Here is a 61,935-nt window from a genome sequence, read left to right as displayed (position 1 = left end):
TTTCGTGCCATGTGAAGAGAGTGTCCCTCCCTCAGCATGCAAGGCTTGGTTCATGAACACAGCACAAAAGAATGAGATCCCCACCTCATCCCAAACTGGATTAACATAGACGCACATATACACAACACATATGCACGCATAATAGGTCTAATTTGTTTGTTTACAATGTTCTGTTGCCAATGGCTGATTGTAACCACAAACACAAGAGCTAATCAGACACTTTCTGCGGCAAGTCATGCCATACCAGCATATAAATCAGACGTAGAGCTAAAATATGATTTGAAAATAGAATTATGCATTTCTGAGTGCTTATCTAAGAGGTGAATGCGTGTCCACGGATGTAACGCATCCATCTTCATTTAGAGGAACAAAATCGGTGAGCCAACTTTTCAAACTTCTGTTAGTAGGAAACATTTAAATGACTACAACTATGCGTTTGCCAATCAAAACCCATGCTAACTATGTGCTGAGAAATGGTGACTCACTGACCATTTGTCAGAGAGAGATCTACATTTTGGCCCGAGGCTTGTACGGTTCGCTTCGGATGGTCCAAGCAAAAGCTCCCTTGAATTTTTAAGATTGAATTGCATTTAGAACATTTGTCTTGGCTGCCCACCTTTAAAAATAAATAGAAAAACACAACTCTAAAACCCCCGGCCTGCGCTTTATCACTCAGGAGCCCCGGCTGTCCATCAGACGGTGATTTTTACATTCGCTCAAACAGCGTCTCAGATGTTTGTGTGTCACGTCTAGCCGTCTCGTTAAATCATCGACCAGTTTCAAGGCTGGAGGGGGATTCTCTTAATTTGCCCAGTGACCGCTGGAACAACAGTGAAACTCTAATTTGGAGATTCAAGAAAATGCTATAGCCTTCTCATACTGCAACTCTGCCAAACGCCAAGAACGCAGAGCCAGACCCTCAAAACAATTCATTACGAGTCAACCTGAGAAGGTCGGCATTCCTGACGGCTGGAGACGATGGTAGATATTCCTCAGCTGTGCTGTGGGAGAGAAGACGGCAGGCTGCAAGGATCGTATCCAAGATTACAAATACCTAAAAACATCACACATTTAATAGTAATAAAAAAAAGGTCTGTCTATGATCTTACCTAAATCAGGCTGACTGACAGATTATACAGTTTGGTATTCATATTTGTAGGCGTTGAGTCAAATCAAACATCAGGGGCCAAAAACACTGAAGATTTATGTTTGCCACTTTGTCTCAAAAATTTATTTCAACATCAGTGCTCTCAAAGTGCAGATGTTTTCATTTCTAATCCGCCCGTTTCTTTCACTCTCTCTCTCTCTTTTTTTTTTTTTTTTTTTTTTTACAGAACAGCAGATTACTGTATAAACTCATTTCACATAGGAAATGCAGCGGTTTAAGGGCTTGTGACCTAATGTTGTCAATCGTAAGTAGCTAAACACACCGCGAATGACTGATTAATGTGATCTCTTTAATATGTAAGAGGCTCATTGTAACCCCAAATGAGGCTATTACTTAAAGACTTGATTCGCTCATCAATTGTGTCAGTGTCTTGGAAGCCTGTGCTGATCTAAAATTTCTCTTTGATTAATCGCTAAATCAAATGTGTGTAACATGAGTAGAAATACCAGCACCGATCACAATCAATCACACGAACATAGTTTGAATCAATCGAACGCAACCAAATCACTTATAAAGGAATTTTTGTGCAGCCTCTCTATACTTATACATGCGATTCATATTGATATCACTCAGAAGTGTATTCAATTTCTGACATGCAACGCAATAGATGTATCAAAGGAAAGACAAGTTAGTATTTCAACATGTGGTGCTCTTAAGGTCTCCTCTCATTGGAGATCATGAGCTGTATTTATTGCCCTAGGTTTAGCAAATGACCAGGTCTACCTTTGAAATTGATCCCATCTCTCATCAAGTGGTGCAAGATCATGGATTTTATCTGGGCAAATGGGTAATCTATCAAAAGTGTCATTAAGGTACGCTAAAGTGAAATGCGAACGAGGCGTTTGCTTTTAGGGAAAATAATACAATGATAAAGGGTAGAAAGTGAGGATGAAAACGGATATGCTGCATCAGTCATGTGCTGGCACTCCGTGCGCATTTTAAACTCTGATTTTTATTATACAGCTCCATTATTAAGAGGATCATGACCTTAGTTACAAGACAAGACAGATGACTGCACTTCATTCCAAATCACCACCCTTTCCTCACTTATTTTCTCATTCTTCCTCCAGTCTAACTACATCTTAATCATTTTATGTCTCCGTTCAATGTGTTGATCATATAAGGGCTGCTAATACCTTGAACTGACCCCGGCCCTGATTCTTTTTTTGAAATGCGATCTACAGTAGGTATGAGGCGATGATTAGCTGTGCGGGTAATGTGAATGGATCTATGTTTGAATCTATGTATATACTTTTACACGTGCACAAGGACACTATTTGAGATTTGTCACATTATTAGTTATTTAAATTTATTTTTAAGTTTTAGGGTGGATTATAGCTTTTTTTTATTGATTTTAGCAATGTTATATCAAAAATGTCATTATATCAAATGGACATGTCATGTGCCTATATAATAATAATATATATATATATATTAATTCATTTAATGTATTTTGAATATATACAGAATATTATATTGTTAATATATTGACTAATACTTAAGTAACTGCTTTTCATATCTAAAAAATATACGAAAGTATGTTTACTTATATAATTGTAAATTAAATAGATAAATAGATTTCATAATGCATAGATGTACATTTAATAAACTACCTTTTTTTTACATATTCATATTTTTACATATTTTTTATTCATATTCAGAAAACAATCAACTGTCCAAAAAAAATGTATTTTAATGTTTTTAGTAAACATTTTTATTCTTAAATACTATAACATAGTTTAATATTTGAGAAGTGTAACTATGTTAACAATAAAGTTAGATAACAGTTTATGAATATGTGCTCAGCTTTATGTAAACCCATGTGTTAGCTCATGAAAGAGAAATTAATTTTCAATAAATCTATTGCATGTAAAAATGTAATGCAGTTTTTGTCTTCAATGATATATTTGTATAGCCATACAGTACATGGTCCATGCATATACTGCAAAAATATGAAGAATACTGAAAAATATAAGCACTAGTTTCACATACATAGAAATTTAATATTTATATTAACATCATTTTATATAATATAATTGCATTATATTTCCAAGTTTAATGGAATACATTTTTGTTTCATAAAAAAAAAAAGAAAACATCCTAGGATACTAGGATAAATGGATATTTGAATAGAATAAATATAAATAACCAGGTAACCTTTCTATTTATATTCTGGGCTACAAAGATTCTTTTCATTATCCAAATAATAATGAAATATATTTAATTGAGTCAAAGCTATGAGTTTAGCTATGAGTCTGTTTTATGAGATCATCTCGCTCTCTTTTTTTCTCAGGAAATGTGGCAACTCTTCTTTTGCATCTTAAAGGTCACAAAAGGAAAAAGTGAAAGCTGCCATTTCCAAAAATGGTTAAGCAATACTTTTTCCTGTGACACAGCAAAGCCAAATTCTAAAACAAACAAAGTTCAAACCTCAACAAGCTTCCCACTGATAGACGAGAGGACCATCAAATAAACTTAACATTCCGATAATTGTTTATATGTCAGAGAACTTAGGGGTGAGTCACAGGATGACGGTGAATGTACGGAGGGAGTAGAACACTACTGTGTTTACACGTCAGGCCTCTTTGGGCCAAAACTTGTGGCTGTCTGCTACTGCTCAAGGTCTTCGGCAGATAAAAGATGCATTTGAGATGCATTAGAGATACATTAAGATGCCACACCAGAGATTACCAGCTTTGTGTCATTGTTGACACGGACTGCTAGACTATGTAATGGGTGAGTGCTGGTCCCTAGTAACAAAATTAGTATAATACTTCATGTTTAGACGGTTTTGGGCATTTTATCAGATATATCATACATCATGGGTATAGATTTGGGTCATGACATCCTCAATCTTTTTTTAATCAATGGTGAAAAGGCATTAAGTGTATTTTAGTGTGTAAATTAAATATTTCCTTCTGAAGTTGGTTGGTTTATGAACATGCTGATTAAGCTTCTGATTGCTCATAAGAGTATTAGAAGTGTTTTAGTGCAAGGTTAAATATATAGTTAAAATAAATATATCATAATATCAAGTCACTCAAATATTTTAATATACTGTATATGACCATACAGGTATATGCTTTGTATATGAACAAACATTCAGTATGTCATCACAATATGTGCATGTTACAGTCAAATATTAAAGCAATGAATATACAGACTTAAAGATTTTAAGAGTACCAAAAATTTTCAAAAGTGCAAAGCAATTTTTTTTATTGCATACACCATCCACATAACATAAACATCCTGACATTTGAAACAACCAAGAAGTTAAACTGGCAAGCATGAGCCAGTTTGTCCTGCTGGTAAATTCTGTAACTTAATTTGGTTCCAAAAGCATCTTTTTTTTACAATGCAATACAATACAATTTACGTGTATTTTTGAAGGGACAATCAGTATTTATTGCTACTAATTCATTATAGTACAGTAAACGTGTTACATGTTTCCAATATTATCCCTGCATTGTCAGTATGTTGTGTTTTTGATGAACAGTCACATGGCATATACAGCTCAGCTGATTGGCTCACAAATAATTGTGATGAGAACTGATTGCTAATGGCATACTTGGGCATCATTGCCAACCAATATTTCTGGATAACTAATTGGTATTCAAGATTTGTTAAACTTTATGGTTTTGTGACTGATCCTAAATAGCCTAATGTCTGAAAAAGCAAATTCTTACTTGAGTAATGAAGGGAGGGGAAGCTAGAACGAGTCATGGGGAAAAGCATCAATGAGAGAGGGTTTGATGGATTCACCTTTGGGGTTACGCTTTCTCTTCACCGGGTTTTTTGAGACATTTCACATTTCCCAAGTTTGAGAGTCTGTGGAAAAAATGTCCTGCATGTTAACATTCTCAGATTCATCCTGTGCTTGGTTCTCAGAGCACTGAGCCTATTATAAATATTTAAGGGAGACTGTTGACATGAGGATAACACTGACAAATTGAGTTAACATTTCAGCAATAGATTACTACTCATGCGGTGGAAGAAAGAGTATAGAACCCATAACAAGTCCACGTTAGCTGCTATATCATGCTTTGTTTATGTTTTTATCTACAGTGGGGAAATTATTTACTTGATCCCATGCTGATTTTGTAAGTTTGCCTACTTACAAAGAAATGAAGGGTCTGTGCTATTATTTTTATGGTAGGTTTATTTAAACATATAGAAACAAAATACAAACCATAAAATCCAGACACAAAACGCATTATGTTAAGGTTAAAAATTGATTTGCAATTCTGTGAGTGAAATTAGTATTTGATCCCCAGGCAAAACATGACTTACTAATTGGTGCAGAAACCCTTGTTGGCAAGCACAGAGGTAAGATGTTTTTTGTAGATGGTCACCAGGTTTGTACACATCTCAGGAGGGATTTTGATCCACTCCTCTTTACAGATCCTCTTTAAATCCTTCATGTTTCTTGGCCGTTGTTTTGCAACTCTAAGTTTCAGCTCCCTTCACAGATTTTGTATAGGACTGAGGTCTGGAGACTGGCTAGGTCACTCCTAATCTCAGCCTCAGATGTCACGACCATGTACCATTGGCTGAACGTCTGATGCATAATGCACACAAAAGTGGAAACACTTCAGGAGTTTCGAAATCGTCATCGGATTGGTTGATTTCCAGAAGACGTGTGTGTCGCGTGCTTCAACGTTCCGCCCGTAAACAAAGATACCGTGGCGCAAAACCCCCTCACGTAAGAAGAAAGACTTCGTGTTTACAATTGTGACAATGAACCCTTATCAGGATCAACTAAACGCTGTTATTGTGGCGAGATTTCCATGGCCCGAAACGTGATGCTGAACTAAACGAACTGTGATTGGTAGTTTGACATGTTGGTCAAACAGCCTCATGAAAAGCTGCAATGAAAGCTGCAATAGATTCCAGACCTTCAGCCGTCAGTCTGAAGATCTTGCTACGCAAGACTAGGCCACTCGATGACCTTAATGTGCTTCTTTTTGAGCCTCTCCTTTGTTGACTTAGCGGTATGTTTTGGGTCATAGTAATCCTTGAAGACTTATCCATAACACAACTTCAGTGTTCTGGCTGAGAGAAGTGGGTTCATAGTTCAGTGCAGGATTTCAGTTCATTGCGGCGTAGTGTGTTACCAATGTTTTTCTTGACGACTGTGGTCCCAACTGCCTTAAGATCATTAATGAGCTCATGATCATCCTTACACCATGAGGCGAGATCTTGCACGGAGCTCCAGACCAAGGCCGATTGATGGTTATCTTGTACTTCTTCCATTTTCGAATGATTACACCAACAGTTCTTCTCTAGCTTCTTGCTGATGGTCTTGTAGCCCATTCAAGCCATTTGCAGATCCACAAACTTGTCTCTGACATCCTTTGACAGCTCTTTGGTCTTGCTCATGGTGGTGGAAGAGGTTGTAATGGAAGATGGTGTGGGCAGGTGTCTTTTATACACCTAAAAGCTGACATTAGGAGTAACTTCTTAATGTGACAGGACTAATCTGTGTTCCACGAAGGCACATAACCTATCTGTGGGAGCCAGAATTCTTGCTGGTTGGTAGGAGATCAAATACTTATTTCACTCATAGTAATGCAAATCAATCTCTAACCTTTAAATGTGTTTTTTTCTGGATTTTTTTGGGTCAGTGACCCTTCATTTCTCCCAAAGTGCACACACACAGCAGTGAACACATACTGGAGCAGTGGGCAGCCATCTATGCTGCGGTGCCCGGGGAGCAGTTGGGGGTTCGGTGCTTTGCTCAAGGGCACCTCAGTCATGGAATAGCCGGTCCGACACTCGAACCCACAACCTTAAGGTTAGGAGTCAAACTATCTAACCATTAGGCCATGACTTGATTAAGATAAAGGTAGAAATGCCTGCTGAATTAGGATGTGCGGCCACCATGTGTAGAACAGAACTAAATCATTAAATCAGATTTTCAATACAATAGCCCAGTTTAAAACAATACAATAAACCCAGTTTGTTTTGCACTTTCCAACTGATCAAAAACTGTGAGAAAATAAAGACATTCAAACTGCGAGATTTCACAACACACCTTTTTGTCAACTAACTCCAACTTCCAAACTGTCACTCATAAAACATTTCACAGACCCAGTGATATGTTGCATTAATGGGTGTTTATCCTTGTGATGGATGACATTGGTGTATTACACAGGAAAGGCTGCAGTGAGATCATTGCTCTCTAGTTTGTGAACAGTTATGTGCACAGAAAGTTAATGCAGACCAGCTCAACTGTACCGCTCATGTTGAACATCAGCTTACTGAGGTGCTGAAGATATGATTTATGTCTCACCATAGTGATTTGATCATACTACCTGCTGAATTAACCCTCACAGCTATATAGTATACTAGTCATAGTATGCAGTATACTTTTGTATATTATAAACTGATTAAAACACTAAATTTCTAAAGATGCAAGGCATATCATTTTCTTACTTTGGTTGGAGTGCAACTTTGGTTTGAGTACTACTTCTAACATAAAAAAACAGCAATTTATTAGGAGATATTCCAGGCCTAATATTTCTTCCTTTATCTAATTTTATTTTTTGGGAAATATTGTTTTAGTAAGAAATCAATTAGCTTTTTTTCCCCCTCCCAATATCCTCATTCTAATTTTTCTTCCAGTTTTCTTGTAATATGGGCTTTAACAAAAGCCAGTTCCTTAATCCAGGAAGGGACATCACTTTAGCAGGAAAACAACACAAACATCACTAAGCATTACTATTTTTTCTTCTCTGTTTTTGAGATGTTTTGGTATTAGCTGGTTAGCTTCACTGTGAAACATTTGATCTGTTTGATAAAATCTATAAAATCTCAATTTCAAAAGATAGTTAAAAATATAAATCTTATGTTGATATTCTAACTCTCAGTGTAGCTGTTTCTGCTAACCCTGTTTCTTTTTTGTTTTAAATTAAGTTGTTTTTAATAAAGTTTATGTACTCCAGTTTGACCAGAGTCTAGTAAAACTTTTTTATATTCAGTACAGACCAAAAGTTTGGACACACCTTCTCATTCAAAGAGTTTTCTTTATTTTCATGAATATGAAAATTGTAGAGTCACACTGAAGGCATCAAGGGCTATTTGAGCAAGAAGGAGAGTGATGGGGTGCTGCCCCAGATGACCTGGCCTCCACAGTCACCGGACCTGAATCCAATCGAGATGGTTTAGGGGTGAGCTGGACCGCAGACAGAAGGCAAAAGTGCCAACAAGTGCTAAGCATCTCTCGGGGAACTCCTTCAAGACTGTTGAAAAACTAAAATTTTCATAGTCATGAAAATAAAGAAAACTCTTTGAATGAGAAGGTGTGTCCAAACTTTTGGTCTGTACTGTATATATAAAAGATCTTCTATAGACATTAAACCGGAATCTGGGCTCTCTATCAACATCTGTGGTTTAAACAAAAAAAGTTGCTAGTAAGAAGATTGTCCTGATTGCATAAACAGACAAGGACAAATGGTAGAGACCAAAAATTTCCTGTCATATCGAATATGACAGCTCTGAATTTAAATCAATATTGTGGTCTCACCAGAGACCCCTGGATATGACAAGACAATAGTTTTAATCACAGACCTTTGGCTTGATGGTATTTTGTTCATTTCTAAACATCAAAAGAAACACAAAATCCTCCAGACTGTAAAGTTTGTCCAAAAGAAACACAAAATCCTCCAGACTGTAAAGTTTATCCAAAAGAAACACAAAATCCTCCAGACAGTAAAGTTTGTCCAAAAGAAACACAAAATCCTCCAGACTGTAAAGTTTGTCCAAATTAACTGGTTTTGAAACAGCTAAGATATTGCTTATGCTTATTATATCGCTTACTGCTTAGGTGACCAGCAATGGTTCCACTGTACAATGTACTGAATACAGTTAAATCGAAAAGATTTTAAGAGTGTACAAAATTTAAGATTTTAAAGAATTTTCTTGTTTTGGGAACTGTTCTTAAATTTTCCCCAGATCTATTTTAAAGGGAATGCTGTGGATGAGAAGATTGGTCTAAAGTAGCAAATTTTGCAAATTGCTTAAACCGAAAATGTTCAGTAAGATTTTCATGTGCTTGAGACTAGGCCCATTTTCAAATGCGAAAGTTTGTTTTGGTGGGACTTTGTAGTCTAAATGCTAGTTTATTCAGCGGTGTGTGAGTTAGTGTGAGTTAGTTGTTTGCATCACCCAAACCAGTGGCAATTTGAACTGTGAATTAATTTATGTGCAATTAAATTTAAAGGACCGATACAAAAAAGGAAACAAGAGTGACACCCCAGACCAGTGAAAACAAAGGAAAATGTGCAAAAGGCTGAGAAGTGACATTAATACAGCATTTTAATGATGCCTCTTTTTCCTGTAAGACTCTAAAGACATAACGAATGGGAAACACTATATCTGTAACTTTCGGAGAATGACAGCAAGGAGATTCTCATGAAGCAGCCATTATCTTAGCTGTTAACAAATGACTATTTGCACCATTTGCTTCCGCAATCACACACTTAGAGACACATTTTTTCTACGAACATTTTCATTTTATACATACAGACAATATTTGTACCTCATATGATAAACAGCAACCATTAATAATTTAGTAAAATATTTAAATGTTGTTTAGAATACCATTATTAATGAATGCAAGTCTCACAAAACCTCAAGTACAATATGTATGACAGCAATGGTTTGGTTCATTTCAAAGTGGAAACTGACAAATGGGTCACAGTATAGCGATGGAATTTTGAATTCTAATTCGAACCCTGAATTTGAAGCTTCTTCAGTTTGACTCTTTAAAAGTATCATTCGTAAGAGTCATTTGATCTTGAATTGGACATGGATATGAAAAAAGGAATGGACTTTGTAAATAGCTCACACCCTTGAACATTAAGTATTATTAACATCAAGTAGGCTACCACTGTGTGTAAGTTTTTGACTCTGCTAAAGCATAAAAATACCATAACATGCTTGCAGATACTTAAGAAACATGCAATTTAACATACTTGTTTATCTGAAAAACAATGCCACAGTCAGTTATTCTCCTTTGAAAATGTGCATTCCGGGCTGGAATGTTGTCTCATTGCCAGTTTACCCAATTATATTTCGGCACCAGTTGGCGGGAAACACAGCTTATTTCATTTCATTCATTCATCAAGAACGCTTGTTCCTGTTGGTGTCATCAGGCAACCTGAGTGTCAAGTCAGAGGAGGAGGGGCCAGGTGAAAAAACCCCTCTCCAATGTTTTGAATTTGGACTGCAATACCTAGTTCAACCACTCGGTGTCAATACTACATACAGCACCTTTAATATGCTTTTTTTTTTTACTGAATATAAAAAAATTGTTACATATACAATACGTTTGGTTTACCGTGAAACTCTAAAGACATAACAAATGGGAAACACTTTTAGATTTACAATGTTTGTTTGTTTGCTTGTTTTATCCTTCCCCATCTGCAGAATAGGACTTTTTTCATTGCTCAGAGGTTGTTCTTTTATAGAAGAAGATTCTTAGAAGAAATGGAAATATAAATAAAGAGACTTGTTGCCTGGTGTACAGTAACATTCCAGAGGGCAGATCATTTTGTTTTGGGAAAAAGTTTGATAAATGTTTCAGATCTGACTATTTGATTGCAACTTTCATTGAGATCTCTCACAAAATTTGAAATGATTACTCATCTGAGAAACAAGACTTGAGAAAAAACATCTCTATATTTAATCTCATAGCTGTCTAGAATGCAAAAACTAATAAATGAAATATAATGTTAAAGAGATGTTTTTCTTTAATATGGATGGCTGCATTTTATTTATTTATTTATTAAGATTTAAGATTAAATATTGTAATCTCCTCAATGTTTGTTCCAAATTGCTATCGTCTCCACCAGATAAAGTGACAAACATTTATTTCTCTAATCAGCTAGGATTTTCTGTAAATTTTTTGCCTTTTTTCAGGGTGGTTGTAAAACATTATTAAATAAAATAAATAAAAAAAAATACTGTACTTTTCCCATAATTAATTATGATGGATGATAGTTGGAAACATCTAGATAACAATATCAAACTGTTGCAGGCAAACTATCAGGTCTCTCAGTGATGTTATTACTGCTTTTAATTTTTGAATTTAGTGCACAAAATTATGTATGCTGCTACGTGGCACTTCCAGAACTTGTGCAGGATCCATTGGCATCGTCCTGGCCCACTTAATTTGACATTATTGACTGTGGGGGTGGGCCCATCCATAAAAATTCAAGAATTCAAGCAACAGCCCCGTGAGATTAGAGCTTTCATTTGCAATTACTGGTCTTATTTTACACTTATCTCAGGAATGATTCAAAAGATTTGCGGCACTGTTTGTTTTTATTATTCAGCACAAAAGATTAAGATCTAGCGCTTTCTGGGTGAAATCAGCATTGTTTGTTGCAGCTGTGATTAATTTAACTGCAGCGCATGTAAGTGAGTCAAACAATTGCTCAATGCGTTGTCAGAAATGGCAGCGAGTAGGATTCCAGTAATGCAGAAAAAAATTGTTTTTAACTAAACCTCAGAGGTCAGGACTCTGTAGTCTGTGCTCCTTTGTCGAACTTTAACAGTGAGACCAAGAAAGCAGCTGTCAATTTTAGCCTGTGCTCCGTGCCATATGTGTGTCTAAGCGTGTATTCATGTTCTGGTGCCTGGACAAGGTATAATGAGTCAGAGAGACACAGCTGCCGACCAGATGATTGGGGCCACCTGCTTTCTTCATCATTTACACGCTCCACAAATGTACAAACAACAGCAAATTAAAGGAGTCTAGAAGCCTTGAATCCGTCTGTCTTGTTTTCTGCTCAGATTTTAATATCTTGGCACTGAGAATCAATGCAGTGTGTTTGTGTCTTTATGTGCCGCGGCACACAGTGTGGTTGTACAATTTGTGCTGGATGCTTCAGTGTGCCATATGATATGTTTTCATGCTCTACATCAATGTAGGATGTAAAATATGGCTGTTGCAATATCCTAACTATAAGGGGTGCTCTGTCTGGATAAGACAGGCTAGTGCATCCACATTGTTACCATTTAGGCTAAATGCAGAAATGCCCACTTATCAGTAAAGCTTTTAGGAAAAAGCAGAAGACATTGGGTTTAAAATAAATAATTAATTTTAATTAGTTGCACATGTGAAGTAAAGCTTTAAACCCGGATACTGTGTTAAACATTAAATGAAACTAAAACCTGAATTTATTTTGATTATATCTAAACAGCCCAAACACCGAGAAGGAACTTTGTCTTCCTCATTTCAGATGTCCACCACACACCCTCGTTACATAACTGTTTAACAGGAAAATATGAGAGAACAAATAGTTTTTAAACTGACATGTATTTATTTCATTTGAATTGAGTTATTTGTTTGAGGGAGCAGGTTATGACCTGGTTCCAGTTGGGAGGCAGGGGCCAATTTTAGAAGACCAAAGCAAGTCGAGGGATAAATTAAGGCTATGGATTTGGCTAATTTCTCCCCGCCTTATTGGAGACAGAAATCCAAACATATTTGGGATATAATCTGAGCCCCTGCTTCATTTTCCTTTGGTCCAGGTAATTACTGAATGTGCCATGGTGCTCTCATTACTAGGCAACCAATTCCAAGTCCCCCCTGCCTTGAACATTCCAGTCAAATTGCACCTCCCACGTGAGCAGGCAATCAGCCGCCCAGGGCCAACCTCTCATGTTTGTAATAATATTCTAATAACCAGTTACTGGCCGTTTGGAGAGTGCCCTACTCCTACAAGTCACCATAATTAGGAATCCTAATGAGAGGAAAGCTGGACCACCACGCCATACCCCCCTTCGCTTGGCGGGAAAAGGCCACAACTCACTGCCCACAGTATCTGCTCATCTGAACCTCTCAATTTGTTTGTAAGTGCTCATCGAGCGGTCACGTCTCGTCTTCTGTCTCGGCTGATTTCTGTCAGTTGTGTCCCTGAGGTTACTGGAATGGGAGCAACATTGCGAGAATTCCATTGAATGTGGTTGGAATTGGCTCATTTAGCTCCACTTTGATAGCCCACCCCACATTTGAATACCTGTATGAAATTACAAGATTATGTGGGAGAAAGGAATGCAAAAGGTGTACTAAAACTATTTTTGTAGTTTACCACCATGTTATTGGCACTGAACGCATAATCTGTGTTTTTATTGCATTATTAGTTTTTGCAGGTCCAATGTTGCTTTGGGTTGTTCTAAAGATTTTTATTGTTATTATTATTCCTTCACTTGATACATTAAAAAAGTAGATCAGTTCATGTATTGAAAAGCACCTCTGGCATTTTTGTACAATTGCTGTGGTTGTCTTGCCGAACATATCCCTACTGCTTTCTATTTCTATAAAAGTCCAGTTGTGTAAAAAGTACCTTCTAGTCAACATATCACTCGCTTGGATTGTTTTTGCTACTCATTCTTTGAGAAGCATATGATTGTTTTATTTTCCCTTCTTTGTGTTTTTGGCCTTCTCTGCGGTGATGTTGATTTAGCACTGAATTTTCTTCTCTGTTGGTTATGCTACTAATTTGTGGTGAAATGGGTCAATTCAGCCTTGTGGGAGGCCATTTTTCTCATTCCTGCTCAAAATCCGCGAGTCCTACAAAAATGACTTCTGCACAGTATGTTCATGTTGGATTTTACAAGGTCATCAAAGGTTCTAGTACAGAGTCACTATATTACTGAATCATTATTGTGCATATTTGTATGCTAACCGTTGCATTTTAAAGTAACCCATGCAAGAAATGCTCAAATAAATGTTTTAAAGGAATAATCTCAAATTTATTTTCACATGAATCTCTCATGTTTAAAAAGCTGCATTTAGTTTATCAGAACTACAGTTAAAAATGTAATATTCTAAATATTAATACAATTTAAACTATTTCAATATTTTAAATTATTATTAAAGGTTATTTAGCACTGTATTTCAATGAAAACAAAAAAACATGTCATCCTCCTTAGCCCTTTTCACCTCACATTTTTCCATTCATGCACTGGTAATTGGTTATTCTATTTTGAGGGGAAAGGCTACGCTCCCTAACATGTGTCTTGAATTGATAGTTTTGCCCCATTTCCTTTTTTAGAGCGAGGTCCTCCCAGAGTCGCCCTGTGGCAGTGTAGGTGGCCGGGGTTAAGCACAGAACTAGTAAGGAGGGGGTTTTACTAAGTTTCTCTGTTTGCTTAATCTCAATATGAGGCCCGGGACAAGGAGAAGATTTGGAGGCTGAGGTCAATCACAAGCTATTTAAAAAAACAAAACAACAAAAAGGATATGCTTGTATGATGGAGGATATGCTTCTCATTCAGTTCTGTTGTTTGTTAGCGTTGCAGTACCAGACTCACATACTGTTTCACACATGCACGTGGCCAATGATAGGCATGGATTTTATTGATGTATTGTGTGGCTATTATTGCACAACATTGTTTGATTATTTTAATGCGCCTGGGATCACACTAAATCACACTATTTGGATACCATAAACAGCCCGTCCCTTAAGGCGAGTAATAAATTCTTACCTGCCTTAATAACAATGAGTGTGTTATTTCAGCGATCTGTTACTAAGTAAAGCATAAAAAAACATTAAACCAACCTGATATTTTAACCCTTTACTCTCTTATTCTGAGATTTAATTTACATGTCAAATTGTACAGTTATGGTCTTTTTTTGTGTGTTTTTCACATTATAGGCAGTCAGTTTATTATTGGTGGGGATTTTTAGTCTTCATAAATAATAAGTCACTGTCTTTGTTTAAAATGCTGATTCATTCAGTGATTGGCTGCATCTGAATATGCATATTTTCCTATAATATAGTAGTCAAAAAAACAGTATGTGAAATGACCTACTACATCAGGTGAGAATGAATCACTAAATCATTCACCCAACCAAATCATTCAAAAATGCTGATTCATTCAAGAAAAAAAGAAACCATCAACAAGGTGCTGAATCATTCAACCGATTCAGAAATGCTGATTCAGAATACACGTAACTGCCTTTGTGAATGAGTCATTGAATCATTCAACCAGTCAAATTACTCAAATACGCTGATGCATCAAGAAACAAGACAATGAATGAGTGAGTCACTGAATCATTCATTTAACTGAGTCAAAAACACTGATACATGATACATATGACTGCTTTTATGAGCAAGTAACTGAATAATATATTAGGTTCATGCGTGAAGCTGCTTTATTTGGAGCTATTTTTGTTGGTAAAACAAAGCAGACAAATTTGCAAACATTAAAGCAATATCACATTCACATTCATGCTGTAGTGTGATGTTGCTTAAGTACCAGTTTCTCATAAGGGGTTGCTGATTTTATTAATAATCAAAATGCACATGTTTTGTACTAATGCACATCTGTCTAAGCGAGTAATAGTGTTTTTTATGCACTAGCCTTTGTTATGCCTAAAGCACCTGGCATTCGGAAAAAAAATTCATGTAAATCACTCATCAAGTGAGGCCATTTCTATTGCAGCATTAACCTGTCCCATATCCCGACTGTGTCTGCACTGGAGACCCACATTCTCATTTGACTGAGTTACCGTACAAAACTGTAACCAACACTCATTTTGTGTAGACAAAATAGAGGGTGTTTGCTTGTATAGACATAAAACCTGTACTTTGGTCACAGTTGGTGAAGTATTGTGGTTTTCAGTTTGTGGAGCCAGTGAGGGGGCACAGTAAGTCAGTCTACATTAGAGGTACATTATAGGGAACCTGCTCCGAGCAGAGATGACCAGCTTCCACTAGTATTTCTCCCCGTATAATGTGAAGCAGCTGCAACTCTCCTTGCGTGATACACCGAGCCACCAATTAATGGGGGGAGGACATGTTGACCTACAAAACAGAGGAGCACAACAAACCCTGTAACTACAAACAGGTTCGCCTTGAGAAACGCTTCTCTCCAGGGAAAGGGGCGAGAGTGAGTGAAAGAACAACCGAGGAACGGTGACCTCTGTTCTGTCACAAAGCTCATGCCATATGCACATAATCCACTTACCTTTTAAAGAGCTGTTTTTGTTTCTCTGCGGTTAGACTGCAGTTTTTCTTTTCACATAGTTTTCACATAGCCAATTCAACATTTCCCCCCCTTTGCTGACTTGAATTTCAGTCTCACAAAGATGTCAAAAAGGTATGCATAAAAGACATCCAATTGGTAATACTGAAGACATGTAAGGCTGCTAATGTGAGAACCAGAGCCAGCACCCGAGAAGGTGGTTTAATCCAGCATACTTGACCCCTTTAGTGTTTGTGGGGGAGAATTTAAGAACCTTTCTTGATAGGAGCAAAGGTTGGAAATAATAGAAGGCTGAAAAAGTCTGATACATTTTCATGCCTGTGAAACATCAAGTCAAATTCTGTCATGCATATTGATATATTTTGTATTATTTATCCTTTGGTTGTATTTATTTATCTACTACATCACAATGTACTATATATATATAGTTAGTCTTTTTTAACTAACTGGTAAAAATCTTTCGTTTGGGAATCAGACTATTTTTGATTCACTTTAATTAGTTTATCAGTTGCCAGTTTCTTATTTTGCAATAGACATCCAATTATAAATGCATGAACTAGTTTAATATGAATAAAATAACATTTTAATTCAAGGACACAAGAATAAGCATAGGATTACTTGGCTTATTGCCACTTATAAATGACACTTTCATTTATAAGTGGGAGTTGAAACATGTCTTATTAACAAACCCTCCTCTGGAAACACACTTAATCTGACCCGGGACGTTATGGCTGAGTTCCAAACCTCCCCAGCCAGTTTCTAGTTAAACTCTTCCAGCCATTTGGATTCTTGTGGCATCGTGGGTTTACCTAGGGAATGGATATAGACCAGATGCACCACTGTGTTGGCATTTATGATCTGGCATTAAAGGCACATCCTGACTTTATCTCCTGCATGTCCTGGCCTGGGACACTCATCAAGAAATAAGCCTTTGGGGTGCTGATAAAACATCTAATGAAGGCAGTGGTTTGGTGGTCTTTCATTCATGTGCTAATAGCAGATTTCGTTGCCACTCTTCCCGGGCTTTTCTACAACAATTGCAGAAACTTTTAGTAATTTTTTTGAGTTTGTGATGGAAAAATATTTTTCTTCACATATATCACTCAAATATTTGAATGACTCATGATCTGTTTTAGAGATGCATATTATTATTATTATAGGTTAATAAGAGGTTCAGTTCTAGTTTGTCCAGTCTCGTCTGCATTTATGCTAACCTGTGTGTTGGATTACTATGTGCTGCTTTAAAGACTTTATAAACCTTCTTAATCTTTGTGCATTTGTGAGCAGGAGAACAAGAGATCCAGAGTCACTGCAGTTCAGTTAACTGACCGCCTGAGGTCCTGTGAGGGGACTGTGAGTGGTGCTCTTGGGTCAGCAGTAAATGGGGGTTGACAGCCGACTCAGTGTGCTATAACCAGCCATCCCCCCATAGGTTACAGCCGGGGCAGATGGGAAAACCGATGGAAACAATCCACATTTGCCACAAGCCAGTCTTTATACATCCAGTATATTTGTTAGTTAGACGATGCATACAGTATGATTTCTCATTCATTACTGATGAGGCCTTCATTGTCTTTCAGTGTACATACTAGAGCTATTAATGTTTTCCTACAGAGGAAATTATACTAAACTTTATTACCCGTATACTAGCATTATAAATGGTAAAAATTCATTTAGGATTGTGTTAATGATATGCAAAATCCCATTTAGTCAATAAGTCCGTGGAATGCGTAGCCATTATTTTTAATCTAGGCTCAACTCTTATTACTTTTCACAATAATTATGATTATGGGGCAGATTATATATATATATGTGCTATGATTTGTGAACGAATACATTTTGAGGTTTGTATGCATTGCTTTTCAGATATAGTAAACTTGCGTGGTAACTCACCTGGTACAGCATTGCACTTGCCATATTGGCATTCATTTATTCTAACTGAATGCGCGTTTAGCTTTACTGAGTGGACGTTTCACTTTGAAAGTGTCACGAAAAATCCAAGTATATACTGTATAATTTTGCAGAAATGTAGCCAAAGTCATAATTTTTTTCATCAGCATGGATAGATTATTTTTAAAGGAATCTTTGAATGATTTGAAGCTCATTGCAAGACTCTCAAAATCTCAAACACAAAAGCCAAGGATATCCATATAAATACATAGTTTTTATAGCTTTAGAGAAGGTGTCAGCATGCTAATTGGCGCTCGCATTAAAAACTAAAATGAAAGAAAAAACAGTTGACAACCATCAATTAGTTGACCAGCATGACCCTCCTTTGAGCCGGCTAGTTTGTTTGAAGCATCAAGGTAATTCTGCCCTTTATATGGACAAAAATAAGCAAATGATGTCCTTTTTAATTTCGACCTGTAGGGCCATAGTTGCAAACAACAGCATGACAAACATCCTGGAGATGTAATTCTTCCATGACTGAAACTCACAAGCAAACTACAGAGTAGGCTCTCTTGCTAATTAAATAACATGGCACCCAGCTTCTGTTCACTTCATATTGAAGGCTCAGAGTCTGGTCAGACACCCCCCCCCATCCCCCACACACGTTCCCGTTCCCCCTGGTTTCGTCTCTTGTTTGATGTCAGACCCTCCACAGTTATTTGGCTCTTTTAAAGCAGGGTTGAGGACACTGGCTTTTAAGCCTTGCTGGCCAAGGTAAACTTCATTTGTATTGTGTACATATGGTTAAAAGTGCCTTTCTTGTAAAAAGCCAGGGTGATGCCGTGGGCCAATAGGAGTGTGTGTAAATGAGAGCAGCGCACAAGACATTGTGTGATGAAGCGTCGCAGCCCTGCTGAGCCCCAGCTGGAGAGCTCTTATCAAGGCCCAAATGAGTGGAGGTGAGAAAAGACAGACCAGCAGAGCTTACAAGTCCACATTTCCCAAGGAGAGGGGAAGAGACGAGGAAGGGGAGGCCGCCAATAGAAGACTGTTTTAAAGAGTTTGTTGATAATAGTTCTAAATATTATATTAAATATTAAATATTATAAAAAGCAACTAATTGTTACGTTCTTAGTTGCTTTTTCTCACCATCTGACTGAATGTGTAATCATCATGCAAAATATCAATACAAAATAATTGAGGAAAACTCAATTTCGGTTTTACAGTAAAAAACTGGATTTCACTAGTGAAAATTTGAACAGTGGTAAATTTGCTCACACATTGACACTCTTTCTCCTCCTGAAATGAAGCACTATGATTGGCTTACAGGCATTGTTTAACATTAAAAGTGAAATTTTACTGTAGACAATTGTTTACTGGCTAAAACCAATAGCATGCCATAACATATATGGCACAAATGTAATTTTTTTTCTCTTTTTTTTTATAATGCATAGTTGTATTTATATAGGAATCCTAATTGCAGAAATTACAAATCTAACATCTTTCAAATTAACTTAATTGGACAATTTAGAGCATAATGGTTTATTCTGTAATATTATATAAAAATCTTATTTTTAATGGGGTATTTGTAATGTGTTACCACCAAGACTCACTGACAAGTTACAAGATAATATCCACTTCTTGGTACATAGGAAGTTGGTACTGGCAGATGAGTGAGTTCAAAGCCAGTTTGTGATGGGACAAATAAAGTGGACAATCTGATTTAAGGTTAATTTATCACATCGGGACAGGAAAGGGACTTACTATATTATAATCAATGCCTACAGGTAATAATGCAAAGCACTACATTTGTGAATGAGATCCAACTTAGCATGATTAGATGTGTATGCTGCACGTTTGATGTCACCTGTGTTAAAATATGGCAGAACATTTGTTACGGTATATGTCTAATGAAAGACACATGATGGCTGTGATTGGACTAAACTTTAAAGTATGGACGGCTGGAGGGTCTAAAATATTTAAGCTCAAAAGTACAGGATTCAGCGACATGTAAAAAAAAAAAAAAAAAAGACAACAATTCTGAGACATATGGGATTTGTTAGTCTGGCCAGACAGTATGTTAGTTTTTAAAGTGCTTGTTGCTCTGACTTCGAGTCCTGCATGAGAGGCAACATAAAAAAATTGGAAGAAGGATATTGGAAAGAAACCAGAGGAGGAGAGATAAGGAAATTGAGCCCAACGAGAGAGACCTGAACAGGCTTAGCTGAATTTTCTCATGTCTCATGTCACTGTTTTCTTTCAAAACAAACCAATGTTGCAGGCCAGTCTTTAGGAGGCCTTTATAAAACATCCCTCTCTTAACCTTTCACCCATCAAACTGTCCTTTCCCCACACCCACTGACAGACACAGAACAACATAAAGTTTCTTTTACAGTAAGCTTTCATGGGTTGAATTACAGGGTCATTGTTGTGCAACACAAAATGTTGGTACAATAAAAGTAAGCTGTGTCATTCAGGCCTCCCTTTTAAGTCTCTAGACAAGAAAGAATAATAACTTGCAGTTGCTTATAAGAGATCAGTAAGTGCCACTTGATATACAGCTTCCACACAATGACCACTCAAAATAAATGTTACTGCTAGTTCACCACTGAGAGAGTGACACTGCGGTTAGGAACATTTTATACAAAGGAAATAAGGCCTTTGTGGGACAAGTTTTCTGCAGTAGGAGACCATAATGTTGAGACAATTAAAAAGTGAAACTGAACATAGCTACATAGAAACTATTTAAGAACATCTTTTAATGTCATCTAATATATTGTCAATATCAAATGTATATTCTTATTTATGATATTAATAATATAGGCCAGAGATTCGAATTGCTGAATTGTTTCCGAGTTGGTTTATTGTCATGAACTGTCTGAACAACCCAATTCTCTAAAATGAATCAGGCTTTATACTGAGAGAGTGATGTAAACAAAAAAGGGTTTTTTAACACTACTCTAGGATTTAGTAAAAACCTAACAGCTAATGACACGCTACTGAAAAACACAGAAGAATCAACACTTTCCAGTTTTTTCAACACTTTCCAGTGTTTAAACTGTTATTTCTTTCTTTATTAACCTTGAGGAAAAAGGCTAAATGCAATAAAAATATGTTTTGGACACTCCTTATATCTATTATCTACACTTGTGTGAAGGCTGAAATTGGTGACATAGGGCCAGAAGATGTTTATTGCTTGCATATGTGGAACGCACGTGTTTTACATTTTCCAAAAAGGCTTTTCAATTGTGTACTCTCCGGGTAATTTCAACTCTAAAGTGTCTCAGGACAAGGAGTTGAAGAAGTCCAACACATTTGTATTTTTTGGATGTGCAGTTGTTTGTGGGATGGCTTTACAAGTTATGAAATGTCATGCCTTATTCCGCAGAGAAATATACCAAAATATTATATCAAAAGCATCGTTACACATCATATAGGGTATGTAGTGTTTAACCATTCCTCAAAACAGTGCAGGCTTTATGTATACATACAGCATGTTACAGAATGGGAAATTTGTAGACATATGAAATATCATGAATGCACCAGCTGTTTTGTTTTTCTTCTTTGAAATGTATATTTATATATAAGAGAGAATCATCTGCACTATTATTTTGAATAGGATATGAATGCTTTCCTGAGCACATGTTTGATCTTCCAACACATCAGGCATAAATGAAAAAATTCACAAAGAGTTCCAGCAGCATTAATGGACCTCATCATTTCTCATCCCTTAACAGATGTTGCAAAAGATGTTAACAAAAAAAAAAAAAAAAAAAAAAAAAAAAAAAACATTTTCTTCACAGTTTTCAAAATTTCAATAAGTTCAGCCTCAATTTTTTGGACATTCAACATATGGTGCAGATTTCTTTATATTTGGCAGTCATACTGCTTAAAATGAAATGGAAATATTAACCATGTGCTTGCCACGACCTGTGCTGCAATTCCAAGGAAATCAAGCGAGGTGCCCAGTTTGCAGGACCTGTTTTATTTTTCAGTGAACACATCGGAGTGTTTGCCAGACATAATCATTAAAATGATATTTCATTTTGCAGGATTGGGATGCTATACGAGACGGTGCGAGTCCAACTGATTTTGCTGAGCTATCACAAGCTAACCCATTAAACTGAGTGACATACCAAAATTCTGATTATTAGCATTTGGTGTGTAGTCTGAAGGAGGTCAGGCCTTATTCATACAGCTCTGGAAAGACTCCAGGGTTAACTTCAAATTCCATGAAGCTCTGTTCAATATCTGTCTCAGTAGGCAGACTGATAGAACATCAGGATTCGTGAATACAAGTTCACACATGTGAACTTTGAGGTTAAAAAGGTTAAAAAGGTTATAAATATACATTTTTATTTTTTTAGAAAATCGATCGTTTTGTTAAATAAGATCCTTCTTCCTCGGCTGGGATTGTTTATAGCACGTTTGAAGCTACACTGAAACTGCATTTATATATATATATATATATATATATATATATATATATATATATATATATATATATATATATATATATATATATATATATATATATTCTTTACGACATGACATGAAAGACATGAACATCTTGGATGACAAAAATGTTTGTTCTGTTAGTGAACTACTCTTCTAAAGCTGAAAGTCTACATTATATGAAAAGAAAATGATTCATGATATTTCACGGTTTGCAGTCTAAAGACAATATGCTTGCCCCCAAAATCCAAAGATGAGTGACTGATCCAACAAGAGTAAAGAAGTAATATTTTTTCCATTGTTCTTTCATCACTTGAGGTATTCCCAACAACTCCAACTCCTAAAAATATATATTTTTATGCACCACAAACTTTCTTTCGACATCCACTCTTGTTGATTCCTTTGTAATTAATACCACAAACAGTCTATCAGAAGAAAGGATAGGTGTTGAAACACTCCGAAAGACGGCAGTCTTTGATTTCAAAAGCAAAGTCTTCCACGCACTATAAAGTTAGGTAAGACATGTACTTTTGAAAGGAACCAGACTTGTTTTTCTGTCCAATAAGCAGGTGATATAGAGGAATTTTCATGTCAAGGCCAGATGTCCAGTGCTAGTGTTATGTAATGACGCAATCTGGCCTTGAAGACAAGAGCTCCCAGAACTCTCACCGCTGAGAGTCCTCCAAGACTTGCAGGCAGAATCCCTGAGGTTCACCAAGACACACACATGCACACGCCATGTGTGACAACACGCCAGCCCACCCAGATATTACCCACAGTAAAACAAAATAATGCATGTGGATGGAATGCTGTGGATGGAATTTTGGATACAGCAAATAGCTACACAACCTAAAGGTATCGAGTTCCTTTTTCTTTTTCAGCATCAAACCCGGCAAATTGCATGGAAAATGTGTTATATCTTCACTTTCCTTGAACTAACTAAATCAAAAGTGTTCGTGTTCAAACACCACAGATCTGTTTGTGTTCCTTCTGTCTGTTCGGTTAAACAGTTCTTGACATGTTTGATCCAATTCCATTTTTTAAGATTCCTTCAGATGGTGAGCAAGAGGAACTGGCAGGTGGGCTCAGGGTTTCTCAGGAACTCTCTCGCCTCACACATTTAATGCATTATCTCTCACAGTGAATGGAAATGGTTCATGATCCTGACAGTTTCATCCAGTGGTTGAATAACTTGTTGTCATTATCAAACTCATAAGTTAAACTACTCCCATATAGCTTTTTTAATTCAGTTTGTCTGCATCTGTGAGGCTGTTTATTGGGAAGGTCTTGATTCGGTAACTCCATTAAGACCGACATGAATGCTTTATGTGGTAAAGTATTCTATATCTTGACTCAAAGGGATTTAATTACTGATAAATTATTCATTTTTGTGTTCATTTTAATGTGTTGAGTGTGTCATGCACTTTGTTCATGCACACATATTATAATCTTAGTCAATGAAAAGTAGGATGTCCTGTAATGCAACCATTCATGATGTAACTCTTTGAAATCAGAATGTGTTTCAGAATGTGCTGTCAATTCAAATCAGCCCAACTTTCTATAAAGACTAAACCAGAGCTGTCCGTGGTTCTGAAGCGACTTGATCGTACAGTGGCAAACTTTGATGACTCCAGATTCACAGGTCAACGAAAAGTTCAATTTGTTGCGATTTGCTCAGTTCTCTGTAGGCCTTAGTACTTTAGAAGGGATGAAACTGAAACACAAGAATAGTTGTTGTATTTTAAATGTAAAAGTAATGCAATTATATTGAAAGAAAAATATTTTTTGGGGGGAGGGTTTTTTTTTTATGAGGAAATGGTCAATGTGTACTTACAACCATTATAAAACCTCATGTTTTTCAGGCCTAAAACAGATTACTGTTGTCAAGCTATTTTTTTTTTTTTTTTTTGTCGAAAACAATGTTATTGGATAAAATGCATTAATGTGGTTGATAGACCAAATAAACACCAACATTTTTAGCAGCATGTTTCCAAAACCAAAGTTGCAACTCCACACGAATATTACACACACTTTAGTTTGGGCAAGAAAGGCCCATCTGTGAAAGATCTCATGATATCTTGCCATCTCAATTGGATACTTTCATGTTTTCAAATCACATTTGACAAGTAATGTTGGTCTTATCCCACTACTGACAAAAAGCTAGGAAAATACACCCCCTCTTTGGTTGTATATTAACTTACATTCGCATGCAGAATATGGCTTCATATTAGCTCGTAAATTCAGTTCTGTGTTCTCCTGAAGGGTCGGTGTTGCCTGGCGTTGGCAGGCGCCTGGTCTCTCAGTTTCTCTCACTCTCTCGAGCTGAATTGGTAAACACATGCTCCATCTCAGCCAAAGCCAAGGCAAATGTTTGACACACCTGCTGAACAGAAATTGGAAACCTCGAGAGATCATAACAGATCCAAATCTCAGCCTGAACTGGCCCTGTGTTTAACACGTGCTGTAAGTGCAGTCTGAAAACCACTATATTTAGCATTTTTGCTCTTTTATGTTAGCTGACATAAGGTTTCGGAGACCTGTTGATCGCTAATGATAGGAGAGCACCTCTGTTACGGGAAATCCTTGGGCTTGGCTCAATATCACCACATCTAGATCCAAAAATACGCAGCGGTGCCGCTACCCTCGGGGCTGTTAAAATCAGGCCTGTCTATTGCTGCTCTCCAAGCAACCTTTCTGGAATGAAATATTCACAGCTGCTCCTGTGGTTTGGTCAACAAGCCACAGATTCCTTTGGGGGAAGAGTGAAGTTGTGAAGCTGTGAAGGTCACAATATAGATTTCAGCTAAAACCAACAAATGGGAATTCCTTCAGTGCTGTGTACTGAATATGTATGATGCATCTGAATCGGCTTCTCCCTGCGAGAGCCAAATGACTCTCTGGCTCTTTCATGAGTCAACAGGGGATTGCTGACTTATACAACAGGTATTTGTATTTATCTGCCTTGTCTATTTCTTTATTTACCTCTTAATGTAATTAGTGTGTAGGCTTGGTAGTTATCAGAGAAATCTCTATGTAGGTCTTTTTTCATATTAAACTGTACTTTGTAGATTAAGCACCATTTACAAAAAAGGGTTGGGAATGGTAAAGAATTTAACTAATATGATTTTGGTTCCTTATTGTATCTATTACCAATTATTTTAAGGATAAAAGAAATGCTTGGAAAAGAAGAGACATGGTTGCATTGACAAACTGTGGGCTAATTTCAATAACAATTAAATTATTCTTGCAAAAGGTGAATTTTAGAGTCTTTTTAGAGGCCGCATGAATACATTAGAGTTGTTTGATTCACTTAAAACAACTGAATCATTCTTTCGGCAGTCGGAGAACGAGTTTTACATTGTGTTTTTGATTGACTAAAAAGCCAACCCATTCGAATGACTCATTCAGTAATCAATTGTGCTGCTTGTTTCTGATTCTCTGGCTCATAAGACTCATTCTTTCGGGAATCGGACCGTTTAGCGATTTAGTTGCCGTGTTGAGGAGCCTGAATAACTATCGCTAGAAACTCAATGGAAATATTTGAATATGGTTCACCATGCTGAAGTATGTTAACGAACTGAACATCACACGACTCATAAAATGAAACCGGTTTTCGGTTCCCAGCCCTAGTCTTGAATCAATTTCTGCGTAATTGTACATGAAACGATGTTTACGAAACACCCAAAAGCACTTTTAAACAAACACATCAATACTCTTAACTTGAAACAATAAAAAAACTTCCTGGAAAAGTCCATGCATCACCGTCATGTTCCCACGTGACAGAAAAAACAAGAGAGACTATGATAAAAAGGTGAGACTCCAACCCAAAGCTTCTACGTTTTTATTTGCTAATTGCTGGAACTGTTCCGATGTTTTGAGAGGGGGGAAAGCGTTAGGGCTACAGTAGAGATAATCAGAATCAGCCCATAATCTACTGCCAATATTTACATACACACCACATGCCCTTCACATTGACTCTTTGAAGTGAGTGGGCTAGTAGAGCAGAGTTTCATGATTGAAAGTTGTAGTAAAAGTTGAAAATGAGGCAAAAGGGCATTGTGTGAGTGTGGGTATAGATTTACATGCGGGTTTTGATAACAGCTGAAACAAACAAAGAAGAATGTTTTCAATTCAGAGTACCAGACTTTTTGGGACACGAGTGAACTCAGCTTTAAAAGGATCTCAAAGCACAGTGTCCCTTTCACAACTGATACTAGGACAATATGTGTGGCAGTGACCGAAGACTGTGTGTTTTGAATTTTTAAATGCTTTTGGAGATGAGCTCATAGTTATCACTGGGATTTTTATTTATTTATTATTGCTTTCTTTATGAAACAGCGATGTCTGGTATCAATTTAAATGGTATTTTTTATAGCGTGAACAGTGACTGAGAAAATCACTAATGCTAATAGTTTTTAAATGTACAGAAAACATATTAACTGGATCACCTCTTCCCTCTATAAGTGCAGCAAGTTCATTTGTTTACAGATGCATTTAACCTCTGAGAATTGAATGAAAGAAAAAAACAACCTTTCTCAGTATCACGGACGCAACTTCTGCTTGGTAAGGAGAAATATATTTATTTATTCATGTGTAACCGATAGAATAGCTTTTTAAAAGAGGAGCATAAATGATTAAGAAAAGTCCTTTCCATGTTTTTTTGCCTTTGTTTTTCTTTAAATATTACATAAAATAAATAATTTATTCCAAAGCAGTCAGGTAAAGAATGGAGATATCAAATACAGTGGCTTTTGCATGTTAATAATGTTAGAGTTTTTTACGCTATGGTGCTAGCTTGACTAAATTTGGATGGTAGGATGCAGGGTCTCCGTCTCGGCCTCTCAGTCTTGCACCTTGAGCAAGTGCTTCCAGTAAGTGTTTGCATAACTTTCAGTCCACTGAGTCACAGAGTTTGAGAGTCTGTTAGAGTGTTTCGTATGAGTTAGTACAGCATAAATAACTGCATCCAAAGGTCACACACACACAAATACACACAAGCAATACACTCTGTGAAAGGTCTCTTCAGTTCGTTCTGGGAGGTTGCAATGTCCGATTCCTCTCCGTCGGATTTGGTCCAACCTTTCCTTCGCTAGAAAAGGGTTTGGCATTAAAAATGTCCCCAATTTCCCCTGGTGCCAATAACTTAAAAACAAATATGTGACAACAATTGGACTCAGTGAAAAAGAGTTCTCTTAGCTCCTTTACATAGTGCCTTCTCCAAACTGTCGAAAATGTCCAAGTCTTTCCTCAGTGCAGTTAAATGTTCCCTTTTGGTGGGGTTGTAGCTACACGATAGGAATGGGGAGAAAGTGTGTGGCTGTGTTTTTTCTCCGGGTCTTTTTGGCCCTCATCGGCTTCCCGTTGGCCATCAAGCCCACAAACATGGGTTTCTTTTTGTTCCTCCACTCTGCCGAGGCGTATGTATTGTACCGGTTCTCCTCTATCCTCTCTATCAGCTTGCAGTCAACGCCAAAATCCTTCTGCATGAAGAAGACATATGTGAGTCAGTTTTAGTCTTTTTGTTGATTTATTTCAAAAGCAACGATCTGAATGCAAACCTTATCAGTATTATAGTCACTACTTTAAGAAAAAAAAATGCATTTCATAATATATATATATATATTATGAAATACATTTTTTTTATTTGTAATATAATGGATTATTGTTATATGTATAAAATATTGTTTTAATATAATATTACATTAAAAGGATCAGTCCTTACATATCATAATAAAAAATATACAAATATATATATTTTATATAAATATAAAAAAAAATCATACATTTTTTATTTCATACTTATTTTGTAATGGAATGAATGTATTATAAGTTATACTGCATCCACCATTCATCTTAACATCATGTCAATATTGCTGCCTCTACTTCCAGAAAAAAAAATGCATTTCATAAAATTAATATTGTATATAATGTAGTATATTGATATTATCAATATAATTTTGATACATTAAAATGATCAATTTGTACATATATCAAAACGTATTTTTTTTCAAACTTTTGAAAAATAACTGTCTATTACAGAATGAAGGTATCATTAGATAAACTGTATTATCCACCATTTATATGACAGGATCATCATAAGTATTATTTGAATCAACAAAATAAGAGCAGAGGCATGGGCGATTGCATTTTAGGACTTTCCCTTTCCAATCTGTTGATTTCACTTTTGGAAATGTACAGCACTATTTTTGCTTGTTTCAGGTAACATTTGCCATTCATGAGAGCGGATGAATGAAAGACGATGGGGCTGGAGAGAAATCGGAACAAAGAGGGAGAAGGGATTGTATGGCTGGATTGTGAATGGAGGAGAACGCATGCATGGAGCAGTGTTGGAGGAGAGACTACTGTGTAAGGAAGAAAGCCTTCTCGGCTTACTTTTTCAAAGATGACAGATCTCTTTTGCTCAAGCTGACTTTTGCTGGGGGATTATTTACAGGCAATGGAGTGGAACTGTCCTTTAAAACAACCCAGGGCTTTTTAAGTGCCCCAAGACATGAGAAATAAAGCAGGCTCTCCGACATCAAAGCCTCTGAACGTTCTGGAAGCTTGTGTAAAGAGCTTAATTTCTATAAATAGTTTAGAAATTCTGAATGTTGTTTAAAAATTCCTGATAAGAAGGACGTCTTCGGTTTGGATGGGATCATGAAACGTTATCATTATTTGTTGTGGAGTCCAGTCATTATCTATAATTAAAAGAGGAATGAAGAGAGAATGATGCTCACCGCCCCGTAGACCACCCCTTTCTTGTTAATTGCAAGGTAGTAATTGCTTTGGATCCCCTTGATGGCAACGATGCCCACATCCACAGACTTGATTTCGAGTGTACCTACAAAACAAACAGAAACATATCATTAACATGACGTCCACATTAAAGCATCGCAGTTTTTAGAGTTTTTGGAATTATGCAAATACTTATTTTACTTTAAACACAGTGCAGCGCTGGTGTCATATGAAACGTGTAATTGCATCATGAAATAGGTTAAATTGCAAGCCTAAAATGATAGAACAGGTAACAAATATGAACATATTTTGCTGTCTTTGTTAGAGTTTTCAGAGCTGAAAAGCATACTGGCAGAGGTTTGTAGCCAATGGAGATTCAAGGAGTGGTAACCATTACTGTTTTGTCTTTTAAAAGGCAATTATGTGAACCCATAAAGCAATCACGGTTTAGATAAGATTAGTCCCAGACCAAAGCATGTCCTAGTAGCAAACAGGGCTATATGTTCCTATGTCGTTTGTGTATGAGGTTAAAAGAGCTTTTGCCTGCAGCTTCTGGCCTTTGATAAACACAAGCAGTTTAGTAGTAAATTTTTGTAATTTTGTTATTGTTTTTGTCATTTTTATAACTTTTCAGTCAGTCAGATTGCCTGCTGTAACAAAAATAGATTGCATATATACTTTCAGAACTATGTGAAACCCTCTGTGTCTCAGATGGTTTGTAAATGGCTGACACTGACATCAGAGTTTAGTGATGCCGAGGGACTGAATCCACACCTGTGGATCAGGGGCACAAGCGCTGCTACAACAGGAGGATTACGTGGATCTGAAGGCAGATCCTCTACACGGGCTCAGGTTGCAATCACCAAGAGTAGATGTAAGGAGAGCTAGTTTTCTATCCTCTCTCCTCCCTCACCTCAGGTTCATGAGCAAGAGCGACAGAATAAAAGGAGCTCAGAGATGGGATCACAGACTAGGTAGGATTAAGGGAGAATAATCCATGATCAAAGAGCAACAGACTGGACAAAAGCAATGGGACGGCTGCCCAAAATGACACAAGCACATTGAAATTTTGACCAGAAATCCCAAACATAGCACTCATCTCTATGTGAGTGATGTCATGTCATGTGTGCAAACATCATGTCATGACTACAGTACATTTGGCTGCTGCTCTTTAAAGCATGCAATGTCAAAATAAATCTTGAATCGTCTGGCGGAAAGCACCTGTTTGCTTTTGGCTATTTGATGTGGTCTGTCAAAGCATTTTTTTTATGACTCGCTCACGAGATCCAGGAGTGTTTCTTCTGTCTGCATTGAAGCTGAAATGCTGGTCCGCAACAAAAGGCTGGATTTACAAAACCAAAACATCTCCGAGGCATCTAAGCAACAGCTCTCACTGCATGCTTTCTTCTCCCACACCATAAACATTTAAGATCTGCCTCTCTTTCATTTCAGATTCATGCCAAATACCAGATGAGAGTTGACCTAAAAGTACAGAGAAAGGTCTCTTTTAAGGCCAGTGTCTGAAATGCATTAAGCACTCAAGCACATATTATCTAATCAACATTTTTAAGACATTACCAAGAGCAACAGCTGTGCGTGCAACAAGTTACAGTTTAATATGGCTCATTAAAGTGCATATGCACTGCCATGTAAGAGTTAAACCTCAACAAATCTCTACAGTAGTGATTCTCAAACTTAATCAGGTGGTGCAGACCACTTTAACATTAACTGCAGACCACCTTACACCTCAAGTCTGAGAGAAACCCCCAATTACATTTTTTTTTTAACTGATACAACTTTGAAAAAAATCCTATAACTAATAACTATCATTTACTGAATAATAATTATCAAAATCAGAAGCCATTTTTTACAAATGATTTTTAAAATAATAGATATTTTTTAAATAATGCTTCATTTTATTTCAATAATTTAATAATCTTAGTACTTCAACTTATGTTATTTCTGTTAATTGTCAAGGCAACATTTCTTACTTTCATTGACATTTTTGGTCTAATATTTATATTTTATTTTATATTAAAATTTTAGATCTAATTTGAATAATATTAATCTAATATCGCTACTACAATAATGTACTTGGTTATTAGTTATAAGCTATTTAATTTGCAATTTGTGATTTATTTTAAATATTGGTGCTTTTTTTGACAATTCTAAATATACTATCTATTATTCATTTATTGTTTTATTATCAGCCAATCAACTCACCAGCCATTATTATTTTCATATTTTATGTATTATTAATTATTATTATTAACCAGAAGACTTGCCAGCCACTTCTTCGCATCACAGTTTGAGAACTGCTGCTCTTCAGACAGCAAAGGCTTGACTCATGAGAGCGTGATTACTTTTAAACAGTTTTCCTGGCAGACCCAATGTTTTGTTACATCTATATCATGGCGCTCCGGAATTCTGACAAACACAATTTCACCGCCTGCATTATTCAAAGCTCTAGCCAAGACATTCTCTTAAAAGAAGCTGCGCTGCAACCGAATCCCTACAGTATTCTTGTTTTACTCCCTGTTAGGGCTCAGATTACAAAGACTTAAAAGCCTCTGCGTTTTAACAAGCCCGGCCCCACCTTACTCATACCCTGTCTGTGAGCGGCCATGTATCTGTGACATTACACTGCCCATGGGCCAACGGTGGTCCAGAGAATCCCACCCATAGCCTAGCTAGATCTTCTCTCAGTTGACTTGGCTCTTGCCTCAGGCTCTGTAGGTGGCCGCTCCCCTTCCCGCTTAACGGAGCTCAATGTTTTCTTGGCAGGGTGACAGAACTCAGGTTATCGCATCTTGTGGTAATTACAAAAAAAAAAAACCCTGCAGCCTCGTATTTGTAGCCTCGTGCAACCTGCATCACCACCGAAGCCTGCGAGAGAGTGAAAGAGACCCCCATCCACTTCAAACAACAATTTTTATCAGGCAAACAGACTTTTCCCTAGCAGTGTTCAGACTGGATCGCTTCCAGACGTCAAAATAATAATCTTACTTGCACTCTGGAACACAACTGCTTGTCAGCTCTCCTCTCCAGTGGAAAGACAGAGTCAATTCAAGTCATATATTGCACCAGGTTGCTTAATTGTCCTGGGAACCTTGTACCACCACTCCTCTCTGACACGCACGTTTTTTCAATTAGCCCCCCATCTACAGGACCATAAAGGAAAAAGGGTCCTCATTAAAAGACATCTTTGCAGCTGACCCGTCATTGGCTTCTGATGACAGTGACTTGGACCTTTGATCTGAGCACTGCAGGCCCCTGGCTCCTGGGCTCAGGAAGATCAGTGGACAGGTCTTATTATCCCACCCTCCTGGTTATGCTGAAATACACTGCAAAAAATGATTTTCTTTCCAATACAAAACCGTCTTAAATCAAGATATGTTTAATTGAAACACAAAATAACTTTAGGTTTTAAGTCTTGTTTTCTGAATTTTTTTTAAAAAAAATTTATACTTGAAACTAGACAATGGGGTCAGAAAAATAAACTTAATTCAAAGTGAAAACAAGTTATTTTTTCTTAACCCATTGGCAGATAATTTGTTATTTTGAGCATAAAGTCACTTAAGTTTCATAATATATAAAGTCTTAGTTTTTCTGAAGAAAAAGAGTCATTTTGCTTCTCAAGTAAATCTATCTTGATAATTTACAGAAAAACAAGTCAAAAATACTGAGTAAGAAAATAATTTTGGATGAACTGTGTAAGTGTATGCAGACCTTTTGAAAATTTTATAACCTCTGTACATTCTTCAATGGATAGTATGGAGAAATGGCAATGTTTTTTATTCAAATAGCTACAAACCAGATCAGTTGATGATAACCTGAAGAGCCTGATCATGTCTGTGCATTCTCTGTCATGTCAAAAACAAAATCCATGAAGCCTTTCTGATAGTTTATAGAAAGCATACGTGGACTCTGCAAACAGACGTAAAATAAATCTATTTCAGAGTTGTGTTAAAAGCTTTGTGAAGAATGATGATTTTTCTTAAAACAATTTTGCTCATTTTTCTGCACCTCATAAACAGGCTTTCATTGCGGATTTTCCTACTGAAACTTGCTAAGAGAGCAGAATGCAAACTCACTGGTAAAGAGAGTTTTGCAATCCGTTCTCCTTCTCCTTGACCGGGCAATGAAACCACTGAAACACTCACAAGCACATGCAACCATGCATGCACCATCCCCAAACACACACATGCCACAACCAAACACCCAGACAACCTTCTGTGGTGGCAAACAGATTCCAACCTCCTCCGTAATGTCAAAGCATTGGGAACCAATGCAAGAACACTCCTGCTCACACAAATTCGACTGGCCAGATCCATCTCTGCTCACATTGGTCCTTGTCTCTCTTCAGTGCTTTGATTCGCCAACCGCCGCCATCTGTTCAAGCACACATTGCTTAGGAATTCCCCTTGGAGCTTGTGAGAAGATGTGTTTGAGGAAAGCTTCACCATGCTCTCATTTGTCCAGTATTGTAGTATACCACACAGGAAACTGTATTCCAATACACCTTGCAAATCCGTTCCCTCTGTCTTTCCTGTTCAATGGCTTTATAAGCATAAAGAGAACAACGCATATTTGTAGATATCACACAGAATCTCTGTACCTGGCATAAAACTATTTACATCTCAGTCTTACTCCTTAAACTGCTCGATGATCAGTACATGTCTCCTCAGAGCTTATAGTTTCCTGAAAGTTCACAATTGTTGTCTCACTGGTTTGTGGGCAAGTGTGCTTTTAGTCACCGTCTGTTGGCAATCAGACAGACCACGGCAGAAAAGAGACAGTTGTGTTTCTCCCCAGAACATCCCATGGCACAAATAGTGCTCTGCTTTAAGTAATGGGGTCAGAGGTTAGGCATACATCTGGTCTTCCACTCCTCCAAGTTGAACTTTCAGCGTGGAAAAAAGAAATGTATTAATTAAATGAAGATGTTGAGCTGCTATTACAGAATAGACCTGTGTGTTGTGGGTTTAACAGTCTTAAGGGTACTTTACATCAATTTGAAAACATGGACTTTTTGCATGTTAACATTATAAAATTCTAATTATGGCACATTGATTTTTAAAATCATACTCCGGAATGCGTGGAATGCCAAAAAAAAAACTTCACAACACATGCAGTTTAACTAATATATGATAATCAATGTAAGCATTTGTTTAAATGTATTAATGTATTATTAATTAGCTATAAAAGAGACACTATGTTTAATAATAATTGAAAATATTTGGAACAGAAATTACTTTATTATTATTATACTTTTTTTTTTTTTTACATGTTCCAGAAGTTTTTTTTTTTTTAATCTCCTCACCAAAGCAGCATTTATTTAATCAAAAACTCTATTGAAAATAACAGTTTCTATTTTAATATATTTTAAAATGTAACTTTTCCTTTGATGGCAAACAGCAGCCATTACTCCAGTCTTCAGTGTCACATGATTCTTCAGAAATCATTCAAATATGCGTTTTTTATATATATATATATATATATATATATATATATATATATATATATATATATATATATATATATATATATATATATATATATATATATATATATATATATATATATATATATATATATATATATATAATTTTTTTTAATTCAATTTTAAAAACAGTTGTGCAGCTTAAATTTTTTTTTTTTTTTGATACTTTGATGAATAGAAAAGCGTTTATTTCAAATAGAAATCTCTTGTAATATGTCTTTGCTGTAACTTTTGGTCAAACATAATGGAACAAGATGTCAAAGCTATCAGCATGCTGCATTTTTGAAGGCCGTGTGTTCCTTGTAGTGATCCTTAAAATGCCTCGTAAAAACCAGCTCTGTTATTTATGAATCAAAAAGGAGAAAGTCTATGAGGACGTCAAGGTCAAAGAGAATGAAACACTGACACTAACCTTTTGCACATCAGCTCAATCCTCATAAGTCATTTTTATTACTTGTGTGGTTGGGATTTCCCAGGGGAGCTATAAATGGGCACCGTAACCACAGAAAGCACGCACACACACACACACACACACACACATACACACACACTTCTGTGGAGTGCCATACATGTGGTCAGGCCTGGCAACATGTCATTTAAATTCACACATTGCACATGTTCATTCACACCAGTGAGCCATTTTACAGCCACAATTGAAAAACTGAATAAACTGATTTTATGATTGACATGCATTCAAATAGAGTATGAATCTGTGGTCAAATATCATATGAAAATGATGATTAACTACTAAAGGTGCACAATTATTGTGTCATTTTTTTTTTTTTTTTTTTGCAGTGGTTGAGCACTATGACCAATCACAGAGATGTTCACTATATGCAGAGAAAAAAACAAAGGTATTGTAATGAGTCTATATGCCTATATATATATCAGCAACTGGTCAAACTGACTGAGAATACTTCACTAGGTTAATGGTGGAACCAAAAATGATGTTGAAGAAACATCACATGTTGCTCAAAAAGAAGGTTAAGGATCAAAGTCAAAAGCATTGTGGGTAATAAAGTTTTTATGGGGGTATTTTGAAATATAAATCTAGATGCCGTTTGAAGTATTAATGATAAAAATAATAATAATACATTTATTCAACCTCCCACATAAAATACGTATTTAATGTAAGTTTATGTTTAATGAGGTAAACCAACAGACGCTGATGGAACGACAAGTTATGAATATTAACATTAATTCAGCAAACAAATAATGAATCCCAACAAGGGTTTGTATGCTTTAAGGTCCAGTCTAACGCATACAAAGAAATTCAACACCTGAAAGAAACAGAGCAATTTATATTCTCTCATGAAGAAAAACAGCTTTCAAATGTGCCACTCTGACCAAAGCTAGTGGGGTTTGGCCTGGAAACACCTCATTAGACCAGCAATATTCTTAATTGAGCCCTATTAGATTACACTGACCCCAAATGGAGTGAGAGACGTATAATGACCGCTTGCCTGACCCTTGTTTGATCTGCTGCCCAAGAGCTGTCATGATGATTGGAAAGACCCCTGCACTTTAAACCTTTCGATTCAACCAGTAGTTGAACTCTGATCAGACAAATCCCCTCAATCACAGCTGTCAAAGACTAATGATCGTCATTAACGATTTCCTCCGGCCATGCCAACACCGCTGAACTACAACACTGAAGGTTTTTCGCTTGTGTCGATACTGACATTTTCATCAGCACCCTGTGATAAACACAAAACAATTGCACAGAGGAAAGAGAAGACAAACAAGATCAAAACAGTTAAAGAAAGATTAAACTCTGGCAAGTCCATGCGAGAGCTTTTGCATCACAGTGAGCTTGTTGTTAAGCTCGCTCTATACACCAAGGACAGCTCCGAGTTCGAACACGGGGTGCCGTTTCCAAAAAATGTCTTGGGGGAAACACAATGCGACAAAAGCGATACCGAGCTGATGGATTCTGAAAGAAAATCAAACAATATGGGTGGGATAGGATTTCAAGCTGCACATAGACAGGTCTTTTGTGGACTTGAAAACTAAAGAAGGCTGGACTTGAGAACTCGAATACGGACAAAGAGACTCTCTGACTGGGAGCTTGAATCTGGGAAATGTAACAATCTATCATACTTAGGCTCTCTGCAAATATTTTCCCGCATCAAATATGCAAAACAAATATTGGCCCTCTCATAAACTACGGACTTTTGATTTACTGCAAGTGTTCACGGGGGTGTAAATGTAAATTTCGCATCGAGATGTGACATTTTATGTGTGCATTGCTGGTAAATAGGCCATATTAATGTCTCATTAAAACTGCGGAGTATGGAAAAAAATCTCCTTATACTTTGTGCTTTTCCAAAAGAATATTCTGTAACTCTGGCTAAAGTTAGGCTCATCCAAAACAGACAAACTACTAACCTTGAGTTTATTCGACTACTAATTTCAGCATAATGCACAGTGTACTTTTCATAAACATAAAAAAAAAAAAGTTTAAATTGAGTTTGACAGGCACATATACATGCACAACCTTATCCCTTTTGATAAAATTAAGTCCTATTCTAACACTGGGCCTTCAAATAAATATAATTTTCAAAATGACGTCAGTCTATATACAATGACACGCTGTGCTATTCATGGGAATATTCTTTTTGTTAACTTGAGAGAAATATTTTACCGCAAAGGGACTGGTTCCTTTTAAAATGCCAGTGGCTCCAACTGGAGTAAAATCATTTGAGGATGTTTTGATGTTTGAAGTACATGATGATACATAACATAGCAGGCCACTCATTTCTGCCCTCTTTCCGGGTATTTGCGGCAACAACAATTGTCTGTGATTACAGAATAAATCAAGCAAACAAGTCTGTCGTAAACGCTGCACACTAACATCTACTGTGGTGCTATTTTAAAGCGAGGGACGGAGGGAGCACTGCTGCTACCTTGTGGGCACCAGAGGCCCTTCAAATTCAATTATAGCGCCTGCAAAAAAAGTGCATGGAAAGGGATGGCAGAGGTCCAATCTGTTTTGGAGAAATGATCCATTCATCAACAAGTGGTTCCCTTTTGCTATGCCTCCCGCAGACATTCCAGGCCATATCCACACTTCAGATATATCAGCACTGAAATGAGATGTGAATCCCCACTGAAACTCAGTGCATCTGGCCGGAACAATATTACCAGTATGCTTCATGCCTAAGGGTCATTGTGGGAGCTAATAAGGACAGTGCAATTTTCACATGTGGTAAGTGTGTGGCAGGAATATTTGAACATGTGCAGAGATCACAGGCATAGGGATAAGTGCAAAAACATGACATATTATATGCTTTTAACAGGGAAGTACAAAAACGTGTCATGATAGATATAACGTGTATCTTTTTTTTGTTTACATTTAAATGTATAATTTTGTTTAAATATGCATTACTAAATATAATTATGCAAATGTTAAGATCTACAGCACTGGACCTAATAGTGTCCAGCTTTCTTGACAAACTCTTTGATGGTAATTGAAAGCGTTCCAAAACTTTCCAAGCCTGGTCTTGGATTTATTAAGAGACTTTCTGTGCAACACATTTAAGAGGCAGTCCAGCTAATTGAAATACTCGCTGCCATGTCTTACGGAGTTCCAGCACACCCTTGTCTAAAAAAGCTAAGCAGCACGCACATGGGACCCATATGTCAAAGCCTTTTTTATTAGCCGCAATGTGTGTGCAACCTACAAACGAAAAAGTGTAGAGGGAGATTTCAGAGTGTGGTGGCCAGGTGCTTCGAGCTCTTCGCTGGGTGACTGGACATGCCACAAACTGTAAATTGAAGTCAAATTAAACTTCTGATTATCTAAAGATTATTTATGAATGAACATGATAACACTTTCAAGAAAAAAAAAAGAGCTAGCTGACATTTGCTTTAAATGAACAAAATCTTAATCCATTTGTTGCAGTGACAAGGGAGTTGCAGCAGCAGTAATAAATATAACTGATGTACTGCATGATATTCGGGAGTAACTTCGAACGGTTTGCGCATTTTACAGAAAGGAAAGGCTCCCCTGGTAATTTCAAATTGGTTCCAGGAAACCTGCTACGAATAAATCTGCACTCTGAAACCTAAGGACAAACATTAGAGCTGACTATATACCTCCCAGCAATGCATGCAAAGCCCAATTCCATGCGCAGCAACTCGCACCCACCAACTTCATGTAAGGTTCATATTATTTGCTGGGTCTTTGACTGTGAAATCGAAAGAAGGCATTTCCATTTCTTCTATGGGACCCACATGTGAAAGGAAAGAGGAGAAAAACAGGCATTACTCACTGTACGGATCATCCTTGCTTTTGGTGCCATTGACTTTTCCGTTCTTATCGATCCTGAGAAAGAACTTCTGGTAGGAGAAGAGTTTCCTCTTGCGCACGTCCCCCGTGAGGTGGTTGTAGCTGCGCACATGCCGCCCCACCACGGCAGACGACGAGGAGTTGGCACCCCTCGGGGCACGCACAGCCCTGTGGGTGTCATGGCAGGCCACAGACAGAGCCGAACACAGGAGCAGGAGCAGCAGCGGCAGGGAAAGGCAGGATAGACGGAACAAGGCTGAGGCACCCTTAGTCACTTTCCATTTGCACATTGTCCTGGAGCTCGGAAGACTGGGATGAGCCTCACAGAAAGGTACATGCTGAAGAGCTGGCTGGGAGAAAGGGTGATACCAGGAGGTAAAGACCAGTGAAGCGTCCGTGGAGGTAGCGTCTGCTTGTGCTGCTCAGGCTGGATCCAGTTCTCTTCGTGTCCAGAAGGAATGTGTCAACATCCATAACTCAAAACACCTCGGTGGGGAACCGCTTCACCTCCTCCTGCTCTCCCACGTACAATCCACTGAAGAACCCCTGAAGGACAGCAAGAGGCGAGGAAAATGTTCTGGAGAAGAATGGCAAAACGACCCGAATGCAACAGGGCAGTGAATCTGTTCTTAATGAAATGAGAGGAATCCACGGTAGAAAAAAAAAAGGGTAATCCCTGCAGAATCCGGCTTTCTCGCTCTCTCTCAATGTCCCTCTGATTAAGAGCGTGTTTCCTTTCTGCTCACCACTGAGGTGCTGAGAGGATCCTGAGGTGGAGCAGACTGAGCTCTGACACTCCTCTCACCTTATTTATCTGGTTCAGGGCCCCAGATGTAATCTCTTTAGCTAATAGGGAGACTATGAAAAGCAGTCGGCTTTGAAGATCCGCGTGTGCATGTTTTGTTTGCATGTGTGCGTCAGAATGAGAGGCGACGAGGGGCATTTTTCCTCGCCCCTCTCCTATCTGTCTCACTCTGTTACTCCCAATTGCCTCACCCACTCTCCGTGTCTCCCTCTCTCTCACTGCCCCTCCCACGCCATTCCCTCCTATCTGGGCTGGGAGCCCCATGCGTCGGCCCGTACAACAGGTCTCCTCCGGCAAACTGCTACAGCCCCCCCCCCCCCCCCCCCACACCCACCATGGCATGTGAGCCTTATCAGAGACACCTGGAGCTGATTGCTGCTTTTCCCCTCATTTACCGCTATCCTCATTGGTCTTCTGTCCTACATTATGAACAACAAGACTCGGATGGTACCTGAACTGTTTGTACTTTGTATACACATTCTGAAGAAGTTTACAGCAGCTACAAAAAAAGTCTTAGTCATTAAACACCATTTAATGAGCATTTACGACAACAAAATGAGACATCAGTGCTGTCGTGGGATAGAGCTCACCATGAAAACAATCTTTATCTCGAGTCTGGTTTGTGTGTTGTTTAATTTCCTTTTCATATTGTCCAACAGATTCCGTATCTCCACTTTTCTCCTCTTGTTCGACATCCCCCTCTGTTTTTTGGTGGAAAAACTCAAGCCAAATTCAGCTTCTGCCAAGTAAATATAATTCATATCATATCTGGGCACATCTTCAGTCCTAAATTCCAACCGGTAGTGCAGCCGAGTGCCAAGTCAGTTAGTACTTGAACTAAACAAGGTGTGAGAAGCACATTTCTGGAATTATGTGACTGGTTTCTAGACACTTTTGTGAGTCCTGATAGAAAAAGTTTATTCATTAAAATTCTCAGGTCGTGTTGCATAACTATTTCACCTTCTTGAGAGACTAGCATTACGTCAAAAGAGCTGTTGGAGTCGCAAAGATGCGAGCAAGTCAGCCACTTACTGGGGGAGACGTTTACTCATTATGGTTTGGGGGAAGGGCCGCAAAAGAAGAGGGAAAAGAAACATGTGTTAGTGCAACTAAACTGTGCCCAGGGCATTTGAATGCATTCATAAAATGATAATATGTCAGGAAGTGTAGGAAGTCTCTTCAAAGTTTTTTTAACAAACATTTCCAATGTGCTCAGAGAAACAAACTTTTGCCAATGTGTAGTTTACTAGCATTGGTTGGCAAATCATTGGCATTGTTTTCTAAAGCACAAAGTTCAAAGTACTATTTCTCACATTTGCATTTGCATATTGTCTTCGAATTGGAAGAGATGTGGGATGCTGTTCTTGTGTTCTGGTGGGTCCCTCTAGTGAGACAAACTTTAACAACAGGAGAAAACCTGAAACCCTAGACTAATCCTCTCAAAAACGTATGTTTGAAGATGAATGGCTGCTTTCGATCTAAGGTGTCTTTCCTCTCCCTTATAACCCTCATGAGCTCCATCTACCTAGTGCTGGTCTAACCCGGTGCCTGGGGTCTCCTCGGAAGTGTTGGTTCAGCACTTAATCTCACTTCTCCCTTCAAACACCTTGGGTCTTATCTCACACTTCCTCTCAGATGTTTCCTGCTTACACTCAGGACAAATCAGGAGAATGGGATCTCTGGGAACTCTGATTATTGCCACACACTTAATTGATTTTTAAAGAAGAGCTCCGTGTTCTTTTAGTTTTATAGTGAGTGTTGGACCACCCTGGAACAGCTGATGGAAGATAAAAGGACAGGGGTGACATTGTGACTTTTGATCAGTTGTAATACTTGCTAATTAACACATTTTAGGGTTTAAATGTCTTGTGAATATTATTAAATAATATTACAATTTTATTGCTATGTTCTAACACACCAAATAACATGTTTTCATGTTTGTTTGTGTTTTATTTGAAATTGTACAGTTATGTATCACCTGGGATATTATTATGGTCACTATTTGTTATTTTCTAATACACCATATAGTGTGTTTTGTTTTGTGTGTGTGTGTGTGTGTGTGTGTGTGTGTGTGTAAATACTGCTTTTATTTCCTCTTTTACAGTTATGAATCTCGTGGGATAATTTGCCTATTAGGAGTTTACATTTATGAATGATGATAATAATAAAAATTATAATTTAATGTTGTTAAATAATGTTTGTCAGTGTGTCTCACAAGATTTAACTTATTTAAAAAAACATGCTGAAAGCATTTAAGGGTTAACTGATATTTTCACATGTAAACATACAGTTAACTAAAATAAAAGCAAGAGGACACACACAATGCACAAATGCTAGAATAACAACTGCAAGTACAGTTTGAAAGTGTTTCCATAAAAACGTTACTGTTTGGCCAACCCGATCTCACGGCAATTCGTACATATTTTACAAGGTGGCTTATTCGAACGAATTCGTACGACCACACTCGTACAATTTCATACGATTTTTGCCAAATCGTACGTATTTTACAAGTTGCACAATTCGTATTAATTTGTACGAATGACCTACACCTAACCCCTCCCCTAAACCTAACCGTTAGACAAATCGTATAAAATCGTACGAGTGAGGTCGTACAAATTCGTACGAATAAGCCACCTCGTAAAATACATACGAATTGGTCGTGAGATAGCGTTGGTTTGGTCTTCCGATCTGCTTTATCTTTTATTGTTCATGTTTATCCCATATAAATCCAATATATATCTGCTGACCAAGTTTCCCTTTTCTTGTCCTCTCAAATAATCATTATCATTTTAAAGCAGAGACTCCGGAGCTACAGACTGCCATTCACGGAGATAACCTATCTATGGAGGGATTTGTGAAAGGAGCGAATATGAGACAGCCAGAGGATTTTTCCCAGCCAGCCTCTGCCACTGAATGTCCTGCAGTGTTTCTCATTGTTTGCTGCCTCATAAGAGATAGCCAAGAGAGCCTGAGAAAACTAAAAACAGCACTATTTAACGGAATTCAATCTGTCCCAATAGATTTGAATCGCTAACTTACATGTCTGAGTGTAGATTCTATCTGGCTAATGAGGGGCCTGAATCCTTCTCTGTTACTTCAAAGGGGGTGAAATTCTACCTTTCTTGAAGTGAGGACCTTTGCCTGAGCTCTCTCTCTCAGGTGTGTCACTGTGCAAGCTAAAAGAGAGGGTTTCAGGCAGCAAACTTCCAAAGGACTGTTTGTTCCTAAGTTCTATGTTGAAAGCTAAATATGGGTAAACATACTGGCCCGTTTCAAAGCCTACATTTATCTTGCTCTCATTTAATCCAAGATTTTCTTAATGATTAATTTACATGCCAACCACAATATTTAAAAGGAAACTCCAATAACGTTCCTGCATTTCTATGCAGGAATGGCATTGGGCCCCAAAGCTTACTACCAATAAGGTAATATGGTATCTTCCTTCTAAATAGTATGTACTACAAAAATTCACTATTTGTGTGCAGTTTGTGTAATTCACATCTGCTACAAGTGACGCCACAATGGGAACAGTTTAATGCCTCGACAGCCTTAAATGAGAAAGTAATTTGCCCTAATTTCCTAAACGTTTCCCACTTTCTAAACAAAAAGAAGTTTAAGACTTCTTTTGCGTGCTACGCTAGTGAATGTGCAGCAACCTCAAATGTGACTAAAGTAGTGATTTATTATGCAGTTGCTAACACAAAGCATTTGATCTTACATGAATCTGTATCATTTCTAACAAAAAAAATACCCAGGTCAGTGGCCGTTTCTGCAAGTTTCTGCAAAGACAGGACGGATCAAGACCCTTAATTGTCATTGTGCATATACAGTATGTGTGTGACATTGACCTCTGGGCATTTGAACCTGTGACCTGCCACAATCTCCAAGCTCATTCAATAGCACTAAGTGATCAGCACCTCCAAGACAAAGACTCCAGCTGCCTGCTGTTGAAATATGCATCAGGTAAGTGTTCACTAATGGTAAATAATGCATTGGTTAGATTAGTTCTAGTTTCAGGGAAAGCGAAGTAGAATGAATAAATGATAACACAATCTATCTGAATCGCTCTAGCGGCGGCTCACGGGTATAAGGTCCTCAGCGCTGGACAATGCAATCTCTAAGATAATTCTACGCTGAGGGAAAAATGTGAAGAAAAGAAAAAATAGAACAATGGTATGTTCAAGTAGCTTAATCGGGTCATACAAAACATCTTATTTCAAACTAATATCTTAAATATTTGCAAACAGTGTAAACAAATATATATTATTTGTAATGAAGACTGAGATCATAATCTTTCTTGAAATAATGTGTTGTATCTGGTGAAAACTAAACGAAATATCATACTCTCATGAAGCCGCTCAGGGTTTTTAATCCAGAAATGAATCTTTAGGTTTGCCTCAGGTGTAAGTAAGGCATTTTATCAGGTGTGTTAACTCTCAATGAAAGATATGAAGTGTAGGGAGAGGAAATGAGGCCCAGGTGGCTTTAAGTAGGAGGAAAGTACAGATGAAAACATTCCCAGGCTCTTTAGGACAAAGCAATCTCCCTCTGGTCAAACCCAACCATGACTGATAAACTCAACAGAGTGTATAAGTGAATTTAGATTCTTTATCTTCTTTTTATAGTCTTGCTCGGGCTTTTGTTTCTAGCATGCATAACCAATTTATAAAATATAAAAAATGATATTTCTAAATTACTGTTTGGGGTTTTAGGAAGAGGGCAATCCAGAGGTCACAAAAAGTAGAGCCAAGTAATGACACGGGTGTCTAATGGACAGGATGACACCAGAAGTACCTTTGCCCTCTCTGAGCAGGAGGAGGAGGTTGAGTGTCACACTTGAACTGGTGTCAGTGTGTGCAGGATCACTCTATCAATGACTGCCTCAGGTTACGGCGCATTACTACAGACAGAAACATATGTTCCTACCCTTGTACTAAACACACACACACACACACAAAACTTTGTGAATCAGGTGCTAAAACGGCAATGAATAATAAACATAATAAATAAATAAAAATGTCATTATATAATCCCCCCCCCCCCCCATATTTTTCATATTCAATTTTTTTTCCAAACAATAAAACTAATTCTGAATAATAATAATAATTATTATTATTATTAATGAAATAAACACCTTCCCCATTTTTTTTCATTTTCCAATTTTTTAAATAACATTAATTAATTTAATTTGTATAATAATTAGTATTATTATATTATAGTTATTATATATTGTTTTATAAAATATTTAATAAAAGTGATACATAAAAATAAATATAGGAGGACATGCATATAATGATAATTCTATTATTAATATTATTGTTGCTGTTGTTGGTGGTGTAATTCATAATGAATAAAATAATTGATTATATATAATATTGGGATTTTACATTTATTATTACATATTAGTGTTATTATTACTATTTCTATTATTATTATTAATACAAGTGATGCAGAAAAATTAATAGAAAACACACAATAATGAAAATAATTAATATTATTATTATCATCATAATTTTAAATAACATATGTTTTCTTATTATTTTAATAATTGTAATAATAATAATTATTATTATTCATCAAGTATTACAATTGTTTATAATATATAATACTCTATTTACATTACTAAATGTCTAATTTTATATGTATTATAACTGTTACTATTGTTATTATTATTATTACATTTGAAATAATGCCAGATTTTAAATAATAACACTGTGAAATGATCATAACTACAGAGTCCATCAGTAAGTGCTGCTCAACAACGACAGACTGAAGAAACTGATGTCAATGTTATCCATATGTGCCGTAGTCCCTAATAAACACTGTCCTCATTAATAGAGACCAGAGCAGCTGCAAGAGACACTGTTGCTCAGTTTCTAAAGCAGTCGAAGCTCAAATGTAATAAAGTTTGCACTGCAGTTCTCTTTCCTGATCCACTTGTTATTCTCACTATCTGTAAAAGACAAAAATATAAACAATGTGTACAGAGGAGTTTAATGAGGGTGAGGGGTTCCCTCTTTTCCCTAAAACAAACAATTCCCTGAAGCTTTGATTAAACCACTTTAACAAACATCATAATAAAGTCACTCGCTGTATAATAATCAAACCATCAATTTTCAACTCTTCTGGCTTAATCTGTAAATACATGCACTGGAAATGGCAATGGGTTCCATTCCCAGGGAACAAGATGTCTAGCTTGAATGTACTTTAAATTACCAAATACATACATGTATATTTCAAAGTTGACATTTTTATGCACTAATAGTTGCCATAACACGGCTTGACCCAAAAACATTGATCACTTGCGTGTCTAACTCCAAAAACACTTGAAACCACATATGAAATATCAGACATTCCACTGTTTTCATACCAGACATGTCCAACATATATATTCTGTCCAGTACACATATTGATGTGCATATATACTTCCCCACCCCCATATATCAAACAATGTCTTCCATCTGTTGCTCCAGTTTGAACTCTCAGCCCCCTTTAGTTCAGCAATTACACTGCAATGATACAAAGCTAACAGACCACATGGAGCGGAATAGTTTCTTTGCCCATTGAGGAAAAAAAGAAAGATGAAGATGCTCTGGAACATTGTAATCATGCAGAGAGCACAACAAAGGCAAAACGTGTGTCCAGTTTACCCTCCATCCGCTGTGAAACACAATATTCTGTATATTCCATTACAACCGCATTCTTTTTTCAATTACCCTTAAATGCTGAGGCCAGGTGACTGTGTGCTTCCACTGGTTCAGATCATGTGCGCCAGTGTTGCTTCTGTTAACTAAATCTATAACTATTCATTTTTGATAGAAATTAAGATAAAATAAAATAAAAATCACAATAAGAAAAAAACTTTAAAAACTAGACAACCAACTAAAAAAATAAAGGTTTAAGTTGTAGTACATTGATTTATTAAAAGTAAAACTATAACAAAAAAAGTTAATTAAAGCTATAAATACACATATATATATATATATATATATATATATATATATATATATATATATATATATATATATATATATATATATACATATATATATATATATATACATATATATATATATATACATATATATATATATATACATATATATATATATATATATATATATATCACCAAACACAAAATGAAAACTAATAATGAAAAGCTAATGCCAACAATGTATTTTATATGTGTGTGTGTGTGTGTGTGTGTGTGTGTGTGTATACATACAATTGATGTTCTCATTTTAATTTTTGTTAAAGTTTTAGTGATTTTGCTGTTTATTTTTTAAATTTTTTGTCTTTATATTTTCATTATTTTTATTTCAGTTTTAATTTCTTATCCTAAAACTTCAAAAGAAAAATGCTGCTTTGACAACTAGCTGAAAAAATATGTAATAAAAATGTTTTTTTTATATTTTATTTTAAGATTTTTTTTTTTAGATTATTACTATATATAACTATAATAATATAACTATTATATAACTATAATAACCCTGGAAACCATATGGAATGTTGTGAGAATTGGCCACAGTTTCATGTGCTGTTATTAATGAATTTATACTTCCATCTCAGATACGTTTTATTTTATTTTATTTTTTTTTTATATTTTTTCTTTTTACATAATTTTTCAAACTCCAATTGTTTATTAAATTTGTGCTATATAATATATTCAATTAACTTCAAATTTATTTGTATAGCTTTTTCCTCAATACACATTGTTTCAAAGCAGCTTTACATAAAATGAATGTGTCTACATTACAATTTAGAGTAATCTATTATCAGAAGAGAACGTGTCCAAGTTTAAGATTATAGAATCATACAGTTGGCCAGCATGAATTAACTTCAGAAGCTCATTAAAGCGATTATTACAAGTGTGATCACAATGATTACACAGAGAACATTTGCCAGCTGCACATATCAATTCAGTATTGTGCTATTCATAATAAAGAGATATAGCTGTATGCAAACCCACAAGACTGTGCAGTTGTGCAACATTCAAATGTGGCTTCAGTTTTCCAATCTGCTTGGTTCTCGATGAGATAGCTTGCAGCTATTTAATGATACTGATTTAGATCATATACCACACATACCATCCACTAAATATATCTTCTTGTGATGAGCAAAATAAGAAGAGGACAAGTTCTCCATATGGCGCAGATATCCTTTGATGATCATACGTATGCCATATGTCACTCTTCTATGGAACCGACAGACACAAGCCACGCAGGGCTGAAGCTGAGAACCGCTTCCATGAACCATAATGAGCATAAGGAGGCATCAACACATGTTAATTACTAAAGCAAGTTCCTCATCTCTAATGTGGGAAGGGGGCTGACCCTACTAAACCACCAAACAACAATAAGACCAAGCCATAAAGTTGATAACTTCCTCATTAATTTTGCATTAAGCTGATAAGTTCCTCATGAAACGGATTGTGAGTCAAGAACATCTGATATCTGATGTCGTTCATGATGCTGCACATCTATTGAAATCAATGAGTGATTGTAACAAAGCTGGAATCAAAAGCTTGAGTCAGCAGGTCTCCTGCTGTGTTTCACCCAAAACGTCCTCTTAACTGAGACGTGCTTGACAAACACACTCTCTATTCTGCTAATAAACTGTAATTAACCCGTTTGCTCATGTCTTGGTTTGGTCTGTCTTAGTCATACGTATTAGTCTTACGTTTTCATCCAGGTAGTACAGTCTGAAATGAGCCTCTCCTGGTCACCAGAATCAAAGCGTGCCTGACTCTTAAAGAATGTGAACGAAGATGAAAGCAGCTGTAAAGTTTTACGATTCTCACCAAGCGCATGCACGATTTCAACACCACGTGACGCATACAGCCAATCTCTTACAGATTTCAGATTCACAACAGCAGTGAATTAAATTAAAAGGTAGGCTATAAAAAAGTATAAATAACGAAACTGAAACCCGTTCACGTTTAAGTATTAGAGTTATGAGGAATATTTGCAGCAGTAGGAACAATTATAATTCAGTGTGCTTCATGCGACATATATGTCCTTTAAATGCAAAATATTATTTCAAAATATTTGTAAAAATAAAATATGTGTGTGTGCAGATATTCGTGAAGTTAAAAAATAACGATAAAAAAGGACAAAAATTGTGCTATAGCTTTTCACAAACCATGGCGGAAAATCTGGCAGACAATATTGTCTAAATAATGCAACCTATTTTATTGATGTATTTTAGTTATTTAAAATAACTGTTTTCTATTGAAACATATATTAATATGTAATTTATTCCTGTAATGGAAATGCTGAATTTCCAGCAGATATTACTCCAGTGTCACATGATACTTCAGAAATCATTCTAATATGCTGATCAGCTCCTCAAGAAACATCCCTTTAATTTTATCAAAGTTGATTATATATATATATATATATATATTTTTTTTTTTTTTTTTTTTTGTGAAATGGTGATTCTTTGTTGAATAATAACTTAGAAAGAATAGCATTTTGAAGTTTTTGGTATTTTTTTATTTATATAAATTAACTGCATCCTTGCTGAATCAAGTTATAATATACCGTATATCAACTGTTTCAAACATTGAACTAATAAAGGAAACAGTGGCCTCTCTGAATGAGAATAATTCATATTTTATAGACAATGAATGTGAACTCAGTTGAAGGGCATGATCTAAAGCCATGGGAAAGAACTCACGCTGAACCAGAGAAGGTCTGATGTTATGACATACTACATTACAGCACACTTATGATTAGACTCAGTAATCATAACCACAAGCAGAGCTTCTTTCACCTACACAGACACTGAAAAGCAAAGACTAGACTATTTCTAGAAGAACAGCATTCTGGCTGTTGATAGAGGGGCTGCTGGACTGTCTCAGACAGACAGGATTGTTTCTCATCCAGACAGGCCTCTACTCCCCTAGCACTGTGAACATTACTCCAGAGAGGCTCCCTCGATCTCATTCCACCCCAGTGTTGACATTCTCTGCCTGGTACTGTAAAAGAAGAGCCTTCAGCGTAACCAGCCACTCATACGCTGAAGCATAATGAACCACTGTCTGTGAGAACTTCACGAGATAGAATCTGTAGATAGATTTCCATAGAAGGTTCCCCGTGCATTTGTGATTCCCTTTCCTGAGCTCCACCTCCTCCCTGTGAATGTGTTCTGTCACTTTACAATCCTGAGGTTTTATGGGTCCTGTGACCTGTGCTCATCATGTCAATAAATCCACACAGATTCACTTGTGGGCGACCACACCAGTGTTATCGTTGGTAACACTTTACCATAAGGTCTCCATTGTTAACATTAGTTATTAGCTAACATTAAGGTTAACAGATACAACTTTTTGTAAATGGACTAATTTGACTTAATTCTATATTAGCATTTTTCGCTATGAAACTTTATGTCTTATCATTAATTAACTCTAAAACTATTAAAAATAATTTTTGATCATTTAAATTAAGCTGAAAAAAGATTAAATAAATGTCAAATAAAAGGAGATGTTGAATTGGGAATGAACTGAAATAAAATACGCTGAAATAAAAATAAAGGTAGATAGAATTAAATACTTAAAAATGAAAATTTGAAATAAATAAAATAAACAAATAAAAGCTAATTCAAAGTATGAATAAATATTATAATATATAAATAGTGCTAAAACCACAAATGTTTAGAACTATCACAAAAAGAAAAAATGATTTTCTATGTTTTTAAGGACATAAAATATCATATTTTGGTAGGCTTCTTCATTTGCTCCATTTGCTTCCACATCAATATTGTTAAAACTGTTCAAATAAACTCAGAAGCAAACATTAGAGGGATATTTCAGCCAAAGATATGTCATCACCATCATGCTGTTCCAAAAATGACTCCCTTACTTCCTTCCATCAAGATTTTCAAACTGTTCCTCTTTCATAACATTATGGTGAATAAACAATGACCGAGTCCTAATTTTTGGGTGAACTATTCTTAATATGCAAAAGTTGGATATGTTGAATCCAACCAGTTGCTTTCAATTAAACTATATTTCATTTGTTGTGATTCCTCACGAAACAAGCATGCAACAAATTGTCCCTATAAAAGTGAGGTTAGACTTTTGCCTGCTGCGAGAAACACAAACAAGAATTCAACAAACCTCAAAAACTCTCAGTGAAGAACAAACCAAGATTACAGTCATTTTGAAATGAGTATTTGGTTGGACCCTTGATTGTGGACTTACTGACCAGCGGATAAAATAGCCTAATATGATTATAGTAATATGATTTACAAATCCTTGAAGAGAGCTGAAAGCACAAAAATACCCCAATGTCCAAAAGAGTGATGAAGTGCCTCATTATCTTAAGGCTGTTCACTAAAGGAAATTGGAACAAGATGAACAAAGCATGGCATACTTGCAGAGTGGAAAGACACGGAGCATAGGCATGAATATTTCAGAGCCGTAAAGGTTGGATTTCATCAGTCTGGATGTGCTTTCAGAAAACATTAACTGAGCACAAGACACAACACTACAACAAATGACATTTACATTACTGTATGATCCGTCAGCTTCACTGCCAGTCAGCTTTGTCTAATGCTCAGTACTTTCAAAATATATTTAGTTTTTGAGGAAAAATGGCAGCTGTTGTTGCTGGAAAGTAAGTAAAAAATAAAATTAAATAATAAAACACTAGAATGGTAATATCAAGCATTACAGGATGTATTTGACAGTTAATTAACTGATATGTCACTAACATAGGAGCCTTAAATAAATCAAAATCAATGGTAAAAGATGAAACATGGTGACTTGAAGTCACCATTAAAAAATTACATTAAAATGATTTAATAAACATGAAGCAAACAGCATTAAAGGTAACATAAATCACCAATCATGCATAACGGATACACACACACACACACACACACACACACACACACAGTAAGTAAATGATACTGAAATGTTAAAAAGGGGACAAACAAAGGGACTTCTGTTAATATCTTTTCTCTGTAAATTACACAAAAAAGCATAATTTTAACATTTTAATTCTATGAACTGTACATGTATAGCCTTGTAAAAATATATATTATTTAGCAAATTTTTTAAATGTAATTTTTTTTTAAATGCACAGTCCCGTGAAATCAAATTAAATTTGTTTGTTTTTTCAACACTTTTGGTAAGGGTTTAATGTTGCATTCTAATTAACAACTGTTCCATCTTTTGCACAGCTACACATCCACATGAATGAAATCTTCTCAATAAAAAACAAACAAACAAATTATTAAAAGAAATAAAGAAGTGTCATTACTGCTAGTCGATATCTGAACCAAGTAAACCGATATCCTTGTCTTGTTTTAATGCCTAAAAGCTGCACCCATGACATCTTCCTGTGAACAGACACCACAGAAGACTATTTATTGGCCACTGATGAGATCTTTGTCTCCTACTTTCAAATACTTTTGAAGCATTATCATCTTCCTCCCCGGTAGTTTGGCCATATACCCATTTACAATGACATAGTGGACACGTTCTGCTTTGAAGTGTCCAGTCCGTATTCTTTCCTTCTGCTTATCTCACCTCCCATAACCTCCAATGAAACGTCAGTAGCACCCACTGTCATCCAGATCAGTCCACTGCCAGAAACCTCCTCAAGCCTGCATCTAAATGTCTGAAACTTACTGTGGCTATAGTACGAGTCAGTCATGATCATGAGACTCTAATGCTGTGGAGACGGAGGGTGTGAAATATGCAGGAAGGGTTAGAAGAGTCATCGGTATCGGTTTCCTAAGAGAGATTTGTTGTCAGGTTAAGGTATAAGTCACGGATGAGCTCTGGGAAAGCTCAAACACATTCTTGTTTTAATCAAAGTTCACTTTGTCAATTGTCAACATGCTAGACACCTCTAGACTAAAGCAAATAGACCTTGCAAATGAGAACGAACCAATGGACAAACCCCACAGTGGAATTCAAGACGTCTAATACTGAACTAAAACATACTCTGTCTAATTTCTAACGAGAAAAACACATGTAGCAGTTAAAAGCATTAAGAAATGTCATTAAAACATCGTATTACATTTTGTCCTGTCTATCTTTGGTCCATTTCTACCCAGACACCAGTGGGAGGTCTTCACCTCCCTGATGGATCCTACACTGTTAGAAATGTCTGTAAATTTAACAGTACTTAACTGTAAAATGAACTGTATTTTACTGTAGGACAGTTATACAGCATATTACTGTATTTTAAAGTTACATTTTGGGCAATACCCTCTTGGCGACACTAAATTACAGTATTTTTAATTTACTGTAAATCTAAATACAGTAAAGAAAAAATGAGCGCGAAACCTGACCAATCACAGATCAAGTTTTATTTCCTGCTTGGAGAAAGAAGAAAACAAGACACACAGATGCGAAAAGAACCAGTCAGATGCAAAGGTGTGTACAAATATTACTTATTTTACTTTAAATATATTATATCTTTGGTTTAACTAAAAAAAAAAAAAAATAAAAAAAAAAACGCTGCCACTGAACAGCGCGCAGTCACCTCACAAAAATGCTGTGAAGAGAGCAAGAGAGTGTGGTGACCGTGTGCAAACATTCATATTTCTTTCCTTTCTTTCCCTTTTCTGTACGTTTCACCGTCAAAATATGGACATTAAACGGATCTCTGCCTGGGTTTGACCACTCCAGGAGCTGGTGAGTGTTCATGTGAACTGTTAGCCGAACAACAAAGCTTTCGTGGATTATCTTAAAGTCAGTCTGATTTTTTCCCGCTATTATCGCTTGCTGTTAACTGATTACACCATATAAATGCACGTCATGCTTGTAGTGCTAGAGTAAAACCTGCAATGTTCGTGTCGTGTGCAAACACTGGCGTCTCTGTGGAGACATTATACGCCTTTATTAATCATGACAAAGGGCATAAAAACACGGCGAATTTAAGGTTTTCGTGTGGAGTTCCTGAATGCCCATACACTTTCCAAAGCCTCTCCGCCCCTCAGTCTCACATTTAACGTTACCGCAAACACATAAAGTTAAGGAAACTAAACAACCAAGAGAAAAATATGTCTACTTCAAATGTAACATTTGTTCTGTACATCAGCATCGGGAGAATAACATTATAATCTCGTTCGCGAAAATGCGCCGCAAATGGTACAGGGGACCCCAATAAGTGACTAACGTTTACCCGACTGTGTACATCCAATGCGCGATCAACGGCTGTCCGAATTCACTCACTCGTTTTCATTCACAGCTTCAAGTGAACCGTATTAGTGGACTAATGTAGAAATGAGTGCACGAGTGTTAAGGGGGCGATTTCGGACAACGTAATTTCCTCATTATTTTAACCTGGGATGTTCTCGTGACAATGCAGCATGGTGTCTATCAGCTTAATTGCTGTTCTTAGGACATAAATGTCTTATTATTGCTGTTAACATAACTGTTGCAAATAAATACATTTTATACAAAAAAGTTTTCGTAATATGCTTCATTTATCTGTTTGTGTCTCAACTTTAAAATTAGCTGTTTCATCTTTGGACCCTACATTACCTTACATTTCTTACCTATGAAACTTATTTAAACATAACATTACCATTTTTTTTGCAAAGTTACTAATGTATAAATTAATATCTTACCCTCATGTTCTTTTTACATTTTGTATATTGTATATAAAGTTGTATGTCATAAACATGTAATCTCTGTATTTTTTGCTAGAAAACAAAAGTAGACGTTGAGTACTAAACATGCTCCATCCGGGTTCGTCACATATTGGGTCCCCTGGAAATATTTCCTTTGTGTGCTGTGCCATTTGCAGTGTATATCTGTATTTGGTTGTGTTGTGAGTATTTGGTTGTTTTGTTAGACATTGTTCACATCAAATGATCTAACTTTTTTTTCTGTTATGTAAAGGTTGAATGTTAACCCTGACAACAGCAAGTGCTCCTCAAAGTTCCACGTCATCAAAAGAAGTGGGAAGATGGTGCAAAGGAAGAACTCTGGTCTGAACCCTCATGTATCCTCCTTCATTAAAGGGATAGTTCACCCAAAAATTAGTTCACCCATTAATAACTCACCCTCATGTCGTTCCAAACCTGTGAGACCTCCATTTATCTCCTCAGTCCCTCCATTGAAGCTGTGTGTATGGTATACTGTCCATGTCCAGAAAGGTAAGAAAAACATCATCAAAGTAGTCCATGTGACATCAGAGGGTCAGCTAGAATTTTTTGAAGCATCGAAATTACATTTTGGTCCAAAAACTACGACTTTATTCAGCATTGTCATCTCTTTCGTGTCTGTGTGAGAGAGTTCAAAACAAAGCAGTTTGTGATATCTGGTTCGCGAACGAATCACTCGATGTAACCGGATCTTTTTGAACAAGTTCACTAAATTGAACTGAATAGTTTTAAACGGTTCGCATCTCTAATATGCATTAATCCACAAATTACTTAAGCTGTTAACTTTTTTTAATGTGGCTGACACTTCTGAGTTCAAACAAACCAATATCCCGGAGTAATTCATGCACTCAAAAAGTACACTGACTGAACTGTTGTGAAGAGAGAACTGAAGATGAACACCGAGCTGAGCCAGATAATGAACAAAAGACTGACTCGTTCTCGAGTCAGCCATATTAAAAAAGTTAACAGCTTAAGTAATTTGTGAATTAATTCGTATTGGAGAAGCGAACAGTATAAAACGATTCGGTTTGATTTGGTGAACTGGTTCGAAAAGTGAACCGGATATCAGCTGCTTTGATTTGAACTCTCTCACACCAGACACGGAAGAGAAGACAATGCTGAATAAAGTCGTAGTTTTTGCTATTTTTGGACCAAAATGTATTTACGACGCTTCAAAAAATTCCAACCGACCCTCTGATGTCACATGGACTACTTTGATGGTGTTTTTCTTACCTTTCTGGACGTGGACAGGATACCATACACACAACTTCAATGGAGGGACTGAGAGCTCTCGGACTAAATCTAAGATATCTTAAACTGTGTTCTGAAGATAAACTGAGGTCTCACAGATTTAGAAAGACATGAGGGTGAGTTATTAATGACCTAATTCTGATTTTTGGGTGAACTATCCCTTTAAGGAGTTTCTGGATTTCAGCTGGCAAAACTAGTTTTCTGAATTTGTAAATTTTTAAGATTGTTCTTATGACTGAATCTGTTCATGTCTGTTGATTTAAAATGCTCTTAATATGAAACTTTTATGTATAAATGAAATGTATTCAAGTTTTTGGAAAACTGAAAGTACTATCTGCAAGAATATTAAAATGTTATTTTCAAGTATTACCATTTAACTATTAAACCAATAAAAGAAGTTAAACAGTCTTTTGTTTCTTTTTATAGTTTTTACTACTGAGACATGAGACCTGTTGAAATACAATAATTTGTACAGTTCTACAATACATAATAAAAGTGAACAAATTACAGTTAATTTCACAGTGTAAAGTAATATTTTATTGTATTAAAATATATAAAAAGGAGAGAAAAACATAATTGTGTTTTACAGTAAAAAATAATATTACTGCAAATACATTTACAGCAAGTTAAATGGTACTGTAAATATGAATACAGTATTTTTACTGTAAGTTTAATTTACAGTAAGTTACTGGCAAACTGCTGCCAGTAAGTTACTGTAATTTCTACAGGAAATTTTTTACAGTGTAAGGTAAAGCCTGACCACTTGTAGGAAACTCCACCACAGAGCTCTCAAGTGTAATAAAGGCTCAGGATGATCCGTTTACATGAACAGCTGTGTAAATGATGTCAAGATTTTCCAGGAAACCGCTCCGGGTCGTATTTGTAATATATTCGACCTGATTCATCATTTACTAACGAGACTTGACGTTGCTTCACTTGATTTATCTTTGCACAAAAACATCCAGGGCCCACAGATTATTCATCTTGCTTTGACTTCTCTTCTTTTGGAGTTTTTGCAACAGACATCACATCCAAGCTCCATTTCTTCTTGCGGTCTCAGCTGCACAAGATCTCAGCCGTTCTGGGCTGTTAAGTGTTTTTTGCGGTGTCTCACATGTTCAATTATGTCCACGGTCCAGCGGACCTGATAATTCCCTCTGTTTATATCTCCTGTGTGGTATCATCTGCTCAATTTTAATTGCACTGGATATTTATGACGTCTCTCTCTCGCTCTCTCTCTTTTTTTTTTTTTTGACCCTAAGTGCATTCATTTAAATCCTGCAACTGTAACTGTGAGGCTTATCTAACAGGTAATAAACAGGACTTTCTGGAATCATTTGCATGCCGTAAAAAGTTTATATGTGAAAGAGGCACTCATAAATCAATGGTGAAACTCGCAAGGGACTGCAAATAAAATTACTAATAATAACAGGCCAAATGGGAATGGGAAATATAACTTTTCAGAAGCATGCAATAAGTCCTGACTCCATTGCCCTTTTTTCAAAAAAAGAAAAGAAAAAGAAAGCATTTTTCAAAACATTTAAAATAAATGCTAAATATATGTGGGAAAACAGTGAAGTGAACAGTAATATTTAGTCTCAACCTTCATATACCAAATATATATTTAAAAACTAATTTCCTGTAGATATATATGTATGTGTGTGTGTGTACTGGTAGATTATATATATTTATGAATATTTATTTTGAAATAGAAAACAGCAAATACGATAACCTTTTATAATTTGGCAGTGGTTCATCTAAAGTACATGAATAAATGGTTCTGGATTACAAAGCATCTGTTATCTGTTGTGAGCTCCTGTGAACACATCAGGGGTTCTTACCTTTGTCTCATGAGAAGCAGGATGTGGGATTTCCTACAAAAAAAAAATCAGTGGCTGCTGATCATAAACATCAGCAGCACTTGTGCAGAAGAGGTCAATGTAATTTTGTGGTAAACAATTATTGGTGAAATGGAAATATAAATTTGACAAAAAAAAGCTACCTTTTAAAAAGTAGATTTGTGTCACTGATCATTGTACAGATGTGTCAGGAACACTTCAGTGAGAGATAAAATGACATGAAGCAGAATGGACTGAGATTCCAGATTCAGAATAACTCATTCACACTCATGAGAAACACATGGACCTGGTGTAATGTGATGGATCCAGCCTTATTACTTACCTTGACTTCACAAGATAAACAAATACCCTAAAATATGACAGAAGTTGCTAGTTCAAAAATATGCCTTGACATTTGGCAAGACAGCAAAGATGTATCGGTTTTGTGAGATTGCTGCTGAAATTTAAGTTAAGCACTAAATTTATATTAGCCATAAAAATAACTTAAGGTGAGATATTTGATGTGATGCGGAAAAATTAGTAACAGTTATTATACAAATGTTTATATAACGTGTTTATTTTGGTCTTCTATTAAGTGACAGAGCTCTAGCCTGCAGAGAAGGATGAAATACTTGCATGCTAAAAAAAAAAAAGCACCATCATTTTTTTTCTATAATCATTGTCAGATCCCTGTCAACGAGTCAAAAGCTCAAAAACCTCAATTAATAAAAAATAAAAGGCCTTCAGATGAGAAGTAGCAAGGCTGAAAACAGCCGGAGACATGGCTACGATGAGGTGCTAAGTGACTATTTGTAATTAATCTCTGAAGATCTGAGGAATTCAAGCAGTTTTAGGGAGTTTCTAATGCTCCAAGAGATTTTATAACTAAACAAACACTTTATGTCCTTGTTGTGCTGTTTTTATGGGAGGTCAATGTGCTAGTCAATGTTGACACAACCAATTTGATAGTAGAAACTATTCTGAATCATTGTTTATTTTGTAAATTAAAGGAATACTTAATCCAATATATATATATATATATATATATATATATATATATATATGAAAATGACTTTCTTTTCTATGAAACACAAATATTTAAAGAAAAAAAAAGTTTTTGTTGCACAGTGAAAGTCAGTGGGGTCTGAGAACATCATAAGGGTCCTCAGAATTGATCTCAGAATTATGTTTGGGAGAACTTTCCTTTCAAGAGTGCATTCCTTCTTCCATGATAAACCACATCTGGAGTAGTTGGAATTAAATCAATGGAGTCCATGATTTTGACATGAATGTTTTTTTTGTTTTTGTTTTTTAATATAAAAACCCCCAATACTTGTCTCTTTACTTTCATTATCCTCCAAGGGACCCTTTGTAAGCCACTGAATCTACATCACCATTTTATAATAGCAAGAATAAACTTGCAGAGAACGCCTGATCCCTGCTGCAATACAAGGGAAGAAAGCTTGGTGGTTTGCCATCCTCAGCAGAACAGACCTTGCAGCATTTTCTGCTGTAATAACCGAAACTGTAATATTACCCTGAAATCAAGAACAAACTGCGGGGAATAGTCCAAAACAGTACAATTCTCTTTATGAGCCCACAACTCTGCAGAACAGACCTTGCAGCACTTTCTGCTGTAATAACCAAAACTGTATATTACCCTGAAATCAAGATCAAACTGCTGGTAATGGCCCAAAACATTATAATTCTCTTTATTAGCCCACAACTTGTGCAGACTGTAGTTAATATACATGCTACAGTAGTGGTTACACACAAAACACAAAACATTTTACACCTGTTTACAATGTGATATTTTGGTTGCAAATGGTAAAAATTATTTTTAAAAAACTTTGAAATGCAGTTCCACAAAGCCATTTGCATCGCACTCTTTGGTCACTTATTATTTTATTTTGGGGGCATCAATCTATTAAAATTACTTAATAGCCTATAAAACCATGATCCACACTCAGCAAAAAGTCTTCTTTTTGAGTTTTATGTGACATTATCAGAACCTAGTGGTGATTAATGTATATATATATATATACAGTATATATATATATACAGTATATATATATATATATATATATATATATATATATATATATACAGTGTATATGTGAATTCCTGCGTATTATCTGCTCCTGATATTAGAAAATATTCATAACAAATAATCTATGTAGGTCTATCCATTCTTTGTACTTTCAGCTAACTTGACATTTCGAATTTCACACATCTACAATGTTGTAGAAAAATCATTTAACATGAAAAACAAAAAACATGTCGCATTAAATACGTCGGATTTTACAAATTGAAATACGTTTTATTTGTTTTGGTAGCTGCATAATCCTAACAAACGAACATATTTCCGATATATCGGCAGTGCAGATCATAACAACCCTATTTTACAATATTAGCACATGGAACATAACAGAAGAGAGACAAATTTAGTTCAACAAAAAGATGGACACGAGGACAGCTGGACATGGTGTCTGCCATGCCTCCGCCCCAGACGGTTTGATCCACCACATGCCGATAGTGCGGCGGACCCTCATGAGCCATTTCCTTCGCATGATGCTAACGGTTTTCCCCCGACACGACTGGCCTTTTGAAGTCCCTTTTAAGAGCACAATTATTCCCCCTTCCAGACAGTACACTCACTTCTCACCTTTTTAATAAGCCACTCATAGACAAGTGTTTTCCTCTCTCTTTCTTACTTATTTCCCTAGAAGCCTTAAGTGCTCCCATAAATTCCCTGTCACTTGGCTGCACACGGTCGCCCCCTCACCAGGTTGATTCTCCTGCTATTTTAAGTCACTGTGAAGGGGCCTCCACACTTTGATTTTCAATGAGTCAGGTGTGACTGAATATAAAAGAAGCCATTAGAGGGATCGAGACTTCCCAAGGCTGCATTAAGAGAGTTCACTAGTGAACTCACCAGTACATCGTGTTCTTCTATTTACAGTTCTTCTATTAAAAGAGAATGACAGCGGATCTGGGAATGATGTCATTAATACTATTATACTGTCTGTTTTGATATGCAATTACATCTGGTTCCATTTAGGCGTATCGGATGGTGATGGCGATGCTGTAGGCCTAGAGGAGGGTTTGAGAAAGCATGAGGTTGTTCTGAAGGGAAAATGCAACTATAAATACAGAGAAATGTAATTCAAGTTATGACATGCCATATTCATCATCATCATATAGTTCACAAATGGCAAACTGTCCACATGTACCTGAAAATACACACACACAGAGATTTGTTTTTGTGAAAAGTGGGGACATCCCATAGGCGTAATGGTTTTTATACTTTATAAACTGTATATTCATCCTACACCCTAGCCCTCACAGGAAATAGCACTTTGTGCTATTTCAGATTTTCAAAAGTCCATTCTGTGTGATTCATAAGCGTTTTGAAAAGTGGGGACATGGGGTAATATCCTGAAAAGTCACCTCCTCCTTGTAATACCCATGTTAAAAAAACTAAAACATTTTGTATAATTTATAAGCTTCTGTACCCATGGGGATCTCAATTTAGACCCCACCCACCCACAATTGCATTGCATTGATTTATTATATATTGCACGGTCATTTCTGTTATTTATGCTTTATTTATTTTTTTATGTTAGACTTCTCATTTCTCATCACGTAATACAACATAAAAACTAAGGTTAAAATGGAACCATGTATCTAGATATAATTGTTCTTCTTTCTTTCAGAATAATATTCTGAATTTAACTGAATATAATTTGTATAGCCTACTTTTGACTTGCAAATCCTTGAGAACTTTTCTGAGGAGTATTGTTCAACAGCTCCATCTAGCTGAGACACCACTGTGGTGTAGAGCAGAGGTGGGATGTGGAGTGATTATTTGAGCTCATTTCGTAGGACAGAAAACGAATAACAGCTAAAAGTATTAAAATTAAGTACACAGATTTTCACCACATAGGTTCTAAACCTATAAAACTGCTACTGGTATTTCTGCCGTGGCAGACACTCCAGTATTTAGTACTCTAATGTGTTGCCTGTTTGATTAAAATAGATGGTATTCTGTTAGGACAAAGTGAGAAAGGGATATTTTAAAGGGGTCATCCCACAGGGTACAAGTGGTGATATTACCCAGAATTCAGCTGGCATGACATCTAAGAACATTCTAATGCTGTGTGCTCAGAGTGAGATGGACTATTGTCTCTGGATCGGCCTTCAGGCGCTGAAAGTTGTTCTCCATGCCAAAATGGCATCTAAAAGCACTGACAGCAGCCTTCTTCATCAAAGCAGCAATTTTAAGAAATTACCAATAGGAAATGGAACTCACATGCCGGCCTGTTTTGTTTTTGTGTTTTTCTCTGAGAGAACTGTAAAATGGAATGA

At 36.4% G+C, this 61,935-nt stretch overlaps 1 protein-coding gene and 1 long non-coding RNA gene across 3 annotated transcripts; one reads left to right on the top strand and one right to left on the bottom strand.

Moving 5' to 3' along the window:
- Positions 1-27,073: 27,073 nt before the first annotated feature.
- LOC127941466 (fibroblast growth factor 10) lies at positions 27,074-48,634 on the bottom strand. 2 transcript variants are annotated; one of them, XM_052536521.1, is made up of 4 exons: positions 48,530-48,634; positions 39,029-39,591; positions 29,254-29,357; positions 27,074-27,993 (listed from the first exon to the last, which is right to left on the bottom strand). In XM_052536521.1, exons 2-4 carry the CDS (start codon positions 39,333-39,335, stop codon positions 27,799-27,801), a joined length of 606 nt encoding a protein of 201 aa, XP_052392481.1. In that variant the 5' UTR covers positions 39,336-39,591; positions 48,530-48,634; the 3' UTR covers positions 27,074-27,798. The 2 variants fall into 2 exon arrangements, with proteins under 2 accessions (XP_052392481.1, XP_052392480.1); XM_052536520.1 differs by lacking the exon at positions 48,530-48,634 and having other exon boundaries at positions 39,029-40,047.
- Positions 48,635-53,026: 4,392 nt separating this feature from the next.
- Positions 53,027-56,137, top strand: LOC127942098 (uncharacterized). Its single transcript, XR_008149258.1, has 3 exons — positions 53,027-53,240; positions 53,496-53,558; positions 54,714-56,137. It is a non-coding gene; the product is annotated as an uncharacterized LOC127942098 (long non-coding RNA).
- The last annotated feature ends 5,798 nt before the right edge of the window (positions 56,138-61,935 follow it).

This window comes from Carassius gibelio, chromosome A21, assembly GCF_023724105.1.
Source record: "Carassius gibelio isolate Cgi1373 ecotype wild population from Czech Republic chromosome A21, carGib1.2-hapl.c, whole genome shotgun sequence".
Classification (NCBI taxonomy): domain Eukaryota; kingdom Metazoa; phylum Chordata; class Actinopteri; order Cypriniformes; family Cyprinidae; genus Carassius; species Carassius gibelio.
Note: the sequence above shows the minus strand (reverse complement) of the source record. Positions and strands in the feature narration are given on the sequence as shown.

Bases quoted from the DNA above. Each gene is read 5' to 3' on its own strand.
- LOC127941466 (XM_052536521.1), bottom strand. From the start codon at position 39,335: ATGTGCAAATGGAAAGTGACTAAGGGTGCCTCAGCCTTGTTCCGTCTA. The intron at 29,358-39,028 runs GTGAGTAATGCC...TTTGTTTTGTAG, and splicing joins AAGCAAGGATGATCCGTACA to GTACACTCGAAATCAAGTCT. The intron at 27,994-29,253 runs GTGAGCATCATT...TTCTTCATGCAG, and splicing joins AAGGGGTGGTCTACGGGGCG to AAGGATTTTGGCGTTGACTG.